This window comes from Perna viridis, chromosome 12 (assembly GCF_037379345.1).
Source record: "Perna viridis isolate PV_CMFRI_1.1 ecotype Kerala chromosome 12, ASM3737934v1, whole genome shotgun sequence".
NCBI classification, from domain to species: Eukaryota; Metazoa; Mollusca; class Bivalvia; order Mytilida; family Mytilidae; genus Perna; species Perna viridis.
The window spans coordinates 1111979-1172926 of NC_142456.1; the positions used below are offsets into that span (position 1 = coordinate 1111979).

At 32.8% G+C, this 60948-nt stretch overlaps 2 protein-coding genes and 1 non-coding gene across 8 annotated transcripts; 1 reads left to right on the forward strand and 2 right to left on the reverse strand.

Annotated features, from left to right (window-relative positions):
• The first annotated feature begins 3123 nt into the window (after positions 1-3123).
• On the forward strand, positions 3124-8860 carry LOC148600690 (uncharacterized). 4 transcript variants are annotated; one of them, XM_088556485.1, is made up of 2 exons: positions 3124-3262; positions 6469-8860. In XM_088556485.1, exon 2 carries the CDS (start codon positions 6489-6491, stop codon positions 8745-8747), a length of 2259 nt encoding a protein of 752 aa, XP_088412611.1. In that variant the 5' UTR covers positions 3124-3262; positions 6469-6488; the 3' UTR covers positions 8748-8860. The 4 variants fall into 4 exon arrangements, with proteins under 4 accessions (XP_088412611.1, XP_088412610.1, XP_088412612.1 ...); XM_088556484.1 differs by lacking the exon at positions 3124-3262 and adding an exon at positions 5406-5513; XM_088556486.1 differs by lacking the exon at positions 3124-3262 and adding an exon at positions 5460-5529.
• A 5001-nt stretch (positions 8861-13861) lies between these two features.
• LOC148600691 (5'-3' exoribonuclease 1-like) lies at positions 13862-58947 on the reverse strand. Of its 3 annotated transcripts, none has more exons than XM_088556483.1 (39): positions 58796-58947; positions 56295-56426; positions 55686-55786; positions 53115-53212; positions 52749-52858; positions 51447-51557; positions 50888-50976; positions 50477-50564; positions 49200-49368; positions 48423-48490; positions 47978-48076; positions 47385-47478; positions 47126-47243; positions 46613-46702; positions 46005-46161; positions 45211-45330; positions 44543-44712; positions 43494-43620; positions 42585-42689; positions 40342-40445; positions 39339-39461; positions 38459-38533; positions 37556-37643; positions 36655-36864; positions 36017-36273; positions 35151-35237; positions 34369-34501; positions 33111-33173; positions 32015-32217; positions 29055-29613; positions 28466-28609; positions 24658-24813; positions 23320-23440; positions 22575-22785; positions 21527-21602; positions 20584-20700; positions 20115-20280; positions 18085-18293; positions 13862-15692 (listed from the first exon to the last, which is right to left on the reverse strand). In XM_088556483.1, the coding sequence occupies exons 1-39, from the start codon at positions 58868-58870 to the stop codon at positions 15390-15392; spliced, it is 5526 nt and encodes a 1841-aa protein (XP_088412609.1). In that variant the 5' UTR covers positions 58871-58947; the 3' UTR covers positions 13862-15389. The 3 variants fall into 3 exon arrangements, with proteins under 3 accessions (XP_088412609.1, XP_088412608.1, XP_088412607.1); XM_088556482.1 differs by having other exon boundaries at positions 15247-15692; positions 18085-18341; positions 42597-42689; XM_088556481.1 differs by having other exon boundaries at positions 15247-15692; positions 18085-18341.
• On the reverse strand, positions 19341-19430 carry LOC148600692 (Z30 small nucleolar RNA). The gene has a single exon (XR_015917535.1). It is a non-coding gene; the product is annotated as a Z30 small nucleolar RNA (small nucleolar RNA).
• Positions 58948-60948: the final 2001 nt, after the last annotated feature.

The window sequence follows — 60948 nt, forward strand, 5'->3', positions numbered from 1 at the left end:
TGACGATGAATTTGTATGTTCTAAATCCTTGTTTTCTAATTTTTTGTGTCGTGTAGTCTTTTTTTTTAATTTCTTTTCTGTTCTTTTGTTTGTGTTTTTTTAACTTTCGAGATTCTCTCATCATTTTAACCATTGTAATTTTTAGATAACTGTGTGTCTGTTGAAAGATAAATAAAGGGAACAACGATTCGAATAGTAACGCTGATAAATATATATTCCAACGATAACGTCTGGACGGGGAAAATATACACAACCAAAAAAAAAAAACCCAAAACAAAACAAACAAGAAATAATCAAAATAACACTTTCTATGACACAAATGTAAATGAGAAAGTCGAACTACACAGAAAACTAAACATGGACCACTGCAAACTGTTAGCGTCTTCTGCTTTTTGAAACACCAAATTTGATGAAAGAACGATTTGCCTATTTTCTTACAATATATCTTTTGTTTCAGGTACCGACGTTTGGACAAAAGTTTGGCCTCTGTTCCTGCACTTGACACCTGAATCCTAGAACTGTGATAAAGGACAGGTAACAATAAGTTGATGACATCAACATTTGTAAAGTAATATTTAATTTTAAATGTTGTTCAGAATGCTTCAAAGTATTTAAAGTCACCAAAGAATGGAATAATATTTTAAAGGTTTTTATTATTAAGAAAACTCATATTTTGCAAAAACATTCTTCGTGTATTTTCAGTTTTAATGTTACCATAAATATACATTTCCATCATTGTCTATCTTATTAATAAATAACAATGAGTATCTTATACGAAATTATTTAAACATTTTGACAAATAATCGCTAACGACAGTTGTTAAAATATTTGATTCTCATCTCGTTTCTGATCCTTCCAATCATTCTTAGTTTTCAATCATATTCGGCCCTGTTAAGTTCAGGATCTGTTCATTCTAAAAATGTGTGTCGCTTACTAACGTTTATACGTTCATTTTTCTGGCAAAAAAACTTTATTAGTTCCTTGATTATGTTTATAGATTTGTTAATTAATTTGCTACTCTTTTTTTTAATTTTTTGTCTTGATAATTTGATTATCTATATGTGAATGTGTGTTTTGTTAACGATTCATTTAATTTTTATTCGAGTATTCAGATAAGTTTATCCTGATGTTGTCATTGAAATATATACCATATGTGTGCTGTATTAATGAACGATTTCGATTTCTTTTTTGTATCAACCAATTTGTCATCTTCCTCGTTTGAATTACAATCCAGAAGATTTGTCCATCACTTGATGGTGCTATGGCAGAGTTTCGCACTGTTGAAGAGATGGATAATGAATATAAATTCATCACAGGTAGGCATCAATGTTTTCACGTCATGGGTATCTTTATTCTGAATCTCGGTGTTTTCTCGATTTTCAACTCACCCTTCATCCCTGCACACAATATGTTAGTATTCAATCTTATTTTGGCAGGTTTCGTGCGCCTGTTCACAGTCAGGAGATAATAGTCATTATTGTATTTTCGTGTCGTTATGTTAATATTTAATCTTATTTTGGCAGGTTTCGTGCGCCTGTCCACAGTCAGGAGATAAAGGTCATTATCGTATTTTGGTGTTGTTATGTTAGTATTTAAGTTTGATTTTGAACAATTGTCCTGGTTCAGCAACCGTGGATTTTATTACTTTTGTTGTCTGGACCTTCCAGATCTTACTTAAAGGTATGTTCACATTTACTGAATTTTTTTTTTGATCCCTGGAGAGGTATTATTCATTTTGAATTTAGGTTATACGGTAGTGCATTTGTGATATTTGACTATATCCATTTTTTTCCATCGTTTAAGCATATTATTCACGTGAATACAAAATGTTTTTCTCGATTCTGTTGACTAATTATGCAATGTTTTGTTTTACAGTCATGTCAATTAAAGTGTGGGATATGAAAGTTTATCATAGAATGTCTTGAGTTTGAAGATATTTCTCTATGCATTTTGTTTTTGTGTTTTGCATGCATGCTATTGTCAAAATGAGGATACATATAGATTGAGTCAAAATTATTGCTAAAATTTATGTTCCGCAAGATGAATTTTATTTGTAATGCTGATGTAACAATACAAGAAATCTTACGTATAAAGTACATAGACAATGAAAAAAAGGGGTGTGTAATTTAATAAGTTTCCCAATGTATCGTCATGTTAATGCTGAAACATATGATTGGTAGAAGCATCCTATCCTTCTAGTTATACTTTTCGAAACGCTTTTGTGTTGAAAAGTTGCTCATTTACTTTTGTTTCTTTGTATTATGTTTGTTATTTTATGTTCTTTAATGTGTGTGTCTGTTTTTCCTGTCTTGTCCTTGTTCATGGATTTCTGCTAGAATCTTGGTTCTCTTGATTATTCTTAATCGTTGGATCGTTATGGTGTATCCATCAGCACCATGAAAACTGATTTATTCAACGGGTCATAGTTTTCCTTTCCTCGTTTGTCTACCCCGGACTTGACTTTTTATGAGAGACTCGGCGGGTGTTTCTAGAAAAACAGAGGACGCTTACCGGTGCACCTGGTCCAAGCTCCCAGTTTTTAGTGGAGTCCAAGTTGCTCATTTACTTTTGTTACTTTGTATGTATGATTTTAGTTACTTTACGTTCTTTGTTGTGAATGTCTGTTTTCCATGTCTGGTCTTTGTCCCTGGATTACATTCTTTTGATTACCGCTATAAACTTGGTTCTCTTGGTTAATCTTTAATATATAATCAAATGATTATGTACGTTATTTGTACCTCTTGTAACATATAGATAACCATCTACTGACTTAAACGAAACAACACAAAGATTATATATAATTACATCGCTATAAAAAAATGTTCAAGTACCAGTCCATTTAAAATAAGAATTTAATTTGATTTGAAAGAATTTAGTATTTAGGTTATACAATGGTGCATTTGTTACGTTTCATCATATGCATTCCCTTTTTATTGTATCAATCTTTCGGGTTAACTAGTCTTCTGTGAAATAATCAGACTATTTTATAGTTGGTACTGTATATGTGTCAGTTAAGGTCAGGGCTTTAATGCTCGAGTGAAGTTTGATATTTTCTTCAAGTGATTTGTTTTATAAAAAGCGCTTTATAGGAATAGATTACGATAATAAGACATACCTGTGGAAAACAAATCGGCGGGAAGTAGACAAGGGTTTGTGGGCTCCTACAGAGCAAAGAGGTCAACAATGTGTTCAGGTGTGGATAAAAATGTGTGGATTAGACGACAAAGTTTCTGGAAGTATTAAACGAATTTTGTGTGAAACGGTGAGGAATATTTAGTTTTGATTTACTCTAAAACACTTCAAATTGCATTATACCATTATGCCAGTAAATATCGTAGTTAATTGTAAAATTTCATCGAAATCATACCCAAAAGTGAGTTTCTAGACTATATCAGTAGACATTATTTGTATAGTTCAAAGAAGTTATTCTTTCCATTTGGGTACGGACAATAGTTTTGTTTTGTGTATATTTGATGAGGTTGAGCGATGTAACACGCATTGTATTCTGAGTTATTGCTGAAAGGAACTAGGATATGCTTACAAATAATTTGCGGGAGCATGGAGAGTCTGGAGGAATCCCATACAGAGGCAAATGTGCCACACATGAGAATCATATGGTTTGCATCATTTGATTATTATATAAATCGAGCACCATATGATAATCATATGTTTCGGTTTACATATGATAATCGCATGATTATCACGATGACAAATTTATTTTTCATCATAAATTTAGTCAATACTTTTCCGGAAATGGTATTAGTATATCATTCGATGTTTCATGATAAACCACTACCAATGTGGTTAATTATTTCTGGCATTTTGCAAAATAAATCAAGAGTTTTGTTTGGAACTGTAAAATCATTTTCTGAGCCATCCATTTTCGATTAAAAAATCTTTGACATAAATACATGTTCAATTTCTGTTTTTAGTGTTTTACCATTGATTCACGGTTATCATTTGCAAGTAATTTATTCACACACACGACAAAACAAAAAAACAAACAAAAAACACAACAAAAAACAAACAACAAAAAACAAACAAACAAACAAACAAACAAGCAAAAAACAAAAAATAAACAAGAAAAAAACAAAACAAAAACAAACAAAAACAAACAACAAATTAACAAAAGTACGGCATGCCTGATGTTACAGTATTCTGAATCAGATCTATCAGTTTTACAAGCTTCTTCACCTTTTCCAGAAACACCAAGTTGTTCATAACATCAAATATATTATCAAGAGGACGTTACTGTGAAAATAATGACAATATGTCATATTGGTAAAGATCGACTCCACATTTTATCGCCATGTCCAAATTTGTTTGATATTGAGGCAGCAAAACTCTACTGCAGAGCTTTTTTTTATTCTACTCTTCAAGGAGTAACAACGATAGAAATATGAATGTGTTTTGCTGTATACTGACCTGTTGAACGCATCAATATTAGGGAAATGTAATCACAGTCGCATCGTCCTCCTCGCCAAGATGGAGATATATCTTGGAATTCCATGTTATATGAACAGTTTCTACAATGTTATCGTCTTCAGGAATATTAAATTGTCTTTTGTTGTTTAGGACTCTGTCGAACAAAAACATTTCGGATTTTATGTAAACCTCTGCCATCTGAGAGGACTTATGTTTCACCTGTTTTATTAGTTGAACACAGTACAAGAAGTCTGTATGTTTTTCGGAATCTTTGAAATGGAAATGAAATGGTCTTCACACAGAATTGACAGATAAATTGAAAATTAATAATATGAAACCGTCAATATTTCATGCACAATCGACATTTTGTGTAGTTAACGTAATAATATGTATGCACACGTAATAATATGTATGCACATTTTGATTAAATTAAAGATTTCAGGATATGTCATTGCATATCAAATTTGTTTTCATAAAAGAAAAATTTCTACTTAAAAAAGCTTAACATTCAAAGTAAGTCATTCAACAACATTGATAATGCTTATGTTGCCAAGGTATACAAATATATATGTAATTGGAAAACATGCATCATATTGGCGGGTATCTTGTTTTACTTCAAGATACAAACATGTGAAATCGAGATTTGTTGATTAAAGTGCTTGGATCAAATGGCCAAGTTTAAGATACAATAGCTGTAGACTAGTTAACGTAATCTAATATTGAATAATTGTATATCCTTGGGGGCGATGGGTTGGGGGTGGAGCGGGTAATTTAATTAGAAATGAAAGTACATGTTTACACAAGGTTTAACAAATTACCATTGAATGTAATTTTATATTTATAACTTCCCTGACGTTTTCTTTTAATGTTTTATTAACATCCACAATAAGAATTTAGGGTTTTATAATGAAAACAAAAATACATGTAGCAGTTCTTTAACTTTTGACTGGTACACTGAATACTCCTTTTAACATTTATTTTTAAGAATGTTTACAACTGACGTCATATATTTACTTCTATTTTTACTTTCTTCATGACTATTCCGCTTGTATTGACGATTGGAGTTAACATTCAAGGCTTGACTTCAGGTACTGTCATAGGGTAGTATGTATTGATTTTATCGTGGTCTTTACCGGAGGAAATGTAAACATTTTAAGCAAACCTATTTCAACAGTTTTGTTTTCGTTGACATAAATCGAGGTGATCCATGCATTGGTAGTTTCGAAGAGATCCTTAGCAATCAATTAAAATTAAAACTCGTATTACTGTTCTCTCTGTTAATGTCAACCAAGTTGCTATCTCCCTGTCGATGCATTACTTTCATATTTTGAAAATGCAATAAGTCATATTACCTTAGAGCCTAATCTAGAGGCAGAAATAAGCAAAAACCGCTCCTTGTTTGTTATCATATTTCCCATTTGTCCTTGACAGTTTTTGTAAACGATTACAAAAATGTTGATATTGTTATTTTTCAAACATGATTTTCTATAACTTCTGTTTGTTATCGATGCCTTAATTATGCTCTGAGCTTTATCAAACATCCTCTACACCTTCGATGAGTCTAAATTAGACGAGATCATGTCAGGCGCAGTATAATGATGATATTGAAATTCAAATTCAGTTCCAGTGAACTTGCAAATATTAAATAGGGTCTGAATGAAGCCTTTTATAAGTAATAAGAACAATATGTGGTTAAATTTATGTCATAACTTTTTAGTACAGACGCGTTCAATCCAATTAACTTGCAGTGCATACTTAAACACGCAGACCTAACATTTGTCCTCGTTTTTTGTATGATTTGGTCGGTTGTTTACTTAAAAAAAACCCTAATTTATAGGTAAAGCTACTTAGTATCTTGACCTGTTTTCTGAGTTGGTTACAGTCTGCCTGCAACAAACCTCGTTCGAGTGGTCTTTTGATTGAACATAAAAACATGGATAGGTAAGGCAAAACTATATTAACCCCATCGCATGTTTCACGAGATTTATTTGATTATGAGGAATTCTCATCATTCTGTAACCATAGACCATTTTTTTATTTAAGGTTCTTCCATTGCTATAAAAATGAATGAAACAGATATAAAGACCGAACAAAGAAACTTGATAAACTGTTTGAACCTAATCGGAGCATCAGACGAATATATTCAATACCGGATTTCGTGTTTCAAAACCATGGAAACAATGTATTCTGTAGCAAACCTCGGTCGTAATAGTTTAGAAGGCTTTTTTATTGGTAGCCAGATAGAGGGCGGAACATTGGTGGGTCTCGATTCCGATGAAGATTTGATGTTTATTTTCAAAGCTATTTATATCATTACTGATGCTGACGAATTAAAGAACAAATCAAATTTAAATGATTCAAAAAATACTTATGGAAGAACAGATCACCTTGGCAACAGAAATGATCGTCTGTACAGAGAAAACATCTTGACAAACCCAGCGGTAGGCCTTATTGAAGAAGCAGACGCAAGTCCTGGATATGCAAAAGTGATTGCGTTCAATAAAGACAAACTTATCCCGTTATCGAAAGACGATGAAAGTTCTCTGTTCCATCTATTTGAAGTTGATGAAGACGGAAGATGTTTGTTTTCACATCGTAAGTTGAAGAAAAGAATAGCATCAGTAACTCCCACAAGACAACAGAATGGACCAGCAATGACAGAAGATTCAACTAAAACCTTCAAATCTTCTGACCTCGTATACGGTCTTAATTCGTCATTTTGGCCGAAGTCTGCTAAAGAATGGCTGACAAGGGACCGTAAATATAGTTGGCCATTGAGAGAAACCATTGAATTAACAAAAAACGGATGCTTTCTTGTTCCTGTTGGTCCAACACGCACCGCTTTCGACACTGAGTGGAGACTGTCATTCACCCTGTTAGAGCGGGAGCTTATTTGGACATGGACAATTGTCCAATACAAATGTTACATGCTATTGAAAATCATCAAAAAGGATTTAATTGAGCGGGAACTTCCAGACATTGTTTCTTCCTACCATATGAAAACCGTTATGTTTTGGATGTCAGAAGAAAAGCCTATTGAGTTCTGGAATAAAGAAAACATTGCAGTTTGTATCATTCAATGTATTGATAAATTTGTTGAGTTTGTGGAGATCATAAATTGTCCAAACTATTTCATTCCTAAAAACAATATGTTTGATGGCAAACTTTCACCAACTGATCAAAAAATATTATTAGAAGTTCTTTACAGATTCAGGAAGCGATTTTGGATAGAGATATTTGAACTTCAAACAATTCAAAATGTAGTCGAAAAAGTTTCAGGAGCAAAAGATGAGTGTTTTGAAAACTTGAAATTAGCATGTATGAGGAACCCGACTTTGATGACGGAAACTGTTAATTTACATTACAGTGTCCTTATAAATTTTGCAACCTCTGCGATGAAACCGGTATTTCAACTGCTCTCTGATCATGATGTTGACAGAGCCATAAGCAAGCACGAGGACTATCTGACATTGCTCTCTCAAGTTTCTACAAATAGTACCGATCGTCTAAATCTCGTCAATGCACTGTATAATGTGGTGAATATCAGCTTGGGATCTCAATTGTATTCGAAAGCATGTAGTGTAAGCAGTATTGCTGAAAAAAATCAAATGTTAGAAAGGTCAGAGAGCCTTATCAGAAGCGGCAGCAATCTTGATACTTCGTCTGGCAAGCTGAAACTGGCTACAATTTTCTTTGCACAAGGAAAGTTACAGTCATCTCTAAATTTAGTCTTAGCTGTTTTGTCAACAGGCGATACGTTCCAACTGTCGGGATTCGAACAACCCATTTCAAAGCACGTGTCAGTGGAGTCTCAATTTCATATTATTGTCAATAGACCAGATGTCTTTTCAGAAATAAGTAAATCTGCGTTAGAAGTAGTTTTTCTGCCATCTGAAATGGAACTTGCTCCTTTACCAGTTAAGTTTGAAATAAACAGAGCGATTGAGGCAGAAAAAGACTGTCATCAAGATGATCCGCTTCAATGGGTTACCATAGATTCAAACTTTTATGCTTTATTATTGAAGTTTTTGATAGAACATGCTCAAGGTAAGACCCAAGAGAGAGATCTCACACTATCTGAACTAAGACAATATGTCACTTGTAAAGACGTACCCTTTGTACGTAGAACAACGGCTTTGAATATTGTTGGATATTGTCTACAGCTAGTTGGTGAGTTTGACTGGAGTCTCGATGTTTTCTTAGGATCACTTATTCTGCAAAAGACTCACAATTCCGCTGCATGGCATCTTGCTCTTATGGCATGGACTGCATTCAAAATGATTTCTCAACAAAGGGAAAAGAATGGAAACAAAAGCTCATAATAAGAATATATGTTATGCGTTTTCACTGTTCCCATTCTGCACAATATTCTATTACCACAAATGTACGTAAGAGAACCAACCAAACCCCGTAAACAATAATTATATTACCACAACTTGTTTGTTATAATATATATCAAAACTCTTAACCCGTTCTCCGAGAAATTTTAAATCGCGCATTAATGGATGCTATCTTGAGTGTTCGTTGTGAATCAAACTGTGATCCAGGGTAATGGAAATTACCCTTGAAAGAGTAATCAAGGGAACCAAGGTTATAGCGGTAGTCAAAAGAATCCAGGGACCAAGACCAGACATGGAAAACAGACATACACAACAAAGAACATGCAGTAACTAAAATCATACATACAAAGTAACAAAAGCAAATGAACAACTCGGACTCCACTAAAACCTGGGAGCATGGACCAGGTGCACCGGTAGGATAAGCGTCTTCTTCTTTTCTAGAAACACCCGCCGAGTCTCTCATAAAAAGTAGACAAACGAGGAAAGGAAAACTATGACCCGTTGAATAAATCAGTTTTCATGGTGCAGATGGATACACCATAACAATCCACGGGTTTATGATGACGACCATAAAACTTCTGTAGTAATGACTTCAATCTTGTAGCAACATAACCCTGTTCCAGAAGCCTATTTGTTAGAGTTCTAGTGCGATACAAAAAGTCTTCGTAGTTTCGGCAAGCTCTGGTATAACGTATGAGTTGTGATATGAACACTCTATACGCAGGTGCTGAAGGGATGTTGCCACAGACGAAAGGAAAGTTGACAATTCTGAATGAAAAGTCATCACGTTTGTTGTAAAGTTTGGTCAATAGTTTTCTTTTACCATCGATTTCTAAGTGTAGGTCAAGATAAGAGGCTGACTTCACAGTGTCTGTAGTATCCTATTTCTCAAGTTCTTTTGGGTAGATGCGATGTATCAAATCCCCGAAATTAGGATTGTTTAAAGATAATACGCCAACAATATAGCGGAAACTGAGATTGAGGGATCTAGCCAAGCGATATTCTTTCTTTCTGATCAGATCAGCTATAAAGTCAGCCTCATAAGAGTGAGGGAATAGGTGAGCAAGTAAAGGAGCACAATTTGTTCCCATTGGAATGCCGACCGTTTGTTGAAAAACACGTCCACCACACTGGACAAATATGTTGTCGATGAAAAATTTCAGCATTTTGTAAACATCTTCCTCTGTATATTTGGAAGATGATTTGGAATTATTTCTTACAAAGTATGAGGAATCTCTACCAAGAGCTATATATTTGTATCTAGGTTTACCATCTTTTTTGGAAAAAACAACGAAGTATAATGTTTTTAAGTTGGGATTTTAAGTGAGTATGGGGAATAGAAGTATACAGTGTTGAAAAATCATAGGTTTTAATGCTACTATATTCAGATAATAGTCTTGAACTAATTGTTTCCAAAAGATCTTTCGAATTTTTCAGGATCCACATTGAATCAATACCACTACGGGAGTAACAAGTGTTGTGGTAGGACTGCAAACCCTCTTTGGCAGTTGTGAGTATAGAAGTTAAAAGTTTTGAAAGAGGTTTGGTGGTACATTTCGCATATCCAGCTATGATGGTTAAATCTACCGTTACGACGTCACCAGAAGGACCATATTTAAATGGAGAGGTTTTGCAAGAACAGTCAGGTGGTTGAAATCGGTGTTATGTTTGAATCATATTTAATTTACCAAAGCCTATCAAGCTTTCATTTGAATCAATCCATTTTTCTTTGATGCTTACATGAGATTGGTGTAAATTGCTAAATACAAACGTTCCAATGATTTTTAAGAATTGTGTCCCTTACCCTAGGCCTACCTCCTCAATGTTTGAACAGAGTATGATTTTCATATAATTTAAAACAAACTCTTAGTTTCCAAGTGATTATATAGGCACATGAGCATAAATTTCCAGATTGGTCCTTAAATATTTTCCATATGTTTTGACTATCTTTTTCTTTGTTTAAATAAACTAGTAAGATACCTCTTTAATTGTCAGGCATATAACAGTAACAATACTTGAATAAAATAAAGCATAAGATAAAGTATAAATAAAGCTCTGTGTATCAACAAACCAAATCTTCTTGTTGAATTCATGCAGTATGAAAACACTGTTAGACGTTGATAAATGTGCTTTGTCATTTAAATTAAAAATAGTCATTAGAGAATCTCGTATCAGGGGAAGGAATGTCGAAACCTTGTAACAGAGCATTTATAGTGTACCAACTCTAATATGTAGTCAAATCGATCCTTATTTTGTGTCGGATTAAAACAATGTCCTAAATGTGACTTCGGTTTGGGGATAGAAGGCGCAATTCTGTTTTCAAGAGAGACCTCAATATATTCAATTTCGTATTTTTCCGACGCAGTCGGTATAGTTTCGCTTTTATCCTTTGACCTTAAGGAGCTCTTCTATGGAAACACAAATCAAATGATCGCACTCATGTTTTCTGATTGACCAACTACTGCTAACTTAGTGGCGTTCGAAAAAACTGTGTATCGACAATTTGAAAGAGTAATCAACGGAACCAAGGTTACAGCGGTGATCAAAAGAATGTAAACCAAGGACAAACACCAGACATGGAAAATAGACACACGCGACAAAGAACACAAAGTAACTAAAATCATGCATACAAAGTAACAAAAGCAAATGAGCAACTCGGACTCCATTAAAACTGGGAGCATGGACCAGGCGTCAGGATGACGACCATAAAACTTCTGTAGTTAGTTTTAAAATATTGTTGTATTAGATCTTCATCTATCAATGCATAGATATTTAAATAACTATATGTGTATTGTCATTGATGCATATTTGTTGTGTGTATGTTATATTTCTTATGTTCTTTATGAAGAAGACAACGTTAGCAATTACTACAGAAGTGTTATGGTCGTCATCATGAACTCGTGGTTCGTGACTGTGTATCCATCTGCACCATGAGAACCGATTTGTATACCGTGGCATAGTTTTCCTTTCCTCTTTCGTCTACCTCTGACTTGACATTTGTATGAGCAACTCGATGGGTATTTCTATCTACCTTACCCTTCTTGTACACCTGCCCTAAGGTCCTAGTTTTTACCTGAATCCAAGATCTGTTTGTTTTTTTGCAATAAAATATGTTCAGGAGTTAAAAACTACAAACTGAATACTAAATCAAGACAACGAACTCTGGTGTTGAACAAACTACCATTTTAAAATTGAAACGGTTATAAATTAATTTTTAATTGCTACTCCAAATTAATTTCCCATTTATTGTAAAAAGAATATTTAGGACAGAAAATATCTCGACCTACAATAAAACTGTTCATGGGATGCAGCTTAATATCAACTGAGAGGTCAAACCCTAGGCAGTTGGGACAAACATGGACACACCATTCAAGCTTAGGACAGCTTTGAATGTTGTTTTTAAGAAGACATTTTTCATAAAAGAATAAAAAATCTCAGGATTAGCGATCCAACATTTATTGACAAACCAGTCAAGTGTGTTTTTAGCCAAAATGATCCGTCATGGATTTAGTAAAAAAACAAAACAAAAACAACCATCACTAACTTAACTTCGGTGTCATGAAACCTTTTGACACCGTTCCATACTGATTCATACACATATTACATATACAAGTTGTTAAGTAAAATGCTAGATTCTTGACCCTATTTGTCCCCTTTTATCTAAACAGTAATGGTTATGACCCCAAAATCAATAAAACCCTCCTATAATAGTATGGACCATATGATACAGTAGCCCCGTGCAGGTCCGGGTGTCAAAAGAATAGGCCTGCAGTAGCGCTAAGCTTGTCGTAAAAGGCGACTAAATAGTGCTCAGAAACCTAGCCGGGGGCTAGGCGTTCTGCCCACAAAGCAACTGGGATGTGTGCCCCAGGTGGTCGAATTGGGTACCCCTGGCATGTTACATGCTGGGGTTGTCAGGCTATAATACGGAAAACCTGACCGCAAACCATTGTGGTGCACCGTGTTGGGAAAGATGCCACGTTCCTCGCACGTTAAAGAACCCTGCTGTGGTATTCGGTAGGAGTAGGAACCATTGCGCTCCGCAACAGGAGGCTAAATTGCTCGACCTTACCCATCCCTCCCTTTTTCTAGTGGCAATCAAAATTTGTGGACCCTACTGTCCTTGTGTCCCATCCCTTTTTTCATTTCATCATCATTTCATGTTCATTTTATCATCCATTTCATGTTCATCGTCTGAATATAGCTGAAATACTGCTGCTCGGACGTTAAACCCCAACAATCAATCAATCATGATACAGTATACATTTTTAAACAAGTTATTGTCTGGACCCCTGGAAAATGCTTGCTTCTTGCCCTTTTTTCTGAACTGTTCAAGTAAAGACATGCATGTTATTGCCCCTCTTTAGGTCTCTATTTCCATAACGGTTGGGACCATAACCCCAATTATCAATAACGATCTTCCGTTCGTTGTTTGGAATCTTATTGTAAAATTTACCAAGATCCATTTAGTGTACTCAAATTACAGACCAGGACTACAATGGGTCACGGAATTATTATTGTTGTTATAGTGTTACTAGATTATACTTGCAATATTGTGGGTGCTCTTGGTGGAGCAGGACATGCTTACCCTTCTGGAGCACCTGATGTCACTGAACGAGAACAAAACAAATATATACCTGTACTATCCATTTGTAAGTAACCTTTGAAGAAATATTCATAATAATAAACAAGTACTATCTTTTAAAAAAAAAAGATTACAGTAATTTTCTACATTTCGTTCGGGAAATAATAGGTGGCACGCAATTTCAATTTTCTATACAGCTTTTTCAAATGCAACTTAGTTATCAGTATTTGGCCAATCCCGTAACAGAATTGCCATCAGGTGACTTGCATTTTCATTGATGACCATCTTTAAGGTCAAAGGGTAAAAAACAAAACTGTACCAACTGTGTTGGAAAAAGTCCAGAAAAGTGTTTAATGTAAAAAGGCTGTTAATGAAAATACACAAAGACAGCGTAAAGTCACAGAAGCACCAAGGTAAAACTTTGTACCCCAGCAATGTAAATTGTAGTTACCAGTACAAGATATAGACCACAATATGTCTGTTAAGAAAAATGGATAATAAGAAGAATACACTAATCTAAAATGTTTTTATTCTCCATTAGAAAATTTAGTTTTTGGACAAGATGTAACATCAATATGTATAATGAAGAAATAAACATGGTAAAATCAATATCTGTGTTGTCTTCCACAGGGAGTAAAAATAAAAAATAAAAGACATAAAATCAATGTTTGTTTTACATTTATTAATACATGAAACCTTAAAAGGACAAGGCATGCAATGAAGCCCATATTTGGCCCCCTGCATGACTGGAAATTAAAAATCTGATATTGAGAAGTTTTTTTTTCTTCTGGTGTTTAAACTGTTAAATGAATAATATAACATATTCAGTCAAATTTATAACCATATCTTGTTTCAATGATTGAAAATACAAGGTCCCAAATTTGGCAAATTGGCAAATTTTCTATCAAATATGCCAAAATTAGGCACTTTTCGTAACATGCTTTTTTCAATTTTTAATTGTCTCCGCCATTTTGACCAAAATTATTTTTTATTTCTTAATGCCACTTTGATTGGCATTCTTATCATTTAAGACATCAATGGGTCACGTTGGTGGAGACCTTAGCGTAGAAAATTGGCATTTATCCTGATTTTATTTTATGCTTTCATTAAACAGAAATTTAATGAAGTTGTAAAAATTAAAACCATGCTTAAAAATTTTATAAATCATTTATCACATTATATCATTTTCTTCGAACTTATTTTTTCGTAAATTAGGGGACCAAATATGGCCCTTATCATTCATTCTCCTTTGAGTAAGTCTGTTCACTCATGCCTTATTGCATACAGAAATTATACTACCTGCTGCTAATTAATACAATTTGATACAAGGATTTGAAAACAATATAACCAGTTTTTATGGCTACCCAGTAGTCTATCAACAAAACTTCCAGAAAATAGAAGTTCATATATTTATAATCACTTTAAAATAACATGTGAAAGACTACATGCTATAGCACAGAGACCATACAATGGGAAATACTTTAAACTGACAAAAAATAAAATTTACCAGGCATAAAGCTGGAAAAATACATGTGTATCAAGTAAGAGAAAATAAACTGACATCAAACTGAGTAATATGACATAAAATTTCAGCTTGCAGTTTTAGATTTTTAAAGAAAGAATGAGAATGGTTTACTGGTGTGCACAAAATAAAACTCAAAAAGAAATTGATAAATGACATTGACACTAAAGTACTCTGTCTTAATAATGGGATGACATTTATAGCTGTATTGTGAATGAATATACCATTTTCTTGAAGGAAAAAAAAACAACAACATTAAAGAAATTCAGTGATGTCTCTGCCATTGAATCAGTATTCACAAAAATTCATAACTTAAAACTTCCAAATGAGTTTTTATAAATGTTATAAATATTGTATTTTAGGACCTACATAGTGCTTAAACGAGAGATATATACTTTTGATGATAATGCCTTCTCCATAAAATAAAAGGATGAATGTAGATTTGTACAGAATTAGTTAAAACAAGTGAATTGAACATTCCATTCTAATTATTGTAAAATATTGGCAGGAAATTCAGCTACATTCCACCAAAATTAGCTGCTAGTCGAGACTTTCTTTTTCCAGGTGTTTGTTGTTTTGGTGGCGATTTCTTTTCGGCACCAGATTTTGGTTTTACAGGAGTCCGTTGACCATTTCCTACACTTTTATCAGTCCGATTATCTCCCTTTACAATCATTCCAGGAATTATCTTGTCCATTGATTCAGATATTTGGTTTGGACTAGTTTTCATTGTGGAGGGATTTGGGGGTGATATGTCTATAGTACTGTTTTCTTCCTTTGAATCTCTCTTTTTCTGAGGTGTCTTCTGCTTTTGTGTAACCTTCAAAAATGGAAAAAATGGAAATTATTACAAGTCTCTGGTCTCTGATATAATCTTGTAACTATTCTAGTTTAAAAAAAAAAAAATAAATAAATTTTTTTTTGTAATAAGGATGTCTTTTTCAAATGGACAACCTATACATTTGGAGTAAGGTAAATGACATCTCTCCAGTCTAATATTGTTTGAATTCTTGTCTAATGGGTATTTGCTAACATTACAATACTTCTTCAAATAAATAGAAAAAACAAATGTCATATCCTATGTGGTCTTTGTATTAGGTATCTTTTAAACAGCCAAATAACACTTATTTTAGCAACACCATATTAACCAAAACAAACAGGTTTTTAACCAAGTTGTCTTTTTCCCGTATTGTGCATGTACTGTGAATCAATTTTCACAGATTTTCTCAAAGGAATATATATGTGGATATCAATTTCCAAAGTTAAACAAAAATTAATAAGTGTTTTATATTGAAAAAAAAAAGATTCAATGGGAACTTTATTGTGCTTATTTGACAATCATGAAAAAAGTGAAAAAAAATAGTGTACTACAAAAAGTATTACTTCTAAATTAACAAAAACCAAAATGGGAACAATATTCAAGTATTAATTGTCAGTGGATAAAGAAGAGACATATAGAATCTACAACGATAATGAGTTGATTATGGAATTTCTCACATTGAGTGAAATAAATAAATTTATTTCTGAGAGCAGGGCTTGCCGAGCTATTCAAACTATAAAATTTATCTCAAGAGATGTGAGAAATTCATAATCAACAAGCTTTGAGTGTAGATTGTGTTTCTCGAATGCCCTAAAAACGTAAAAAATACCAAAAAATGAAAAGCGCCCGAAACATTATGATTCTGATTCGTAGGAAACATGTCGACGTCACACAAAGGCAAACATTCCAAACAAAAGGAACCAGACGATTTCAAAGATTTTTTCACTTCAAATCTTCCAGAGTCCCTTCATAATTCTTATTTAAGGTAAGAAAACACCAAAATTATCTCATTTAACTGATATATAACTACAATGGCAATCGAGGCGATTTAAGATGGAATCCAAGACAATTGATTTCTAAGCCAATTGAACTCTGAGAACAAAAAGTCACTAGTGATGAGAACATTTTTTTCCACATCGGTCAAGCGGTATGAAATTGAAGCAAAATTAGAGAAAGTCATATCTAGCAACATTATTCTTTCAATTACAGTAGATTCCGCTTAATTGCATAGCCTATTTGCCAGTAAAAATTATGCAAATAACCGGGCTATTCTTATAACCGAAATTACGATTTTACCGGAAGTGTGAGTTCAGGTAAGACGACGATACTGTGGATCAACCAGGGATATCACTGTTCAACATTTCTGATCTGGTATTTAATTGTTATAGACCTTCTCATTGTATTGTTCTTTTATCAATAAATAATAATATATATTGTGTTTGTCTTGTTTATTGACCTTCTTTACGTTGTGTGTATTTATAAGTAAAACCATGTGTTTCTCATCTATAAATAGTCAAGTAATTTCCTGACCTTTCTACGAAAGCAAATCCCATATTTCATATTTCAGGCAGGATTCAGTGTAATATTCATCAATGTTTGCAGTTTTTGGGCTTTTGAAATGGTCTGTGTGTTTTTATTCCTCTGTTCATTGTACACTGATAGTTGTGTATTATATGCGTCATTGACCTCGATATATTCCTATGAAGTGTGGACAGTATGGGGCACCTTAGGGTAGTTGAATTTCATTAGACATTGTACTGAATGAATGACTTTTAATTTTCGTATGATATTTATGCCTAGTAACCCAAGCTCACTCAAAACTGTTCAGCTCATTAAAGAAAATTAAATTTACATTGATAATCATTTGTAGTCGGAAGAATTTAAATAGGGACAAAAAATACCCCAAGCCGAACCTCAAGCCGCATCATAAGGTGATGTCAGAAGTCATTGTTCACCTAGGTGCTTGTTTATTTTAATGTAATTAGAAATCATTTATATTGTCTTGTATGTCCATGATTATTTTAATCCATTATTAAAACCTCCTGATTGATGATAATCTAGTTTTTACAACAATAAATATGATTGACATATTTATGACCCGAAGGCTTAAAATAGAATTTGGGAAAACCTGTCTTTACCTGGACGAGGCAAAATTCTCTATGCAATAAACCGAAATGCACCTCCAAGGTCTATGCAAATAAGCGATTTTTTCCCTAATAGAATAATAGGAAATGGTTTTGTGCAGGAGAAAATTATGCTAATAACCGAAATATGCAATAAAGTGATATGCGATTAAGCGGAGTCGACTGTACTAACTTTCTTTTGGCCTGAGACAGGTTATAGTTCATGGTCAAGGCTAAATCTTTAATCAGGTAATATTATGTTTTCATACCTGAAGTGGTATAAAAGGGTTAGAATGAGACTGTTTGGTGGGTGATTGCTCTCCTTGATCTATAAACTGTTGTCTGTCGTCATGGGTTATCCCTGACCCTTGTGACCTGTTGCCATGAGATACTGCTGAGTGTTGATCTCTGTAAGGCTTGTTGTGTCTTTGTCTGTTGTCTTGGTGATATTGTGGTCGCTGATGTCGGTTGTAATTTCCTTGGTTAGAAATAGGACCCATATTGAAATTATGCATATTATGTCCTCCTCAAAATATGTGAAAATACAAACAAATTTGAGTTCAATAGGCAAAGTTTTAGAAATTCTATGTAGACAGTTAGTTATTTCCCTTTGCATGGGAAGTGAAAAAAAGCAGTAATGGGAAAAAAACATTAACTATAATTACCCATGCTTTCACTCTGAATGAGCATATGACATCATCAATACATCACAGTAAAACTTCATGTGACATCACCAATACATCACAGCAAAACTTTTTATGACATCACCAATACATTACAGTAAACCTCTATATGACATCACCAATACATTTTAGTAAACCTTTATATGAAATTTAAGCACCTATATGTTTGATATCACTTATGTCTCAACCAATAGAAATATGTAAGACTTTCTATAACACATGATGTGAGTCTGTGCTAAAAGTTCAAACAACCAAATACTAGCTGCATAGGTCATTTCTAAAATATGTCACTTCAAACAGGAAGATTTTGAGCCATTCATGTTTTGACAGAGGATCTACATATGTAAGATGGCACTGATTCTCACTCTGTCTCTATAAAGAATATTGAAACTAACAACATTCATCTATCTTATTCCTCACAATAAATAATCATAATAAGATATATACCTGGATAAAACATCAATCTGTTTATATAAATAATCAGGATGAGAAACAACTTTTAACTTTCCACTGTCAAGGTCATAGGTTGACACACATTCTCGACTTAAAGTGACAACTATCCAACATAACATGAGCTCACTTTATTGTCAATTTTATCATTTTTTCCCTTTTTTCTTACTGAATGATATTTCCTGTTTCAGGCTTCTGCCTTGATATTAGAAAAACATTAACAACTACCGAAAACAATTAATGTCAAATTGATTATGACATCACAGATAACGATAATAAAGTCACTTTGTAATGCCTCAACAGAATATCACATCTTGTCCTATCAGACACACTGTCATGACTTCAAAACTGCCCTTTTTATAACAGAAGAAACCACTGACATTATACTATCACAGCTCAGAGAGAAGATTAAATTGGTCATATCCTGGTCAGAGACTCATGAGTCAATACCAAGTCAGGCATTGAATCTAATCATCATTGCTGCAGTTATGACATCCAGTGGTTTAATCATGTGGTCTGGATATGACATCCAGTGGTGTAGTCATGTGGTCTGGATATGACATCCAGTGGTTTAACCATGTGGTCTGGATATGACATCCAGTGGTCTAACCATGTGGTCTGGAAAGTCACTCACCTTAATTTTCCATACCCTGGAAAGCTACCAGTTTTACCATCTATGCCATACTATACAGACTTTTCAACTTTTTAAAGGCTGTAAATTTTTTGACAGCCCTTTAAGCTGTCAAAATTCACCATTTAAAGTTGAAAGAACCAAAACAAGATGTGATACTTGGTTCATTTTAATCTTGTATTGTCATAAACAAATCTAAATTTCACCTAGTTTTAGTGTAAATGTTTGAGTGTAAAGGAACAGTTCCCCTTTTACATAGAATGTCAAAAAATGACCAACTTAGTCACATTCACTATACAATGAGTAATTGTACTTAATTATGCGGAAATATATGTGTGCACTTATTTTCACAGAGATAATATTTTTTCCTTAAAAAATAATGGCAGAAATTCTCTTTCCAATGTACTTATTTTCACTGATAATGTATGATTGCAAAATTTATGAAAATAAGTATCTCACGAAAAATAAGTACAATTTCAGTTATGATTTGACCTCAAATTTGGCACCACACAAACACTAGTATCATTAAACCCACCTTGAGGCTGTACAGGTCTGAATGCTGAGGGGAATGACTGGGAATTAGCTGAATGACTATGTGGTCTCACATGGGGAGGGGGCCTCATCCATGGAAGTGGGGGTATCATTCCTGGTTGCATCATCATCAGTGGATGACAAGCTGTAGACGGATGGTACGGTGCAGACTTAAATAAAGAGACAGAATTATTGTATTATAATCATAGTTTTCTTTCTTATTGAATAATGAAACTCTTTTCAGCACAGATGAGGGACAATGAGGATTTCTAACATCCCATCCCAATTTTTACATTTCTTTCTCTGGACTTACCAGTTGATATGCAGCAGTACTGGCAGCACTTCCAGTAGCAGCTTCTCAAGACTTTGTTTGACTACCCGCCTTGCCCCCTTCCCATTCTTTTTAACCCTTTCTCTCAACTTATGAAGTAAACTGATACTAACATCAGTAGCTCTTGGGCCTCTGAACTTACCAGTTGATGTAAAGCAGTACTGGCAGCACTTTCTGCAGCAGCCTCTTGAGTTTGTGTTTGAGCTCCTCTAAATCTCTGATTGTTATTAAGGGTGATGAAACATATACAACATGCTCCCTAAAATTAGATAGACAGTTATGTAAAGTCACAAAATATACAGTTTACAAAAATAAAACACCCTGGAGACATCTACCTGTACTTTTGTGGGTTTCAATTTTAGCTGTTTGTTGACACTTGATACTCTTATTGGTTCCAAGGAAGTACCTTAGTTTTAGGTGGTAGTCTTTTATATTTCATTAGAAATTTGAATATGTAGATTAACTAGACTATTACAAGCACAGTAATCAGTGGCCAAAGAACAATGAACCTCTTAAAACACCTGTAAAGGTGTGGTGGGTGAACTGAAATTTAGAACTACCAAACCTATTGACGCCTAATTAACCCAAACACTGAACAGAACACACCTATCCCTATAGGTACAACAATAAAGAATTCAGGCCATTCAAAGTCAATTTCTGCATTCTTAGGCCAATGTTCATGAACATAAACCAGAGAGAGGCAACTAACTTTTCAAATCCAAACATTTTTTTCAGTCAGCCTGAAAATAATAAATGATTTTAGCTGCCCTTAGATCAGAACTTCTTTTCCAATAATTTCATTTTAGTATGACCCAATAGGCTTCACTGTAAACTTAATCATGAATTGAGATGTATCATTTACTTTGAACTTATTTTTTCGTAAAATAGGGAGCCAAATATGGCCCTTATCATACCTTCTCCTTTCAGCAATTCTGTTCACTCATGCCTTATTACTGCTGACTCATACATTTTGTAAAAATAATTATTTCTTTTGGTTACTGGTTTAAATATTGCTGTAAAGAACAAATATGTGTTAGGATTATCCTTTTTAATGCAAAGTGTTTAATGATTATTATTTGTCCTACCTGTTTACTGAATTCATATCTAGGTTCTCCTAAATTCATTGATTTACAGAAATGCATTAACTGCATCACTGGGTTCCTGAAAGTAAGAAAAGGAAATTTTTCATTTATGGACTGATTACAAAGCCCACTCAGCACCACCAAATTCATTAAATTAAATTTTCCAGCACATTTAAAATCAAAATTAAATGTACACATGAGATAAGTTTCACAAATTTCCTTTGAAGAAAGTGTATGATAAAAAACACAATTCTTACAAAAAGTACAAATCTTGAGGCAGACTAAAATAATGAAATAAAAAACACACAGAGAAACTTGAAATCATCGAGATGGAATCCACCTCTGCTAGCTCTGTGGTGGCAATTAAGCTATATATGTTAATTTGAATTAATTGATAAACCCACATGCCAAATATCAAAAGCCAAAATCAAAAAGACAAAAAAGTTACAGCTGGGAAAAGAGTTTGTCACTAAAAAACAACATGAATTTGACCTTTCGGTCAAAGTTCAAAGTCATAGGCTACTATCCAAGGAATACAATAAATCATCCTTATGTGATCTACCCACATGCCAAATATCAAAACCTCACATGGAAAAACAAAAAAGTTACAGCCTGGACACAAGTTTGTCAAATAAAAACAGGAATTTAACCATGAGGTCAAAGTTCAAGGTCATAGGTCAGTATCAATGTTAAGAGACACATGGTCTTTAGATGAACTACCAACACACCAAATATCAAAAGCTCACACTGAACGACCAAAAAGTAATGGCCCAGACACGACTTTGTCTGAAAAACAGGAATTTGACCTTGAGGTCAAAGTTTCAAGGTCATATGCTAATATCAATGGTATGCGACTCATCAACTTTGGACGATCTACTCACATGCCAAATATGAAAAGCATACAATGAAAAACAAAATAGTTACAGCCCAGACACAGTTTGTAATGGACGGACGGACAGAAGGACACAATTACTATAAGGTGACCACTACTTTTAGTGGTGGGGCCCTAATTACTGAGTTCCATTAACACAGTTCATACAATAAACAATACCTTGGTGGACCAGGGTTCTGTTTATTCTGGAAACTTCCTGACTTAGGTCGTCCTTGGTTACTATGGCTACCATGTTGTTGTTTTTTGTGTTGTGTTGATTGTGACGGATCTGAACTGGACTTGACAGGGGGTTTCTGACCTTGAGGTGGGTGAAAGTTGTCTAAGCTAGCAGACTGTACAGGTGGGTTTGCTGAAGAAGTTTGTTTGGCACCTGTTAAAATGGAGTTTGAAAATAATATTGAAACTTTCAAAAATGTAACCCACACATTACCATGTCAAATTAGGTTTAATAAGACAAGTGGTATCCTATTGTATCTGTATCTATTCTATAGAATCACATTGCCTTTATCACTCAATAAAATGACCTTGTATCAAAACTTTAAATTCCACATGAATTCTGCTATATTAGTATTTACTATTTTATATTTAGGTAATATACTGGTGCTTTCCATTAATTTTTTTATCAGCTAAGCATTTGTAAGTGGTTTCACAACACAGCATTGTACTAAGTAATTCAATATGAGAAAGGCGCCCCTTATCCTTAAATGGAAGCAAAGGATTGTTTTTAAAGTGTTGGTGTGTCGATATTGAAAAAAGCAGTTGTCCTATGTTTGTACTGCGACTAAGGAGATTTCTAGTTGTACAATAGGTCATCAAAAATTCAAATTTTTTTTTCAGCAGCATTGGTATACCAAAGTTGACAACTCTACTGTGTTTGCCAGCTTTGCTGTAATAAAATCCTTACCTTCAAATAATTCTTGTACAGACAGTTGTCTCCCATATGAAGGGTTCTCCTTTGCCTGTGGTGTTTCTTCCTTCTTGTCTGAATTGATCATGAGAATCTGTTTCAACTTTGCTGTGCTTTCCTACAAAAATTATATAAGTTTACCTTTTAATTACATGTAGTGAAACAAGCACTATAGAGTTTAAGATATTTTCTATTTTCAAGGTGAAATTATGCCATGAAAATAAGCTTTCTCACAGCAGAAGTTACAATAATTATGTTCCCAGGGCAAAATTTTACCATTCATTGGTAACAATAAGGTGGAATCCTGTATACCTACATTGTTTGAGTTTTATTTAGTACTTCCTCATTCCCCCTTTTCATCCATATATCAGTACATGTACCTCATATAACTAACTCTATATCCTTCTGAGGAAGAGAAAACCATTTTACCCTCAGACAACTATCTTTTTACTGGATATTTGTTCCTGCCAGAACAGACATTTGCAGGACTGAACCATGATTTATCCAACTAAACAACAATACAAAGGCTACTTTCCTAAGTTGAGGTCATATACATTAAGTCCAGAAAAAAAATATGTCTGTTTAAGGTTACATTAGATTGAAATAGAGGCTCTAGAGAGCCTAAATCGCTCACCTGGTCAAAAATAGTCCTTAGAGCTTTCTAAAGCTGGACTCTTGACCTTACTGTACTATTGTCACAAGAATCATTTAATCAATACAGAGCATCTTAGTTATCCACCCAGTTTTCATATCATAAAATAAATCTTTAATTGTCATCTTTTCTCTTCAAGGGCAATAACTCCAACATTGAGCAACAGATCTTTATGAAAATTTCAGCACAGGTTGGTCTTACCATGATGATCAATTTTCTCCCAAGAATTAGGCCAAACACTTCAGTTTTCAAGTTATATCAACAAGTCGTCAATTTTTATTAATGGTGGCCATGTTTTTGACAGATAAAAAATTGTTAAGGATATCCTAACAAACATTCATGCAATATTTAGTTACAATCCACTCTACAAGTTGTCTAAAAAAAATCTATTTCAGGACCCATAACTCATTCATTTGTCAATAGATCTTTCTGAAAATTTCGGCATTCATGTACATGTAGGTAATCCCATCATGCTGAACAATTTTAATCCCTGCCAGATTTTAGCTAGGCCAGGTCAGCTAAAAAGGATAGTTAAGTGGCATTCCATAAAAAAGAATACCAACAAAATGTGCTAGGGTAGCCAGAAAAAAAAATAGCATATTTTTTTCTTGGCCTTCAAAAGTGCTGGATCGACTGGAAGTCATGGCACAGATCCAAAAGTTTACATTTGGACTTCACTATACCTCTTTATTCATTTCCTGTTTCTTTGAAGAACAGACAACCACTCCATCTTCAATGTTAGCACTATCTACTTGGAGATCCTTTAGTTTATTGGACAATTCCTCAACACTGGATTGACTGGCTACAGCAAACAAACTCTGTATGTCCAATGCTGTTGTCTGTAGTTAAAATAAATACCATATTGCTTGTAAGAAATAATAAGATTTATTATATAGATAGCAGTATTTTATCGAATTTTCCCAGTGTAATAAATTTCAATGATTCACACTGTGAAATAAACTCAGTAATTTCACTCTTGGACTTTCTCCCGCCAAAACATCAAAACTTTGATATCAATCTGCCGATCACAGAATTTAAAATTCATACTTAAAATATCGATAAATTATGAAGAATATCTATATAATAAGTACCAAGAATGCTTGAGAATTTAAATGTTCTTCAGCACTCGTGATAATATTTTGGTTATTCACTCTTTTCAATCAATTATCATATTTGTGCTTTGCATTGGTAAAATACACTTGAATGTCCAAAGTTAAAGTTCCGATGTCAACTTCAATGACCTAAGTCTTTATGTCAGTCAGGCGGGTAAGGCTCTATGTCATTGTCCATAGGGTTAGTCTCTATACTGGAATAAGACCACTATAATAAAATACTGATAAGGAATTGTTGTCTATGGGTAATAAATTAACAATTGTACAAAGTTTTTGTCGCTAGACAAAATTACTAATTCAAAAACCCAATTTACCATACAGTTTTACCAAAAACATAGAAAGCAATCTATGCCTTGAGACAACAGAGTGTTGTCAAGCCACAACAAGGAGCCTGAATCGCTCACCTGATTAAATTTTGCCTTTCAAAGACAATGAATTTAACAAGAAGCTGTCCAACAATTTTGACTCGAGAAGTCTTTTGTAGCACTTATCATAAGATCTTTCAACAATTGAAAGTTTCCTTTAATCTATCATAGTTTTCAAGATATTGATTGAAAACTGTTAAAAAAAGTCACTTTTCCCCTCTCAAGGGCAATAACTCTTACAACAAGTCATCTGACAACTGTTATCCCCGAAGAATTTTGACTCGAGAAGTCTTTTGTAGCACTTATCATAAGATCTTTCAACAATTGAAAGTTTCTTTTAATCTATCATAGTTTTCAAGATATTGACTGAAAACTGTTAAAAAAAGTCACTTTTCCCCTCTCAAGGGCAATAACTCTTACAACAAGTCATCTGACAACTGTTATCCCCGAAGAATTTTGACTCGAGAAGTCTTTTGTAGCACTTATCATAAGATCTTTCAACAATTGAAAGTTTCTTTTAATCTATCATAGTTTTCAAGATATTGACTGAAAACTGTTAAAAAAAGTCACTTTTCCCCTCTCAAGGGCAATAACTCTTACAACAAGTCATCTGACAACTGTTATCCCCGAAGAATTTTGACTCGAGAAGTCTTTTGTAGCACTTATCATAAGATCTTTCAACAATTGAAAGTTTCTTTTAATCTATCATAGTTTTCAAGATATTGACTGAAAACTGTTAAAAAAAGTCACTTTTCCCCTCTCAAGGGCAATAACTCTTACAACAAGTCATCTGACAACTGTTATCCCCGAAGAATTTTGACTCGAGAAGTCTTTTGTAGCACTTATCATAAGATCTTTCAACAATTGAAAGTTTCTTTTAATCTATCATAGTTTTCAAGATATTGACTGAAAACTGTTAAAAAAAGTCACTTTTCCCCTCTCAAGGGCAATAACTCTTACAACAAGTCATCTGACAACTGTTATCCCCGAAGAATTTTGACTCGAGAAGTCTTTTGTAGCACTTATCATAAGATCTTTCAACAATTGAAAGTTTCTTTTAATCTATCATAGTTTTCAAGATATTGACTGAAAACTGTTAAAAAAAGTCACTTTTCCCCTCTCAAGGGCAATAACTCTTACAACAAGTCATCTGACAACTGTTATCCCCGAAGAATTTTGACTCGAGAAGTCTTTTGTAGCACTTATCATAAGATCTTTCAACAATTGAAAGTTTCTTTTAATCTATCATAGTTTTCAAGATATTGACTGAAAACTGTTAAAAAAAGTCACTTTTCCCCTCTCAAGGGCAATAACTCTTACAACAAGTCATCTGACAACTGTTATCCCCGAAGAATTTTGACTCGAGAAGTCTTTTGTAGCACTTATCATAAGATCTTTCAACAATTGAAAGTTTCTTTTAATCTATCATAGTTTTCAAGATATTGACTGAAAACTGTTAAAAAAAGTCACTTTTCCCCTTTCAAGGGCAATAACTCTTACAACAAGTCATCTGACAACTGTTATCCCCAAAGACTTTTGTACAATGTAGTTCTAATAATATGGATCATTTCAGCTATTGAAAGAATTTGACTAAACCTTATGGTTTTGGACATAGATGCAAAAAGCTACTGTCTGACCCCTATGCTCTATTTTTAGTAACTGTGGCCATGTTTTTTGATGGATCAAAAATCCCCACAACAGTCCTAAGCAGGATACACCAAGAAACATTTGTACCAAATTCGGTTTCAATTGATCAAATAATGTCAGAGGAGAAGAAATTTTGAAAGAAATAACATTAAAAATAGCGAAAATCATTGCAAAAGGGCAATATCTCCAACATGACTGAACAGTTTAAAACCAAAATTTGACCAGAGATAGATCTCATCATGCGAAACACTTTTACCCTATGTCAGAATTTAGCTAAACCTAACGGTTTTGGAGATATATGCAAAAATCTGCTGTCTGACCCCTATTTTTATAACAGAACATTCATACCAAGTTTGGTTTCAATTGGTCAAGCAGTGTCAGAGAAGAAGATTTTTGAAAGAAATAATAATAAAAATAGCAAAAATTGTTGAAAAAGGGCAATAATTCCAGTGATTGGGATTACTGTGTGCCATGCGCCACAGTCGCATTTCCTCTTAGAATGGCGCATTGAGTGACTAATGTGTTGCGTCATGTGAGCACATTAAGTTTCCATCATTGATAGAGAAGTGTTGTCCACTACTTGTGACCGTAAAAAATGCATGAACGTGTCTTTTAACAATGTTTTTATTAGCTGCAGTCGGATGTTTTGATCGCCACGTTTTCAAGGGGATTTGAAGACTGCGGAATGAATCAGTACTTAGTTGATTTTTTAGATTATGTATTCTTGATCACTGACGCGTTTGAAAGAACAATTTACATTGTTTTAAAGAATAAAAGTTATTTGATAATATCAGAAAAGAGTGGACTGGTGGTCCAATTTGAAATTGAAAATGCCACCAGACATTTTGAAGACTGACCCAAAACAGAAGAAGTTATCTTTTTCAAAGTCTAAAAAATATTGATGGTAATTACCAGAATCAAACCTGTTGTAGAAACTAACTTGGCAGCTGGACACAGTTATTAACCTCCTATTGAAAATATTGATATTGGTGGAGACATATTATCTGGTCCTGAAGCACCCAAAAAAATCCAAAATCTGATTGCAGCCAAACAAGAAAATAAACTTTGACTGCATGATGTTTTCAGCGGGATATTTCAGGAAGGCAGAACACAAATTTTGAGGAATATTTCCTGTTAACATAATCAATTACATATGGCATTCCTTACTCAGCAACTTTGTTGAGTGGGGTATAATAAATACCTTGTTCTAGATGTAAAGTAACATATGTATAATTCTACTCAAAGTTTTACTCCCTAAAAATCTACATGTTCATTGTTCCTGTGTTATCTAACTCTTATTCTTTAAGAGAAAAAAAAAACAATAACTTGGAATCTATTCAATGAACAGTTCATTTATTTATCTTCACCTTTGGTTGGCTGACTTCAGGGTTAGCTGGGAGTTTGTCTAATGCTTGAGCTGCCTGGTTTAATGAAAATTGTTTTGTGGGAGAGACTTTCTGGAGTTCTTTCCACATATCAGCAAATTCACTACTGTTATTTTCCTGGAACATCTAGAAAAAAAACATGTTAACAGCTATCATCTTATAATTCTTCAAATAATCAAAATCGAGGTAATGCAAACAATTCAGATGAAAATTGACAAATGTTGACAACATGTAGATTTTCAAGGAACTGCAACTGAACTTTTTTGTCAGATCATGGAGATTGTAGATCAATTTTATTAGAAATTGTTAAAACAAAAAAAATATTCTTTTATCATGCAAAGTAATTCAAAACCTAATTCTATTTCAGATCTAAAAAATAATTTAATGATCTACTTACAGGTAGTTTCTCAAAATCTTTACCATATTTTATGTGGTAGTTCAGGCAAAACTTCTAAAATATTTAAGAAAAGTGTGGCCAAAGGGAAATAACTCTAATATATCTTAATACACCATAATTTAAAAAAAAAATTGTGATTGAACCATGTGCAAGATGACACTTCAGGTTGCTCACCTTAGCTGCCATAGCTCTTGGGTCCTGAGGTTTCTGAGATCGACCAGGGGAAACAATTTTAGGCGTTACAAACTGTAATGGTACATCTTTCTGACTCTCATCAAAACTCTCCTGTCTTAAGTCTAACTTCGGCCGTGCAGATTCAGTCTGATTTGATATAGAATTGTCTCTTTGTGATACATACTGCTGGTGACCTTGTCTTCCATATTTGTTGTCATGTGACTTATTTTCAGTCACATGACCATTATATACTGGATCCTGTCTTTCATTGCCATATCCTTGATAGGCTCCCATGTAACCTCCTGTAACCATATTTCTATATGTCTCATTAAAGTCATTTGATGCACTGTTACCACCTTTTCTATTTGATATGTTGCCATTGGTAACAGCATTTCTATTGTAGTTCCTAGATTGACCCACATTATTACTAGATGAGTTATCTTGAGCTGTTTTCTCCCTGTATTGTGATGCTGACTTGTTGCCATGACATTTTCTATCACCATGTGACAGGTTTATCATTGATGTTGGTGGAACTCTGTATCCTCTATTTCCTGTACACCTGTTCAATTATAATAAAGCAAAAATCTTAAACTTCTTACAGCTAAAAACTTCATGAATTCACAAAAACAATCTGATTTTTGTTTACTGTGTGGTCAAAAAAAAATATATCTGATGATCACAGATACCAGTAATCCAAAATTTCAAAGTGACCCCAATCCCCTATTCCCTGTAAACATAGGTCAAATTATAAACAGGGTCATCAAACAGGAAGTTGACTCTGCTTCAGTCTGACATAAAATCCCAAGATTCTGTCAAAATATCAAGCAGCTGTGATAAGTAGTTGCAGAAAAAATTGAAACCAAATATGGATTAACAAACAGACAGACTCCACGATCACTTTACTGTAAATGTACTATAGTTTGTGGGAAAATAATTTTCGTGGTTTTTGTGGGTAGGCCAAACCACGAAATTCAGTTCCCAATGAAAAGGAGAAATCCCATTGATGCGTATACTGAAAACCTCAAAACCACGAATTCAAGAGTCCACGATCTGGTGTTTATTCCCTAAACCACGAAAACTGGTATCCACGATTATAGTACTTTCACTTTATTCTTCTGACAACAGGGGGAGGGGTATAATTAAAGCCATTTCTCCTGTAATTGTTGTATACTTCATGATCAAATTTGACCAGTATGTAATTGTATAAAGCATTGTGTTAAAGTTTGAACAATGGCTAAGCTATCTTTTCATTTTTTTTTCTGAAAACCACAAGTTTGAGGAACAAACTAACCGACAGATTGATCATTGTTTGTTTTGAATCCAGTCCAAACTTACAAATACATGAATATATATCCTATGAACTATGAAGGGGGCATCAGTCAATTGTCCAGTACTATATATTTTATTTTGAGATCTGGCCCCAGTGCAACAAAACTTGAAACATTACTTAAGTCTGAGAAAATTCTTTACTGTTTGTGACGTCATCAAGTTGGAATACTAAGACTGGAGTTACAACAGAACTTGAGAATATTGTCAGACTTAAGTATTTTTTTAACCATTGCAGCACCAGACCAATACTCACAAAATACCTGTCCTGATTAACCAATCAATTGATGCTGTTCCTTTAGACAAGTGAAACTAAACATGTTATTCACAGGAAAAATTGCAAAGTATGTTTTTTTTTATATGTTATTAATGATATCAAATATATGGTTAAGACCAGTATGGTAAATATATGCTTTTGTGCATTTGAAAATACATGAAATAATCGTATGGTTTTGAAAAAATTATCAAAATCATGAAATCATATTGACACCATGTGTACCAACAATAAGATAGGTATTTTCTTATTTTTCATGGTGGTCCTAGATGTATGAAAAACATATGTTGAAATTTTTCCCAAATACAGGACACTAGTGGCCATACTAAACAATTATCTTTATCATTAGATTTTTAATACACTGGTTTCAATTAGACCAGATTGTGAATGTTTCATTTTTTTGTCATGTGATTATAGATTATATCCCCAAATATCAACATTGAACTGCAGATGGAATACCAAATCAATATTTCAACGATGCAACTTGCAATGTTTAGCAAAGGAAAAAATATGGATAACTAAATTTATTGCACAATGCAAACAAACCAATTTTGAAATTAAGATGTAACAATGAAATTATTATCAAAAATATGATTCATTTTAAAAGAAAGAAAAGTAATTTCTCATAAAACCAATGAAAACATTTTATGCTTTATATCATACCATGTCCTAAGTTTCCAACTCCATTTCCTGATATAGATATGCATGAATTCAATTAGGCCATATATAATTGATATTTTGGTTCTGAGGCCACTTTTCGCAAAAATAGAGAAAAGTACTTGGTTTCACTTCCAACCACATGTACATGTATAAAGTAAGAATTGTGTTCAATACATAGTTCTTAATCAGATTCAATTGATAAGGTACATGAAGGTGTATGTGTTTTACAGACAAATCTGTATTGCAACTGATATTGTTAAAGAGACACCCTTACAAGAAATGAAAGCAGGCCTAAAAACATAAAACAATTGTATTGGCCTTATAAAGTAACAATATAATAATACATGTAATGTGAAACTAATGCAAAGTTCAACAAGCAATACACAGTTGGCATAGAAATAAAATAAAAAGGGTATGCATACATTTCTAAATTCAATATAATGTAGTATGTGTGTATGGAAATTAATGCCAGTGTGACCTCTTTATCAGAAGACTTCTTGACTAAAAAAATCTTCAAATTCATTGAGAAATGAAAGACAAAGTTCAAACCAAATTCTATTATCTCCAAATTTGTCGAACAGTATAAAGAAAAAAGTTGAAACAGGAAATGTGTCATGGATACAACCCTACTCAACAGGAAAAAAAATAAAAACAAATGAAAACCATGAAAAATAGGCACACATGTACTGCTTGGTCATACCTAATATTGATTCCACCATTGAACTCCTTGTCAAATATGACCTCATACATTGTATCTATAGCTTTCTCTGCCTTGTGTACACCTACGACAGTCCCACGTAAACCAAATGGTACACTATAACCTTGTCTGACACTGACAACTCTGTCAAACAACAGGAATGATACTGAAGGATCTGGGAGAATGGTACTCTCGTTTGGTATAGGCTGAAATATATTGATAAAGTTTGATTTGATTTGTAACAATCCTTCTCATTGGTGGGTTCTATTCAGGCAACATGGGTTATTTTGTAAAAACTAATTTGTTACTATGATGTCATTAATGTCAACTGTTTTGATTTTTTTTTAACCAAGTTATGCTTGTATAACCAACTTTCAGACTCACTAAGCAAAAACTGTCCGTTGGTAGTATGTCTAACTGTGCAACATACTTTATGTGCCTGTCCAAGGCCAGGAACCTAAAATCCAGTGGTTGTCATTGTTATTTATTTATGTTTTTTTTCCATAGATAAGGTCAAATTTCATCATTTATGAATAGTTTCACTTCATTAATTTTGGGACCTTTGACAGCTTGTTTTATTGTATGGGTTTGACCCATGACCTTGTGGTGACCTCAGGAAGTTTAATTGTCTCTTGTTGGACTTTAAGTGGATGACTGTCCCATTGGAAATCAAAGCAGATATCCTATTTCTAAAGTATTGCATAACTTGGTACAAAATTAAAAACCATCCTAAAATAAACAAGTGATGGATATCGATTAATGTGAAATGTATACCAAACAAGGTTCACTGAAAATTCATGTAAATACTTTCAAAAGCTGAGGCATTGGAATTCATGTTTTTACATAATTTGAGAGTCAACAGTTTATCATAAAAAGGTATGCATCTTAAATAATTTAGACACATTTGAAATATGATAAGCACAGACAAATAAACTGAATGGGGGCAATTTAAGTTGACCTGAGTTTTGCATGATGAAAGTGTATTATATTTTTGGAATGAAACAATTTTTATGTATAACCAGGAAGTTTTATGTGACACCTGTACATACTACGACATCCATGTATTGACTGAGTAATAACAGAAATCTATAGAGCTTACCCTATACAACAAATGTGCTTTGACTTGCATTTTAACTCTCTTCTGTTTTTTCTTGTTTAGTTCCTGAAAAATCAAACCAATACAATGGTGTTTGGTCAGTACTGAATGCTAGATATGAAAAAAAACCCTGGGTTTGTTGCTAATATTTTTTGGAAAAATTATACCTAAACAGTTGGGTACGCTACCCCTAAAATCATTTCAAACCTTTCTTTGTATGATTCAAACAGCACTGACATTCAATTGAAGGATAACATTTTATTTTGTAAAAGTATAACCAATATTTATATGAGATTGTTTAAAAATACCTTATATTAATGACCATGCTGTACAATCTAAAATTATCATAAAAAAAAACTATTACTATATAGCTATCCTGGTTGGAAAAGTAGACTTAACCTTTACATGACCTTGGTAGCTCAAACTCCAAGATACCATTGAAATGTGTTCAACTTATAGCGAGTTAGAGAAATGGAAGTTTGTATATTTCCAGTTTTTTTTTCACTGCAGATTCGATTTCGACTTCATTAGAAATTGCTTACTTCCTACGAAGTTTTCTTAGTTCTTGGATATTTTTCATTAGCTTTCAGAAAGTTAATTAATTTGTGGACATTTAAAATGCTGTTTGCTTTTAATTAACTAAACTGACATTTCAATTAGAGATAGGGTCACAGCTTTTCTCACCTTTTATTGACCAAGCTAACATACTGGCTGATGAGTTCAAGTTGGTAAGGTTCTCTAAGATTCTCTAAGATTTATTACAGAACAGCCCGAGTTGGCAATTGAGTGTTCGAGAAATCCAAGGTTATTTATAATGATTATATAGGAGAACAGTTTGATACTATTACAGTACCTGAACCGATTTGTGCAACAAAAGTTGTGATCGGTCATTGATCACCAATCAGTTTCCGATCAGTCATTCATCTGTCAAACCAATCCATTAAACCTGTGATCGCATCATGTGACCACAGAGCAGTCACTGTTTTTCACAGTTTTCATAGTTTTCTTAGTCAATATTACACATATTTACATAATGCAATTGATTTAAACACCAATTTACACTTTTATTTCATATTTCTTTTTATTTTTAACAGATCATCTGTCATTTTACATAAAACTGTGATCAGATTGGTGACCAGTCATCGGTTATCAATCTGTCAGCAATCAATCAGTCAGTGGTCATCGATCCGTCAAATGTGTGCAGATCGGTTCAAGGACTGTAATTGTGTCCAAGCCATTTAAGTTGGACTGTGTAACTTACCCCAACCTTACTACATTCCCTCTCAATAGCTTGTATGATGCCTTCATCTAAAATGTCTGCTCCAACTTTCATAGTTTTAATTTTTGTACAGGGCAGAGACTTCAAATAGTCAGAAACATCACTTAGAGTGCACCTAAAACATACAAATTAAATAATGGTTTGTTTGAAACATTTAAAATTAAACTTAGGTTAATTTTAAAATGCATGATTACATGTAGCATTATTGAATAATCACCCTATTAAAGTGTATCTAGAACAATGCTTGAGTATAATGCAATTACATTGCATTTTCCAAAGCGGCCTACGTATCAAGCCATTTCAAGCCAAATATTTCTACTAAAATATTTTGAGTTGAAAGTTGATGCAAGGGACAATATGGAGTAAGGCAATGTCAATTACGTCTAGATGACTACTTTAAGTCATATTTGAACATAATTTCTTCATTTATAAACCAATGATTTGATTTGTAATCAGAAAGTAACTTTTATTACCGATTACATTACCACTGATGATGGCTGATATTAGTGATGCTGCTGTCAACAATGGGCAAGTAGCCAGTTATCAACCCTGTGTTGATATAAACTTACAACTTCTGCCATTACCTAAAGGGCAAAAATATTCCTATCACTTCCAAATATGCGATGACACAGATGTCTGCTGGATGTCACTTTCCTCAGTTCACTAATGGTAGTAAAAAGACGTGGTGCAAAACAACTTGAGTGACATTAAATTTGGGCAAAATAACTTGTTAAGTTCAAACTATTAGTTCATTATATACTTACCCATTTCCATTAAATATATCAGACTCATAGAAATTATCAGTTTTATTTTCCTGCTGTTTCAGTATGGTTTCCCAAAGTTCAGGGAATCTGAAAAAAAATTGTTGAGATTAAAGAAGAACTTTACATAGAAGAGAAAAACAAAAATAAAATCATTATAAACTAGATTAACTTGTTGTAATAGCATAATAGCAGTCATATCACAAAATTTTCCATCATTTGCATTTTGAAGGTCACATGAAGGAGAAATTAATATTCAAAAGAAATGCTAACATGGAATTGACTTTGGTGTATTAAAATAGTGATATATTAAATGTTGCCTAAGTTAGTGTTGATATGTATTCTATACCACAGTGGTTCTATTTTGCAGTCAGAATGCATGTATTCATAAGTAATGTGTATAAACAATGACTCTATAAGACTTTTGTTGTGATGCCATAAATATTACAGTGTTGAATTTGCCAGGATGTTGCCTGATTAGAATCAAAAACATTGCTTTTCTGGCTTAAATAGTGTGTTTCTTTTTGAATTTTCTCTTGCAGTTTCAAGACAATAACAGTACACTGATTTGACAAAACCATTGATATACAAATCTGGCACAGACAGATGCAAATCTAGAGCATAGCCTCACATCATTTTCCAGCAAATCTACGCCTCATCTGTATATCATTTTTATAAAAAAAAGAAAGGTATTTCATATTGCTGACATTATCCACAGTGTCATTTCCACCAGTAAGTTATCAAACAAGATTTCTTGAAACCATGTTAATCATAATTTTTCACAAATAATATTAAATTTTCTCAATGAAGCACCACACTAAGCCAACCACTCCATGTTTTATCATATGTGAAGGTTGTTGTCTATTTACTTTCTGAGGTAACCATCAATAGTATTCATGGCTTTCTCTGAATATGTCCATCCATTGTCCCCCATCTTAGTGTAACCAGGAACCTGCTCATTTCTCTTCGTGAATTTCAGATTCAGTCCAATGTTAACAGAGCCTTCAGAATTATCTGGTGACCCTTTCTTGATAAAAATTGAACCAGTTATCCTGGATAGGAAGTGAGAACTGATTCCCAGTCTCTGTGCTAAAGTGTATCCTGGGAAATACTTCTGCTGGAAATACTACAATATTGAAACAGAATGGATAAGTTGCATTTGATTTCATATTTTGGGAAATAAAAGTATACATTTTTCATAGATGACAAATCAGAGTTTAAATTATTAATGACATTAATGTAATAGTACCATGTGACAACTTATATACACAGAAGTTATACAGGTAATTTTTGTCTCATCCTTATTGAATACGCTTCTTCTATATATTTCAGGGAATCTGGATCGGAAACTTTATGACACCTCTACCATAGACAGTGTCTGAATTTTACACGACAGGTACTTAAACAGTTGCAATATAATGTATCATGTATCAGGGGTGGCTTTTGAATTAAAGGCATTCAACATACCAGTCCTGTATCAAACTGTGTATATCAAGTCTTATGTTACCTCTGGTCGAGATTCAATCATCTGGAAGTTTGGCTCATCAATGATGGTGACACTGATTCTAACTCTAGGACTCTCTGATTCGTCAACTGTCAAAACCTCACCCTGGCAACCATAGTGTGGGGAGCCAATCATAAACACTGGTTGTTTAGCAGGGAACAGTTCACTCAAGGTAGAGAACTCTTGATATGTTGGGTCATGTACAGATATATCCTGAAAAAATGTATTTAATGAATGAATTGATATTAGATAGTTGCCACCTTTAATATTCCAGAAGGTAGAGATCTATATATATATACCCTAAATCAGGAATGGTTATGACTAGATTGTCTACTATGGTATGATCTGTCATAGGTAAGACTTATTTCTATTTTCCATGGTGACACCATTTTTTGTACAACAAAATACATGTTTGTTGCCTATGACAAGTTTCCTTATCTTTTTTAGTATATTTCATTCAGATACAAATTTTTAAAAACACAATTGTTTTAAATAAACTATAAAAAATAACTATGTTCATCATAAAATCCCTAAAATTTGAAGCCTAGATTGAGAAATTCCCAAAACATGGCAAGTCACTGTGACTATAACATATTAGAAAGAATGGAATATTAAAGAAACAAGTAATTGTCCAAATGTCGTGAAAATGCTTGTTTCTGGTCCCCTTTTTTGGCCCCCAATTACCAAACGGTTCAAGTCACAACCTCAAAATCTTCCTTTTGTGGTATAGTGTAATATCATAAAGATCTATATACTTATAATCAAGTTATTGGACAGAATTGAAGTGTCTACAGATGAAGACGACAACACAATACCTTCATATGACCTCATTTTTATAATTACCTGAACTCAATTCTCACAGCAATGATAAAAAGTATCACTGATATGATATCTATGCACTTACCTTAACAGTAGCTTGTAAAACAAATGAAACAGGCAGAGTGTCAAACTGTTTCTCTAATATCACTCTCCCATGGGACCCACACTCATACCTAAAATAAATATCATCATAGTATCATTATACTGAACAACTGTTGAGAAAATAGAGCAAAACTAGTTAAAAAAACTGTCTGCAATGTTCAATAACTTGATACCCCCACTCCCCCATTTGGTAACAAGCATCTTTTGACCTTCACATTGATTTGGATCAAAATCTAAAATAAGTAGTTGCCAATGGGAATATGTAGTAGTTTCATTTAATTCCCTTCAGTGATGTAAAAGGAGTAACAGAAGGAAAAAATGGCAGACATCCCTATCACAGGTACAGTAATACATTTATGAATCTATTTCTCATCAAAAACAATGAACTAGCTACACACTAGTGCTGTTTATACAACTCTGTTGCAATTGCAGTATCAGGGAGGTAAGTCAAATTATTCTTGTTTTAATCAGACCTGAATTGAGAGGACATCAAACAAAACAAAAAAAATCAATATACTTATATTAAACAGTTAATAGAAAAGAAACTGAAAAATCTGTAATTCAAATCTGCCAATCCATAGTATCATAATTCTATGTGATGAAAGAAATTGGATGATTTTTTTCTCAGGTATATTGAAAGTTTCTAGGTAAATAAACTAACATACTTAGTGTACCACTCAACATAGCAACATGTTGTCCTAATGTATAACCAACAAAAACTACATGTACAAGTATAGATATCAGCACAGGAACATGTCATAGTATATAACCAACACACACTAAATGTACAAGTATAGAAATCAGCACAGGAACATGTTGTCATAGCATATAACCAACACAAACTAAATGTACAAGTATGGAAATAAGCACAAGAATGTGTACTTACTTTTTCCCTGTCATAGGAAGAGCTTTGACCAGGAAGAATGTTGGACCAACATCAACCCCAAGTCTGTCATGGTATCTGTAACATCATAATACAACCACATTTCAATAACAGAATGATAAGTTCTTATGCAAGTGAACATTAAAGAATGGGAGAAACTCAAATCTCTTCTCTGAGTGAAGCATAGTGGAATGATTGAAAAGACCAAGAAATTCTCTAACGTGTGAAAGATAACCCAATCTTCGATCTGCATTGAGTATAAGTACCTGTTTTTCCATGAAAACATATATATTTTATTTGCTTCTCCTAAAGAGTGCCGCCATTTCTGGAAACATAGTATATAGTAATGTAAATTTTATCATGCCTTTGTTTTGAATATGTCTATGATACTGCAACATTTTCATTGGTTCAGAGAATGACCTAAGCATGCGCACATGACCTCGTCTTCTTGGGTCATCTCAACTTGCAAAGGGCCATTTCCAGGAAAAATACTGCATGTGCCAACTTGACAGCTTTCTTTTTAATGTTAACGGCAGTTTCATTTTTCATCTCCATTTACACTCTCATTTAAGCTTTCTTTTTAATGTTAATGGCAGTTTCATTTTTCATCTCCATTTTACACTCTCATTTAAGCATAACTATTTCGTGGTTTGAGAAAAATTATGAAAGAGTAATCAAGGGAACCAAGGAGTTTCCACTAGCTATGACAATGATATTTCCTTGCTCTTATGAAGAGGCAGATGGGCTAATTCAAACACTGAAAGCTCACTTGCATCCCATCATATTGTGCCGAACTGAGATAAGCAGAGAGCACTACTAAAATTTCTGGGCTTAACATGACAGTTATGTTATAATCATTTGATAGAAAATCAATTTTACATACTTGACAGTTATACTATCAACTTCTCTGTGGAACAGACTTCGTTCATCCTCTTTTAACATGTTCCTTACAAACTGAGGACCTTTGACCTTTTTATTGTCTGTGTTAAAAGCTGTAGATACACATCTGAAAGGGAAAAGAAATGTTTTATAAATTTTAGTGTTGACAATAAAATATATATTTTCCCCATTACTGAAGCATATAAACAAATTTCTTCAATCAAGTTAGAAATTAAATTCACAATCTTTGAAATTTAAAAAATGATTTTTTTATATACAAGTTACACTGAAAGAAGCTTATGAAAAGTGAATCATGCATGTCTCAATCCATAAAATTGTTTAATTGGAAATTCTTCAGTGGGCCTGAAAAAATATATCAGGTTATATAGCAGATCCAAGGACATGAACATAGGAAGACTTGTTTTTATGATGTAAAAAATGAACATTAACCATTTTTTTAAGATTACCTCATGATGAATCACCCCTCCCTGGTATTTAAACAGACCCATACTAAAGAACCTGAAAATTGTATTTACATCATAAACGAGTTTTAAGCAAAATTTCGGTAAATAAGAAATGTTTAGAAAGCAGTTTTACCAGCAGATGTCACTCTAAACCTGATGTTATAGCTCACACAGGTAGATATGCTACCACAATCAGTTACATTGCTATAACTCCAAGACAACCAGTCATCAGCATAATTCCTATATGCCAATTACAACCAATCAAGAAGTCATGTGACTCTCGACCAATAGAAATGTGCCAGATCACCGGACCTGTCAGACAACAAAAATCTGTTTGGTCAGACAAGTTATACAAGATGTCTGACCCAATGTTCAAATATGACACCAGTTTTCTTTGCACAAATTGGAAAGGTCCCAAAGTTTTAGTTCTAGTCAGACAAAGCTTTTTTGATGTCTGATCGAATGTCCTGTTGGTCAAATGGAAATTTCTATGGGTCTGGACACTGGGAGGGATTGAAACCACTAGATACCCGACTGACTTACTTTGATTCATCATCAAACACAGCGACAACTTTCGCCTGGTACAGATGTGGCCAACCAACATACACAATCTGATCTATATATTCTTTGGCTATATCAGTTAATTCCTAGAAAACAGTTATCAAAATATTGATCATTATATCTATATATATTCATACATCCAATGAGCATTGGTACAGAGAAAAACACTGAAATACTGACCTTGATTTAGTAGACAGTTACAAAAACAAGTAAATGACAGCTTTAAAATTAGACAACAGTAATTGAGGTAAAATTAAAATCATATATAATTTAAATTGAGCAGCACTATTTCTATTGTCCTTAGTTTGAAATATAAATAATACTTGAATTCTTAATCTTTATATAAAAAAATGCTGACTTGGCAGACTTTGAAATAAATCATTCTATTTGCAAAATTCATAGTTGGTCTGAGTATTGTATATCACAAGGAAAGATGCCACTCATAAAAATCACACGAATGTCAGATATGCAAAACGATATCCTTTCAATAAATTGTGTTCTAAAATCAAGGCATGGGAAAAGCAGCATGAAAAATAAGTGAACGTGCAATGATAAAAGCCACCACAGCACAGCACATACATGTATGTAGCCCTTTTCAATAACTTTACCTCAAAGAGTGAAACCTGTACACAATACTCTAAACTTTTCAATATTATGGATTCCGTCAAGTGAACATATTTGTGGATATAAATTTTTGCAGTTTCAAAAAAATGATATTAGCATTATATAGTTAAAAATAAATTTTGCAGGCACTTGTATTCATTGTTTTCTGTACACCAAGTGTGGATGAGGTATTCTTATCATTCTTAAACCACCATTATATAGTTTTGAGAATGAAGTACCATTGGTCCCCCTTTTTAACCAATTGTAGTGGTCATTAGAAAAAGAAGGAGGATTGTAAATGTTTTAATGGTGTACTAATTTTTACAATTGTCACAATGGTCAAATAAGCCCCAAAATTACAATTATTTTACTGTAATAAAAACTAGCCTTATGTACAGGTTTAACTGTTTACAATACATGTACCAAATTACCACATTTCTTACATCAGTGGAGGGAGCATTAAAGTTAATGATAAAATATGATACAAAACAAATGCAATGAATCTCAGGGAAAGTTTCTCTAGGAATAAATATCTTAACTGCAGAAATATATTGTATAGAAGATAATTTTCTCAGGGTTCTAATTTTGGCATCTTTTAGGGGTCTGTCTCAAAATAAATTCCACAAAATATTAACTCTGTGCTTCTGTGCTTTCAAATGCCTTTTTGCCTCAAAACTTACAAATTTTCAACATGCCACAACGATGAATAGAGTAAATTTATTAATTTCACAGTGTAGAAACTGTGGTGTGGCAATTAGTCATTTGACAAGGCTTAAAATCTATAAAGCAAGTATTTTAATTCCTAGAGAAACTGAAAGACATTGAAAATGAATAAGACATTACAATCATTATTCACAAATCCATCAAAAAGCCTTCATGAAAAAACTAATTTTAAAGTTTTTCAATACAGAGTTACAAAAACCAGCTAAAAATTCTTGTACATGTAGTACAATACCTCAATATCTAAAATAATCCTATTTGTTATAAAGGTGTCAGCTGTCAAATGGAAAAAGATTTGTGATGGTGGGAAATGACTCGGACATAGGCAAACCTTTAGATAGATCCTACGGATGGATTTGTTTTCACCAAATAGCAGTTCTCCTCATGCTAAAATCTAATACAGTATTATTCATAATGTCAAATTTAATTGGATAATATTGTTCATATCAGGGTATCAATTAAATCCCTGATAGATTTCCTAAAATTTTACATATGCCAAGATGCTATTTTTTTTTTTACAATTTTAACTGCCATTTTCACAGGTTTATTTATAACATATAATAAAATTGAGAATGTATTATATTTCAAAATTTGTCTTCATCAATTTTAATTTGACTGTCACAAATATGGTTTCTACTGGCTAAGCTGGAAGGATCAGCAAAAAACAAAACTTGCAACCATCAAATCCACAACTGATGCTTCCATTTCATCAAATAATATTAAACTGAGAAAGTCATGGCATTTACCAATGAAAAATGTTTTTTCCAAAACTTAAAAATGAATTAAAATGAATTTTTATCCTCTATAGATATAGGTAGTCCCATTCTTTAAGACGTAAAATTCCCTGCTATAAGGTGCAACGACAATGAGACAACACTAATGAGATGATGAAGATGACTTGCCCGTTGTCTTACACGATCTTCGTCCGACCCAAGAATTTGTAAAATCATGTTTTCATTTTTACTGTTCATCTGGAACACTTTCACATTGGCTTTCTTTAGATAGGCCTGACAAAAACAAAACATATAAATATATAATGTCACATCAATGATAGACATCTTCAAGGGATCAATGGTTGAAGTTTCTGGATTCCTCTGGCCTTGGTTGTCACACATGAAAATAAACTTATCACAATATTACATAAATGTATTCATGTTCATGCAAAAGTTATATTCCTTTACTTTGCAGTAGGTTATTCTTTTAAAACATTTTTGTCCTGAGTAAATTGTTGTCCTTTTGTTTAATTGCATTTTAGCTGACAGAGTGCCCAATATCGTATGGTCTATTTAACTTCTCTATATTACTACATGTTTTTGACATTCCAATATGATCTAACTTTCTAATGAAGTGAAACAGATTACTGAATGAACTTGTTAAGATAGTTTTCCCTCTTTTACTTCCTTACATAAGGAAGAAATTTAACTACCCTTCACCCTGTTTTTTAGTGTAGCCCCAGTTAGTCATTACTTTTGTGTCTACGTGGCTGTTATTTTGGTTAAATGTTCTGTGTTGTGTCTCTCTATTTTATTAGTCTCATACCTGGTTTGTATTTTTTTTTATTAAGAGGCTGTCCATGAGAAACCATGCAAAACTGTTCAAAAGTGATATTGGCTATTGCGTAAAAACCGTCTGAAAGTGATATGGGCAATTATGTATGAACTTTAGTGTATCTGTTAGGACCCTATGAGAAACTTGTAATTTCAAATAATTTTTTACGAAAAATTGTAGTGGAGATATGGCCGCCATTTTTTTTTAAGAAAATGCCCTTGAAACATTTTAATTCTGGTTTCCCTGACAATACATGTACTTACAGTGTGTGGTATATGTTTCAGAGTAGGGAACCCAGGATAATATACATCCAATCTAACACCTGGTAATAAACCTTTCTTTAACTGGCCATCTGGTACATAAAAATCTTCCAGCAGAAATTCTGTAATGCTAGGGAAACATTGCATGTCTTAGTAATTAAATGACAAACCATTGTAAGCTGTCACTAAATGACTTCAAACATAATACTCTGAACAGGGTTAAAGGGAAATAACTAAGAACATGGTTAAAGAGAATGAACATGGTAAAACAGAAGTAACTCACAACAGGGTTGAAATACAAAAAAATACCAGTTTTATATATTGTAAATTTCGATATACTCTTCACTTCCTGTTTATCAATAGTAACTATTAATGAAAGGATAAATGTGTTAAATGGAACACATTGTATGCTTCTGGACACATGACTGCAAAAACTAAATTTCCTAAATTCAAATTTATCACTAAATATCTTTCAAGGCCAAAAAGGAGTCCCCAAAATCTTCAGTTGATATGAATACTAGATATCAATACTATTTGCTGAAATAGTTGAATATTATTGAGCTGAATAACTGCAAAAAACTTATTTACTAGTTATTAAAGAGGTATTGAATGATGTATAAGGAATTACATTTGGACTAAAATTTGTGTGTAGTGTTCAGAATATATTGAGAAGTTCCAGTGATAGACCGGTAAAATAAGGTACTTTGATCCTATTTTGATCCTAAAGGGTCCTAAAGGATAAAAACCTCAAACAAGAGGCTCCCAGATGCCCAGAATTGTTCACCTGGTTAAAGTAACGATGGACATATTTTTGAACAGATAAAAAATCCAAACGGTTATTTTGTATAGGATACTCTAAGGAACAACCATCTTAAGTTTCATGCAAATCCATTCAGAAGTTTCAGAGGAAAAAATGTTTTAAGAAATTGTTAACGATGACAGACAATGATGGATGCCAAGTTATGGCAATAACTCACATGGCCTACGACCAGGTGAGCTAAAAACCATTATTAAACAAGAGTGTGAAGCTCAAGAATTGCATTAGAACTTACCAAGAATAGTTGAAGCCTATATCAGGGAAAATAGCCGGCATGTGGGATCTGTATGGTCCATGGTTTTCAACTGTGTACATATACATTAAACATGGACCATGTTTGTTTCTAGCTTTTTCTTGGTCTGTCAGTCTGTTCTCCACATCTCCCATAGCTGTCAGAAGTCTGTCCTATTATGTACAATAATATTATTCATTATAATAACAAAGTCAAAAAGTATTGTTTATCCCTCAGTTTTATCTGAAGTCAACTAAACAAAACTTTACAAAACACAGTAGAATTAACATACCTTAAGTCCAGTCTAAGACCTTCAATAGGAGCAAGACTTCTATTGTTTCTAAGGTTAACTAAAGAAAACTTTGAAAAACAAGGATACTGTAGATATATAAACAATAACATAATTAATTAATGTAAGGTCTTCAATGGCAGAAAGACTTCTAGTTTCTCAGGTAAACTAAATAAAAGTTTTTTCAAAACATTTTCAATACACCCTTGCCTAATTTTTAAGCCGGCATGGTTTGACATATCCACATCTTGTGATCTTGATTTTAACTAAAGTTGTAAAGCTTATATGGTCTGAAAATTCATGAAAAATATTAAGAGTATATTTCTCAAGACAGAAATGTAACAACTGGTTTCCTCTCCAAACACTATCAATGTATGTTTACCTCTTCTATGAAGGGTATCAGTACAACAGCTTCCCATTCTTGTTGTTTATCATTCAGGTCTGTTTGAAAGTTGACCGGATAAAAATCAATGATCGGTGAAGTGTCATTTAACATCAAAGGCTGGAAGAAGATAAGAGATAAGTAAATAAATAACATTATGAAATATTGTATTATATAAATATACAACATGTACATGTAGTCTGAACAATTAAAAGGTTATGACAAAAAGCAATACTGGAGTTACAAAAGAGAGAAAATTAAGTCAGTTTATATATTGCCAATAACCCTGAAACTGTGAATCATTTTTTTTCTCTTTTAATTTCTGTAAAACTGCATATTATTGCAAAAAAGCTAATGATTGTAATACTTAAAGACCCATTCTAAATGTTTATATTGGATCTTATTAAGAAACGTAAAAATTAAAATTGCAGTTAACATGTTTACATGATTTTCTAAAGAACCACAAGATGCAAACAAGTAATATAGGCAATAAATCTGAACTTACAGAATTATAACTTCAATATACATTGTAAGTTAAATATTAACTTAAGTAGGTTGTAGCCTAAAAATACTCCTAAGTTCACAGGGTATCATTCCCAATAAACTCAGAGAATCAGAAAATCATAACAATAAGCACAACTACATATTATGACCTAACTACATACAAAGTTACATGAAATTTGGTGCAGTAGTTTCCAAGGAGCTGTACTTAAAATGTTGGGGGGGGAGCATAATTAATTCTAGACTAGAAATCCAATAATCAAGATTATTCATAACATTTTCATAATTTATACCTGATAAGCCTCAGGTAGGAGATCTTTACTGAGTGCAGGTAGGACAGCCATCAACTGTTGGAAGGGTAAGAATGGTGTACCCAATTCAAATCTGATGTCAAGATGGCTGAAGTTGGTAATATCACTGATGTATGGTGCATAGTGGTGGGGATAAAACCTGGAATTCACAAGTCACAGTTAACTCAAAACTCGTCAAAGCCATTTTAACAAAATTGCTATGTTAATATCAATAGGTCTGTCTGAGATATAATGTTAAAAAATTGAGTATATCTAGAAATGTACAAACTGAGCCTTAAAAAAATAACAAAACTGTCAAATCTGTTTAAATCACTGTCTCCAGTTTTCCAGTTCTATCTATAGTCCCTAGCTTTTCAACTTTGGTTACTCAAAACTCCTTTTTGAGTCAAATTGCTTTATAAAACTAATGAACTAAGAAATATAACAGAAAAAAACACACAGAATTTTGAAAATATAATGCTCTTTAGAATTTCTTTTTGTGAATAAAATTGACATGAACATGTATTGTGGAGACACTTGTTCATGTACAATAACTACACAATGTATCATTTTCCCTGTATCACATACTTTAAATCAGTAACAGTACATACCAACTCCATGATGGCACTCCCTCATAGTAATACAACAGAATCCACTGTATTGCTCTGACATAACCCTCAGCCTGGTCTCGTAGTACTTCTCTGAGAAAAAAATAAAACAAAAAGTTTATTTTTTACATCATCTTTCCATATTTTGCAAGGAGTTAATAACTTATTATAATGGTGATAATATCTGTTTAACATTTTTTTTAAACTGACTTATTATAGGATAATTCATTGGAAATATGATCACAAGTGCCAGAGATTTAATGAGTCTGCAGAATGCATCTTTGCACAAGATAAATTTTTAAGCTCTTTGACAAGAGTAAATACATATTTGGGTTGTTCATGATAACCAAATGATTTTCGTATTCATCATAGATTTTCTCAACAATCTTCTGATTGACAGAAAAATTATGATTTTGATACATTAGCTCCCTGCCCTTTTCTTCCCATCAAATGACTTTCAATGTGAACACCATGCAGGTGGTAATAATGTGAAAATCTGTGCTTAGTATAACTTACGGAGTGACGTTTTCAAATTCCAATTTGGTTTGGTAGTAGTTTCTCTTATGTTGTCTGAATTCTTCATCAAATGTATCATAATCATCACTTTCTTCATCTGATGGACTTGTCTGTTCTTCTAAAAACAATAAGTTGTTTGTCAATACATATGTAGAAAGGATGCCAAAGTTAATTTTTTTTAATTACACAGAAAAATAAGTCGCCGATATTGTGCTGTTGGTAAAATCATCATTGTTGTGGTTAATTGTAATAAACTTACCACTAGATTCAGGTCCTGCACCAAACAAAATCTCATCTCCAATCTCATCATCATTTTCCCCAAAGGCTTTAAATCTGTTACTGTGATTTACAAGCTGTTAAAACATGAACAAAATACATTAAAATTAGACATTTGTCAAAAGTTTAAGTAGCTTCAACATTTTAAAAAATTAAGAAGTTGAATAAAAAAATCAAACATTTAGAAAACTTTCATTTTTATTCTCCTACTAATATATTATCAGAACATACATGTATATCCTGTACATTATTTAAAAAAAGTTGACATATTGGATAAAAAAATTGCTACAACACTATTCAGAAGGCTTAAGTATCAAACAACATAAAATTACTGAATTTTTGTGGTACAATAAAAACTGAACAAAACAAAACATGAAATGTAATTTACAATATATGTTTTATAACAGCTTGTCGTTTGTTGTTGATGAAGACTACAGGTAATAACAACAATGCTAATCATTTCCTCTTTGATGTCAAATACTGAATCATTACGTTTTGTATAACTATAAAGTTAATATAAAAATTCTAACATTTCTTATCATATTCAATATCTTTACAACATAAGTAAAGTATTACCTTTCTAGGTTTAGGTGGTGGTTCAGCATTATTACCTCCCTTTTTACCTTCCAACCATTTAAAATCTGCATACATATCTTCAAATTTCTCTAGATCAAACTGCAACAAGATGGTATTCAAATTAACAACATCAATTCATATTGTACACAGTCAGTAGTTCGTCTTTGTAATATTCTGTTTCTAACATCATTTTGTGGTCAACGATTATAAACAAAAATCAAATCCACATCAATGTGTTTTTGTTGTTGTTATCATTAAAGATTGTCTTCAAACCACAAAGCAGTAAAATCAGTAATGTATAAATTGTCTGACAACAAAATTCCAAATAAACTCTACAGGCTTTTTTTCACAAAAATGTAAACAACATTCTGATATCACATGTGCCAAAATACATGTATACTATCTATGGCTTTTACCCTATCATGTAGTATTAAGCTTATTTTACCTTTTTCAATTCTTCTAAATACTTTTCAAATCTGACTAGATTGAGATGACCACCTTCATTGAGATAACCTATAAATAGAAAACATGGCTAATATAAGAGATATGGTCAAAGAGAGATAACTCTTTGTAATAACAAACTTAACAAGGTACATGGATTTGAGTCAGTTTTCAAACTCACACCACACATTTATGTACATACACTAATGAAACAATGTTTTTGTTATATATAAGTTTTTATTATTTAAAAACTGAAGAATCCTATTTGCATTAAACATATACATGTACATATGGATAATGAATTAGGCCATTACTGTAAGGCCAAAAAAATAATGCATGTTTCCTGCAACCCTACATACCCTAATTTTATGGTCATTTTGGCCCAAGTACTATGTAAGTCAAGATTGTTAACTCAATGTAAAACATGTTTGAAAAATATAATTTCCCCACCTACCGATCAGATTTATTTCTTGCTGGTAGCAGGTAACAAAACTATCATTTTTTTGCTATGACTTTGAGTGATGAATGCTTCATATCAAGTAAGTAATTCAAATATTGCACAGTTTCTATAATATCTGGTATGCACTATGTTTTGAAATGTCTATGATGTATTAGTTTTGACAAAATATTTTTAATCTGTAGTATAATTTGCACTACTATAACATAATTATTTAGTAGTGAATTTCTTATGATCTTTTTTTTTACGATAGATAACATTCTGGCTTCATTTTCTAAATCCATCTTTTTCATGACTTACAAACATTAATTTCAAACAACATACCTCCACAATCTGGTAGTATATTCATGTAGGTTTTCCACAACAAAGGGAGAGCATCATGTCTAATGTGTAGATGTGGGAGGTTGGGAATAAAATCATTTCCAACAAGAAATCCCATCAAAACCCAGTCATCAATTATCTTCTCTAGATCATACCCAAATGGCAGTTTGTTCTAAAATTAGAAAGATAATGATTCTAATAAATATAATGTTATTTATCAAGAATGCCCTCTACATAAACAACTTTTGTGTTTATTTCATTGACAAAAAGGACATTTTCTCACATATTAATGAATTTCACACGACCATGTTTTAACCAATTAGAATAACTAATTCTTGTAAAAATAAATGTATATAACATGAAAAAACCAAAGGTTCAATATTCAATATGATTCTTCTGTCTCATTTTGATGATATTACTAAAATCAATACAGAAAAAAACAACACTTAAGAATGTTCTCTGATCATGTTCAAACATTTTTGTCAGATATTCGGACTCAGCTGATTTAAATACTTAAAGCATTTACATTTTCAAACTGAATATCATAAAAATAAAGATGCAAAAATTATTGTTTTGGATTTACATAATTTTTATTGTATTTAATTCTTGTTACTTTCACGTACTTATTGTGTATATTTTCAATAATGTTTTGACTATTGGTTTTTCTGATTGTGACTGGTGGTAATTTTATGCCACCCATTTATGTTGAATTAATCCAGATATAATGGACTGTAATTGAAGCAGGAGGTTTAGCATGCTATAAAACCTGGTTTAAACCACCTATCATTTTGAAATGCCTGTACCAAGTCAGGACCATTGTGGTGGTTTCCAATTTTCAATTCAGTAATTTTGTTATTACCTTCATTTGCAACAACTGATGCAGAAAATCCTAAACAAACCCAAATGATGTACAATTACTATGTTATACAATGAAAAACAATATCCACTGACCCCTATGGATCTGGTAAATATCAGAAGTCTAAAACACTGGAAAAGCCTAAATCAATTAATTGTACTACCCTATCAAACTGATTGATGATGTTTCTTATGTTTTTGAACATCACTGTTTTAACAAACGTATAACAGAATAAAATTATATATATATAAGTCTAAAGGAGTCTGCCAATCAACAAACTTAATGGGTATCGGATCATCAATCATCAATTTCCCTGAGTGTTGACAGTAATGACGTACAGCTATAGTTACATCTTCTATAGGTTTAGTTGCTAAAACTATAGAACAAAATACTTTGATTAAATGTACCTGTAAATTACAATTACCTTTAGATCTTTGAATTCAAAGTCAAGGTATTCTCTGAACAAAGATAAATGTAACAAATGGAAAGTGGTTTCTTCTGCTGTTGCTGGTCTGTAAAATACAGAAAATGTTACAGGCAAACTGCAGCTGATTTAAATTTAATTAAAAGTTTAAGTTACTTATCTAAAATGTAGTTTTACAAACTATTTACCAATAGCTGTTTCATAAATATTGTATTTATAGAGCTCTCTCATAAACTCTACATTGGATTATCTCCCTTAGTCCAGTGCCTACAAATGTTAAGTGCAAGAATACACCATGATAATTTATTGGTAGGTCTAAAAAAGATATCAATACAAGACACATCAAGAACTGACTGACAAACAGTAAGTACATTGTGAGGGGAATCTTACGCAATTAAATTCTATACTTACCTTCTCTGAGCATCTTTCTTGCCACCAAATCGAACTTCCTCTCGGAGTAATGAAAAATGTGGTTCATGTGTGGCTAGCCCTAACATCATCTAAAATACAGAACATGTAAATAAATCTCAAATAAATACAAAAGTGAATAAGTGCCAGAAATAAAAAATAACTAGCCTTATTCCAGTAAAGCTCGATACACAACTTAAGGTAGTTTCACAATAAGTCATTTGGTTGTAATTTATGATGTCACCACCCTTGTTTTCACTAATAACATTTAGTAACCACTGAAACAATAAGCTAGAAATTATTTAGAAATCTGATCTGTCCCAAAGTAGACATAGGCCAACTAAAAAACTTTATGGTTCCCAGGCCTTCCATGCCTGGGGGGTCAAAACTGTTTTGTGTGAAAGACAGCTCCCTCACATCCCTCATCTTAATAATTAAAACTCAACCTTTAGAATTGATGAATCATAGTAATTCCCCAAATATCTCTGCAATGTTATCATGTAAATAATAATCTACAGTCATAATAACATCTCATAAAAACAAAGACAGTACAGCTACTTACAAGATCAGCATCTAAACCATACAGACAGTGCCGTGTGTTGGAGTCATAATCAGGTTTTGTTCTCTCTTGTCGTATAAAGTCCATTATTTTGTGTTCACCTTCACCTGGTGTCTAAAGAAAAACAAGAACAAATTAGAAAAAAAAGATAATTTATTTTGTTTATAGTTCACCATTTTTTTATTTTAAGTTCACAAAGGGAAATCAAAGAAACCAGAATGTGCAGTAATCAAAAAGAATGAATTAACCTAAGGATAACTAACAGACAAAGAAAACAGACACATACCAGGGATAACTAACAAAGAAAATAGACACATACCAGAGATAACTAATAGACAAAGAAAATAGACACATACCAGGGATAACTAACAGACAAAGAAAACAGACATACCAGGGATAACTAATAGACAAAGAAAACAGACATACCAGGGATAACTAACAGACAAAGAAAATAGATACACAGAAAATAAAGAACATGAAATAACCATAATAACCTGCATACAGGAACAGAAATTAATGAGCAACATGGACTCCATTAATAACTGATACATAGACCAGGTGCACCAGCAGGATGAATTACTCAAATTTAGCAAACAATACCCATTCAGTTACTAGAAAATTGTAGTGACTTTGATATACAATCATGAGAAACTATTTATAAATACTTGATTAGTTCAAATGAGGTCTGGAGCTAGCATGTCAGTAAGTGCTAGTACGCTGGTATCATTTTATACTTTTTAATGGAGTCCGAGTTGCTTATTTACTTTTGCTAATTTGTATGTATGATTTTAGTTACTTTATGTTCTTTGTTGTGTATGTCTGTTTAATATGTCTGGTCTTTGTCCCTAGGCCTGGATTTCTACAAAAATCTTGGTTCCATTGATTACTCTTATGATTGTGAAAGTTTCTATTGGACTCAGGCTAATGAAACTCTTGCTTTTGTTAACACTGCATGATATCAAATTCTGATTTTAATTTATTTAAGGAATGTCAATGGTTAAGATTGTTGTCTCTCTGACCAGGTTTCCTCTTTATTCTTTATTCTCAGACTTGTCATTTATAAGTATTGTATATTTTTGGAGATAATGAATATTTGAACACATTTACTAATACATGTACTAATAGGAAAAGGGCATAACCTTAAATGCAAGCAAAGGATTTTTACTTAAATAAAGAAATCAAGTTAAGCTAAACTTTCCCTGTGTATCACATCATTCTTTATAAATGATATAAATGTTTTCCAGCAGTTCATGCATACCAAATTTTACATCTTGACAAGAATTACCAGCAAATATTGAATCTCACCTCATGACCAGACAGGTATATTCTGGTTCCCTGCCAGAGAGGATCAGTAGAAACTTTGTGTGTAACAAAATATTTCAAATGCTCCTGTAATGTTACCATGAACTCTGTGCCTATAAATATACAACAAATATGTCAGACTCAATATTAGTTTTGTTAATCATCCAAACAACATATCCTGAAACATTTGATTTTTGTATAAATTCATTATGTCAGTCTATTTACCTTGATCTGGGAATAAAGCACAAAGACAAATTTTGTAGAGTTCTAGGTAGCTAACTAATTATGTTTGTCAGATTAAAATTATTAAGAATGGTATACAATCTGCATTGTTTTACGACCAGTATTTGAATGTGAAAGTAGACAAACCTGGAGTTATACAATTAGAATCAAATCTTTTCTCTGTAGGCAGAACTTCTCCTTTGTCTCTGGCTCTCTTCTCATGTTCTTCAGCTTCTCTGGCAGACCTAGAATTACATATCTAACAATTAAAGACCTGTATCACTTAAGCAGTCCTGGAACTAAATGTCTTACTCTTTATTGCTTATTTGCAGACTTGAAATTAAATGTCAACACCTTTATTGCTTAACAAGAAATTTACATCAAGTTTGCATTCCACAGTAGAAAGTAAAGATTACAGAGAGGCCTTTTTAAGGTAGTAATGTACAGCTTTGACTTCTAAAAGTAAAATAATACCATGTTAAAAATTAAACTCTGTTAAAATGGCATTCACTTGGGGTTGTAATTACAGTCAGACCTACCTAAGTTAAACTGCAACAGATATAGTTATACCTCGTCTTAGAAGTTTGATAAATATTTAGATATCCTTGTATAATGTATTCTTTGTAAAATAAACCTGTATATAAACATCACCTGTCTTATATGACTATCACTTATCCTCCCCCTTGAAAAGTCACATAAGACAAATTTAACTATAAAGTGTATTTATGATAAAACTTTTCCAAACAAGACCAATACATGTCTATATCTGTGTTGAAAATAAAACAAAGAAGGTACCGTCCATAACATTTAGTGACATAACATGCAAGAAATGTGGAATAAAAAAAATAACTGAATTTCTCCATAAAAAAGTGCACATCTTAAATGTGCATATAACTACAGTGCAAGGTTGGAAAACCGTATATACTCAAGTACAAGTTGATCCAACTATAAGTCGGACCTCCATCCCTTTTCAGTCCAAATTTCTGGAAACTAGCCTTGACCCGCTTATAAGTCAGACTGATTTCTGACAGCTGCATCACTAACGTTCCTTAATTACAATGAGTATACCCGTTTGTTTTGATAACTTCAATCAATGATGAAATAAATAATTACAAGTCAGAGTTGTTTTTAATATTTTTTATAAAATTCTTGACAAGCCATGTGAATTGTTTTAATACGGCCATTTTTTCATTCATTCTAATTTTTGAATAACTAATAACCCAAATCAAAATCATAAATGTAGGGAACAACAAAGAATAACACAGTAACTTTATGCTACTCTTAACAACTCATTTCTTATAGATATTTCAGTAAGCTTAAGGAAAAAAATAATTTATAAAAAGAATTGTCATAACCAACTAAAATATTGATTACATTTGTCAGGAATTATGGTAACATGTATATGTACATTATTGGGTCAAGTTTTTCTTACACCTTTGGGTTTTGGTCTATATGAAAGTACACAGGTAAAAATCAATGCACAAAATGGATGAGTGGGAAATGCAAATAAAATCATAAAAGGCCAGTATTGTGGCAAAATAAAGACTAAACAGTAAATATTCATATTTTAGCTGTTAAAGGTAGGAGATGAAGACAGTCTAACTGACTTTTACAGTTCAATCATTGTGGTAATCGGCGCCAGTCTGGCTGTTCAATGTTGGTGTCACACTCATGTCAATTATCAAACTTTTGACATTTTCAAGCAGAAAATTTTAATTCAAATTCCAGATCTTGTCTATAAGTCAGAATTCTTCCCAGCAGTTAAATATTTAGTTCCAAAAATATTACTTGTAGACAAGAACCGTATATACAGTAATATTGGTTTAATACTTTTTTGAGTTACAGAATACACAAAGTATGTATCCTGAAGCGTGATGGACAGCTACAAGACATGCTTTCACTGTTGGTGAAACAGGAAAAAACTGAACAAGTTGTGTATTATATCTCTTCCAGGTACATTTGTCCATCCTTACCATTCATAGATTCATACATGATCTAAAGTACTTAGAGTGCTATCCCTAACACTTTAATGTCGGGAGATGGAATTTTCATATCTTTTTCTAATCAAAATTTCTCATACATGATTGAGTAGACAAAACTTTTAACATGTTTAATTATAGATAAAACAAGTTACATGCAAAGTAAATTTTTGATAGGAAATTTAGTATAATAGTACTAAAAATATAGTTTTGGTGAAATATGTAAAATGGAAAGAAAAAACTGGAAACCTAGCCATTACTCTACCATCTTAAGTCCAAAGGTATTAAAAATATCTGCCTTGAGATCTATCAAAGGTTAATTTACCAGTATGTATAAGGCTATCAGTGAAATATTTAAAATTAAAAGTAAAATTGAAAACCTACCATACATGCATTTTATTATCAGATAGTCCAAAGATTATAAAAAAATATTTTTTGTTTATGAAAATTATCAGGGTTTAAAATATAGGGCTTTGAGTAAAATATGTAAAATTGAAAGCAGAATTGAAAACCTACCCATATTCTATCATATCAAAGACGAAGCCTTTCTGTCATAGAAATCTAATAATAGGAAAAAAAGACTGGCAAGTTTTCTTGCTCTGCTACTGGGCTCTAAATATAAGGTAGAAAAAAAACACTCCTTGACCAAATTAGCAACTAAGCCATATTGTTATCATGGACAACTTCATTTTGCCACAGACTGATCCATTGTATGAGAGAAGAGGGGAGATTACTCTACCTAAATCGTCTTCCTCTCTGTTGGTTCATCTTGGCTCTGGGAGCAACACCATCTACTGCCATGAAAAACACTTTTCTAGGTTTGATAATTCTGTACAAAAACTACAAGAAAAATAATCTTAGTTTTAATGGTCTAAAATTAATTTTTTTTTGGTTTTTATTAACTAATAGCATCTATTACATGTATCTTTTTACCATTAAATGACTCCTTAGCTCTATACTTACAAGCCATAAAATATCTCAAGTCAAAATGTTTTTTATTTAACATTTAACCCTTGCTTTTCAACACTAATATACATTTGTACATGTATGGTCTTCATACTTCCTTTCAATATCAAAATTCCATTTCTCAAACCATAAACATACAATGACACAGTAGAGAAAGAGACAAAGAATGACTGAAAACCAACATAGTGGTGTTCCGCTCCTAGCATGGTTCTCAATAATTTTAGTTTACATGCAGAAAAAAAAATATAAAAATATCTTTAAAGCCAAGAAGACATTTACTGCCACTCTATCAGTGTTTAGTTGTGGTACGTCTCTATCTGTAGTGTACAATGTACATAATGTTGCATACAAAATAAATCAATACAAATAGGTACGTGTATACCTCTATATAGTGACAAATATCTGTTAAAATCTTCTCAAGTGTGATACGGAAATGTGGGTTATTATCATCTGGATGGGAACATACATGTATAATACCATTCATATCTAGGTAAAGGTTGTCAAATTCTGGAATCTGAAATTATAAGTAATATTCTGAGTTGAATATTGGTACAAAAAATGTACATTTTACTCTCAGGTCCAAAAACCAAAGAATAATTTTTTGTAGTGTACTAAACTTATCAATACAGTTTTACAGTGTACAATTGTAAAAAAAATTGAGGCCAAGTGAACTTTTACAGCCTGCTTACTAACATTCTTAGGAGAAAGAGTAGAAAATGTTCAATTACCATCACAGTTTTTATCTTCAAAATATAGACCTCCATAAGGCATTAGGGCCTATTGAGCCTACACATGTGGCTTTTTACATGTATTTTGAAACCAAACATGTGCAATGTATAATTAGGTGAAACTTCAATTAGAAATAATTATTAACAAAGATGAATTTAAGGAAGCAAAGACAACATAATAAACTGAAGGAAGCTGATCTAGTGTTCATTTACTGAAGAAATTCTTTGCATATAAAGTTCCCAATACCTTCAAACTACATTTTCATTTACATATTTGTATAGCATTCATTCAACTTATTGATTAAGTCTGACATATACCACATTTTTAGCTATGTCAACTTTTTGGTGGATGAAAGGTTGTACAAATTTAATTTACAAAATATGTACATGTATACACTCTTACTTCTACCATTTTATTCCCTCCTTTACCATGTTGAATTTGATTCAACATTCTGCTCAGTTACGTATACAGCCAAGAAAAATGCAGCATATACATGTATCATGTTAAAGGTGAAAGTGAATTACGCAAATAAAACTTTGGGTACACTTGAGGCCACAGATCTATAGGGACACAACCCTTGTGCCCACTACCACAAAATCTGCTTGAAAGACAGAGTCACAAACTGTGTGGAAAAGAATGACATTTCTGTCAATGAATAATAACAGGAGTTATATATAATGTATGATCAGTAAAATATGTTGTGGTATCCAATATTGCTTAGTTTGAGTTGAACAATTAATATCTTTGTTGATGGCAATGATCACTTGATCAACTGTGTACAATTAAGTTACAAATGTAGTTACATGAGCATTGTTCTTTCTGTCTGATTAGGAAGCCTTTGTTTTCTTTGTTACATGTATATTAGTTATGTATCAGTGTTGGTGTCAGTGTGGTATGCTTATACACAAATATGTAGGTAAGTCCAAGATAATTGGCTGATGTTTTGAGTCAATGTGGTTTTTACAATTTCTTACTTGTGACTGTATGAACTGTGTGTTTTTCCCTATAACAGTCAGATTAACAGATAAAATTTAATTGTCACGGTACAGCAAGTTGCAAGTTTCTTCGGAATTGCCCATCATCAATTCATTATTCAGATTTACCTTTCGAATACATAGATTTCCTTTACAGCCTTGTTGCCCAGGTCCCACCAATGAGATCCCTAGACCCCTCACTGATTTTCTCAAGTTTTTCATCAAATATACATTTTGTACATGTATGCTGACAAGTAAATGTATGTTACTGCATGAAAGTTTCTATTTTAACAGATTTTGTGTCCTATTTAAATGCCACCGTTTTTTTTTTCAGTTAAGAAAAGGGAAAAAGTATGCAGGGATAAAAAAATAAATAATTTCAATAAAACTCATGTAAGACAAATAATTTATACGCTCCTGGAGGGAGTGTTTATGGTTGTTTTATCAATGTGGTTCTGTATACTAATGGCAAGAAAAACCATCAATATCCAGTTTGTACCTTCATTTTCAGGAGCTGAAAAACAGCATAATGGCAGCTTCAATTGCGTATACTTCCATAAATGCATTTGAGAGTGAAACCAGTCTTGGAAAATATTTGCTAGTTCCGATAATTAAATACAAATTGAATCAAAGCTTTTCCAAATAGGATTTGCCATAATTGCTAGTCTGTAGTATGGCGCCAAGATGGTTATGACAATTACGTAATCAATATTATCCATATTTTTCGGGTCATCAAAATTGCGAAACGAAAACGAACCGAAAATAATGGATAAAACAAAGAATCCAAACAGAGTGACGCGACACTAAAGACAGTAAAGTGAATAATAGAAATCTTTTAAGATGTTTCACAAATTATAAGAAACATAATGTTTACTAATACTGGACATAATAATAATAGACATATCAGAACAAGACAATTAGTACATGTATAATGCTTCAGCCTTTAAGTTTTAGGACATGTAATAATTACAAAATTTACCATATTAAAAGGTTATAAGTATAATATATCAAATCAAAGCTGACAAAAAAATATTAAAGTTGATTTTAATTAATTTTCTTCTGGAGAGTTTAAAAGGTTTCACCTTCATCATATTAAATAAGTCTTTTAACATCCTGTTATGAAATCGGAATTGCACAAGCATTTTCAGTATTTTTCTTTTCTATTTTCATAACTTCATACCTGCAGTTCTTTTACAGTTGAACTGAGACATGGATAACGTTCGCTTATCCATCGATAAAACTTCGGTACGCCCATTCTGGACGGTTTGTTTCCTTACAATGTGCGACAGTATTTCAATTTTTAACAGAATATCTAAACGGAAGTTCTTAAATGCAACTAAATTTGAAACGGTTTCGGTCATTTCTCTCCGGAAATGTGATGCAAGAGTATTCAAGGGAACCAAGGTTATAGCGGTAATCAAAAGAATGTAATCCAGGGACAAAGACCAGACATGGAAAACAGACATACACAACAAAGAACATAAAGCAACTAAAATCATACATACAAAGTAACAAAAGCAAATGAGCAACTCGGACTCCATCAAAAACTGGGAGCATGGACCAGGTGCACCGGTAGAGTAAGCGTCCTCTGCTTTTCTAGAAACACCCGCCGAGTTGCTCATAAAAAGTCAAGTCCGGGGTAGACAAACGAGGAAAGGAAAACTATGACCCGTTGAATAAATCAGTTTTCATGGTGCAGATGGATATACCATAACGATCCACGAGTTCATGAGGACGACCATAAAACTTCTGTAGTGATGACTTCAATCTTGTAGCAACATAACCCTGTTCCAGAAGTCTATTTGTTAAGAGTTCTAGCGCGATGCAGCTTTTGGCAAACGTTAAAAATAACTAGAGGCTCTACAGAGCCAGAATCGCTCACCTGTTAAAAAAAGTCTTTCTAAAGCTGGAGTCTTGATCTCACTATTGTCACTAGAATCATTTAATCAATACAGAGTATCTCAGTTATCCACCCTCTTTTCATGTTATAAAATAAACGTCCTCTATAAATGTCAGTTTTTTCTCTTTAAGGACAATAACTCTAACAGTGAGCAACAGATCTCTATGGAAATTTCAGCATGCGTCGGTCTCACCGTGCTGATCAATCCCTCAAGAAAATTCGGCTTAACCCTTTGGTCTTCAAGTTAGTGCAGCATGCAAGTCGTCAGTTTTTATTAGTGGTGGCATATGCATGTTTTAAATAAAAAAATAAGGATGTAGTTACAAACATTCATGCAATGTTTGGTTAAAATCCATCCTACAAGTTGTCTAAGGGGACATTTTAAAAAAATCAATTCAGGACCCATAATTCATTCATTTGTCAACGGATCTTTCTGAAAATTTCAGCATTCACGTACACGTATAGGTAATCACATCATGCTGAACAATTTTAATCGCTGCCAGATTTTAGCTGAACCCAACTGTTTTTGAGTTATTTGCCTAGTTTTTCAATTTGACCCATATGGTCTATTTTTAGAAATGGTGACCATGTTTTTCACAAGATCAAAAATCCACTAGCATAGATTGCTAAACATATTCAACTTAATATTCATGCAAAAATTTGATTAAATCCATCCAGTAGTTTCAGACGAGAAGATTTTCAAAGCTGGAAATGTAAAATTCGGGGACAAAATCCATTTCAGGACCCAAAATTCATTCATTCGTCAACAGATCTTCCTGAAAATTTCGACATAGCTTCATCCCATCATGCTGAACAATTTACCCCCTACCAGATTTTAGCTAAATCAAAACTTTTTTTTGAGTAATTTGCATAATTCTGAAATTTGACCCCTATGGTCTTTTTTAATAACGGTGGCCATATGTTTTACAAGAACAAAAATCCATTCGCATAGATTGCTAAACATATTCAGCATAATATTCATGCAAAGTTTTGTTTAAATCCATCCAGTAGTTTCAGACGAGAAAATTGTCAAAGTTGGAAAGGTAAAATTCGGGAAAAAATCCTTTTCAGGACCCACAACACATTCAGTCGTCTACAGATCTTTTTTGAAAATTTCGGCATAGGTCCATCCTATCAATTCTACCCCTTCAAGATTTTAGCCAAACCCAACTGTTTTTGAGTTATTTGCATAATTCTTCAATTTGACCCTATGGTCTAGTTTTAGTAACGGCGGCTGTATTTTTTTTTGCCAGATCAAAAGTCCCAACACAAGGATTGTTAAAAATACCCTAAAGAACATTCATGCAAAGTTTGGTTACAATCTAGTAGTTTAAGAGGAGATGTTTGAAAAAGTTCACGGACGACAATGATGACGGACGAAGGACACATAGTGATGGCAATAGCTCACTTGGCCATTCAGCCAGGTGAGCTAA

Coding starts and splice junctions, on each gene's coding strand:
- LOC148600690 (XM_088556484.1), top strand. CDS start 5,459: ATGACTATTCCGCTTGTATTGACGATTGGAGTTAACATTCAAGGCTTG. Junction 5,514..6,468: donor CATTCAAGGCTTGACTTCAG/GTACTGTCATAG, acceptor TTTTTATTTAAG/GTTCTTCCATTGCTATAAAA.
- LOC148600691 (XM_088556481.1), bottom strand. CDS start 58,870: ATGGGCGTACCGAAGTTTTATCGATGGATAAGCGAACGTTATCCATGT. Junction 48,077..48,422: donor ATTTAGAAGAATTGAAAAAG/GTAAAATAAGCT, acceptor ATCTTGTTGCAG/TTTGATCTAGAGAAATTTGA. Junction 15,693..18,084: donor ACCCTTTTATACCACTTCAG/GTATGAAAACAT, acceptor CCATTTTTGAAG/GTTACACAAAAGCAGAAGAC.